This window comes from Sciurus carolinensis, chromosome 11 (assembly GCF_902686445.1).
Source record: "Sciurus carolinensis chromosome 11, mSciCar1.2, whole genome shotgun sequence".
Taxonomy (NCBI): Eukaryota; Metazoa; Chordata; class Mammalia; order Rodentia; family Sciuridae; genus Sciurus; species Sciurus carolinensis.
In genome coordinates, this window is record NC_062223.1 from 123,653,521 (window position 1) to 123,725,609 (window position 72,089).

Consider the following 72,089-nt stretch of genomic DNA (forward strand, 5'->3'; position numbering starts at 1 on the left):
TGAATATCATATCACTATTCCACATCACATGTGAGGTTACCTTAGTTTAATTGGTACCATCTTCTTTTCTCATTCTAATAATTGACAACTGAATTCTACTCCAAACATGTCCTTAGTAGCTTCTGGAACTTTGTAAATATCCTCAAAATTCTATTTATCAACTTTCAAAATTCTCTTAACACAGGTAGAGAGATTCTGTTTGTTTTATTTCTTTAAAACAGGCTTGCTATCTTTGTACCAGACTTAGTAAATCAGCATCTTTAAGGATAATATTTAGACATTTTAACTCCCTAAAAATAAAATAAAATAAATGAAACTATCAACTCAATTATAATAACCACTTATATTTGGGAAATAGTTGGAAAAAAACAACAAAATTAGCTAGGAAAATATTCATTAACTTCTAAACAGTTTAAAAATAATATTTCACATACAAGATATCTGTGTTGAGTTCAATTAATATGGAAACATAAGGACAACTTCTTCTTAAGTTAATGAAGTTCATAGAATAACAAGTATTGAATAAAGCAATTAGAAATTTAGATTTCATTTATAAAAGTATAACTTCAAGACCACAATGGATTATTCTACATTATTATAATGAATTATTATGCAGTAACCCCAATAAGATTTATACCAGCTTCTCAGCTCATTTGCCAGGGAATTGGAATATCACCAATGGCTCATAATGGTGCTGAATAGTTGGTTCTTCACCTCTGAGGTAATGGGGAGATGACTACAGCACCCAGAGCCTCATGGTTGGTCATCATCTGCTACAAGCTATGTCACTATCTACCCCACATTTGCAATGGGACATATATAACCATTGTCTATGTGCACATGAGATTAGCAGGTACTCCTGAGCCTAGAATATTACTTTTGAGCTATGTGTTTTCTATGGGTGTCCATTCTAAGGAGGGAAACTGAGAAGATAAGAGACATGGGCTACGAAGAACTTGGAAGATAATGGGATAATTCCCATGCATGTTCACAAGTTTTAAAGGAATCCAAAGGGAAGAGAGGTTTTTGGTGCATAGTGTTGGAAAAATGTAAGAATATACCTTTTAATCAATGTAAGTAAATTAATCTAACAATTTGATATCTTAAAAGGGACATGCTACCTATTTCTGTCAACAAATGTACTCAGTCATAAACTTGATGAAGATCTACTGTCAAAAAAAAAAAGCTGAGAGAAAAAAGACTTTGTGTAATCCTCTTTGTGACTCATGCATTTGGCTTTTATTCAGTAATTATGTCATATTTACTCAGTTATCTATATTTTATTTACCATTCCTTCTACTTGAAATAGTTTTACCAATCACATTCTCTCTGTTGTCTGTTAAATATTTATTTTCTTTTACATATTACCTAAGATTGTAGTCACCATAGAACCAATCTTTAATTTCTTGTCATTAGTAAGGTCTTCCTACAAAATTCTCAGAATGTCATAATTTCTAAACATCTTTCATGTATTTATTTATTTTTTAAATAGACAGGGTCTCACTGTTACACAGGATGCTCCAACTCACAGACTCAAGTGATCCTCCCACCTCCGCCTCCCACGAGCTGGGACTACTGGTGTGACATCATGCTCAGCCCTAAAGAGCACATTTTTTAAAACTCCAAACTAAATAATAAGTTGAATGAGGATTCAGAGTAATTCTCCTTCATATCCCCAGTAACTAACACACATCTGGCACATCGTAGGAAGTTTGAAGAGCATTTTATGAATAAATGAATGATTAAATTAACACATTTTAGAATTGAGGAATATTTCCCTGAACTTTCACAGTACTTACTCCCAGACCAAGAGGTTTCCAAGAAGAGGCAAATGAACACACACACCTCTCTTCTGCCTGAAACCTCAATGCCAACTTCTATTTTCAATGTTCTCTTTGACATGGAGGAGAAGGGCACTAGGCTGGTGTTTGGCGTCTCAAACACCCAGCATGGTACAGCCTTCAGTACTGAGAGGGCAGAACCTAGGCCTCCATCTCAGGTATTCTGAAGTTTGTCCACAACACCAGTCAGCATCTCCAAGTTTAACTTTTCAGTTTATGCTTCCCTGCTTCAAACTGGTCAACTTCCTCACCTTTCAGACTCCTGAGGACTTCTGGTTGATGTGCCAGGAAGCTTTGACCAGTTAACAAACATCATGGAGACAAATACTCTCCAAGGTTTTTCATTGCTCTGAGTACAAGCCCCTGAGAAAAGAAGCAATTACCACTGACATTTCCCCATTGTCTAATTTCTGCTCAAGTAGATTCCTGTCAACTCTGAACATACTAATTAGTAATAAAGATTATAGCATAAGGATCAGCCAAGGACTTTGTCAAAATGAACATTCAGGTCCAGATACCTAAATGGGGTTTGAAAGCTTTGTTTCTTACAAGATCCTAGACAATATGGGTGGTTCACAGTGCACAATGTGATTAGTAGGTTTTCGTGAACCAAGGCATATCCTAATATGTTATATGTTACTCATAGTAAGTTAGCAATTTCAAAATAAATATGAAGTCACTGCATTGCAGATCTTATGAGTATTATCAACAACTTTTGCAGGAGCAGGGGATTACTTTCCATTGTTTTAATTTGAAGAATCATAGCAAATTAATAGAATAGCTTAAATTTAACTCATGGGTTCCACCACTAGGGCCAGGGTAGCAGAGGACTATGAATGATCTCCATTAGTTGCACTTCATGGTTAAGTGATAATGATCAGAGTTATTCAAATTCCTAAACTATGAAAAGGTTTGGCAAGAAAAATGTGTCTTCTATGCTGATCACTCTGCTATCTTTTCAATAATTTGCATTTCATATGTTTCACTCTAAAAGTTGGAGGTTACAGATATACTGATTAGTTGAGATCATGCAAAATATAATTGGAAATTTCAGTCAAGTGCATAATAGTAAAATGGTGATGTGACATTTTATTCCTAGGTCCAGATCTCAGGTCAACCTCATATTTACTATGTGACTAGGAAAATCACTTCAACTCTCCAAACTTCTGCAAAAGAGAGATGCAAATATGTAAATATCATTGCCTTGTGAGTATTAAATAGCATTAAGTCTGCAAGGTACCTAATCCAGTTCCTGCCTCTTGGTAAGAACATTGTAAATGTTATAGTTGTTTCACTGTGTTTCATAATCCGTGTCTCATAACAGTGGTGATAATTGTTTTTCTCAGCATATCTTCTCCATAGCTCTTTTCTACATTAATGCATGTTTCAACAGAGAAATTCAGAATGAATTTACTAAGTATAAGACTTTTAAAATCATTTAAGTTTTCATGATTTCCAAGTAAAGATAAAGCTAATTTTTGTGTCTTTGTAAGATTTGTATGATGTTACAACCAACCCCTTTTATCTTTTTGTCCCTTTGATATCTTAACAAGTATCACGCCTTTTGGCTCCTAAATGTGCTTTTGGAAGACTCTTAGTTTCATCTCATCATCTTCCTTCAACTTTTCTCTTTATCCAACCCTTCTATTGTATGAAACCCTATTTAATAGTTAAGGCAAACTTATTACCCATTTAAAGGAGCTTTTTTCTAAACGCCCATGAGTACATCTCTGAAGTTTTGCTTAGCACTAGTTAATTGTGTATTATCATGTGCTATTTAGTTTTTTTTAATACCAGAATATAAATTTGATGTACTGCCTACCAACAGTGTATAGCATACAAAGCCTCCAGAAATTTGTGGTAAATGGGATTTTGGGTAGTCATTTTGAGAAAAGGTATTAAGAAAACAAGCATATTTTAATATCTGAATTTAAATGAGTAAGCAAAGCAGTGCTTATCAAATTCAATATTTCACTACATACTAGAATGTAAGGTAACCTCCACCTCTTTTTGAGTATGAATATTGCATTGGAGATAGTAAAGATGTGCTAACAGCCATATGAACCACTATGTGCACAGGGAGAGAGAGACACAGAAGATTCTAAGGTTTTGAAAGTCAAGATCTGAAATTCAGGCAAAACTCATTTCTTTCCAGAGTTCAGCAGAGTTAGCTTGTTTTGAAGGAAAAAATGCTTCTAATAATACTGTTGGGCAGTACTGAATGCTAACATTACAGGCTTCTTTGTTTGAAGAAGTTATAGTCTAAAGGGTTCCTTTAACAATTATTTTGAGTTGCTTTTTCTCATCTCTAATGAATCCAAAACCCAAGAACCACTGCCCTTTGCACAGTTTGTCTGATATGAAATAAATGCATTCTAAGGTAGTAAGGGCCTGATTAGGAACAACAATAATAATACTGATTTCCTGCCAGAATCATACCACAAAGTTATCAAATCTTGCAAAAAGAAGCAATTATAAATTTCTTTTATTGGTTTCCCAGTATTTCATATTTCACATAGCTATAAGTGGTTTGTCTTGCAGACAAGGGGTCAGAATCTTGGATTCAAAATTGCTGGTACTTCAGAGTGATTCATATTCAGCCAATTGAAAATTCAGAATTTCAAGACATATACACATCCTCATAAAACAAGCAAATCAAATACAAAAGCACATTAAAAAATTGTTCACCCTAGATGCCCTTCAATAGATAAATAAATCAAGAAACTGTAGTATATATACACAATGAAATATTACTCACACTTAAAAGAGAATAAAAATTATAGTATTTGCAGGTAAATGGATGGAGTTGGAGAATATCACACTAAGTAAAATAAACCAATCCAAGAAACCAAAGGCCAAATGTTTTCTCTGATAAGTGGATGCTGATCCATAATGAAGGGGGGGGGATGAATGGAGGAACTTTGGATTGAAGAGAGGGTAGTGGGGGGAGGGACGTGAGAGGGGAGCGGAAAAAGATGGTGGAATGAGATTGACATCATTACCCTAGGTACTTGTATGATCATACAAATGGTATGACCCTATATCACATACAGTCAGAGAAATGAATGGTACTGCTCCATTCATGTACAATGAATCAAAATGCATTCTGCTGTCATGTATAACTAATTAAAACAAATTAAAAAATTGTTCACCATGATTAAGTGGGATTCATTCCACAGATGCAGAGAGTGTAATATTTACAAATCAATAAATGTCTTATACCACATCAAAAGAATAAAGAACAAAACTTGTATGATCACCTCAATAGATGAAGAATAGTATTTGATAAAAGTTAACATTTTATTTTCAGAAGAAAAATGTTGAATAAATTAAAAATTGAGGTAAGATGCTTCAATATAATTAAAACAACAGAAGTCATAAGCCAACAGCTAATAATGTACTGAACAAAAAAGGTGAGAAACTTCTCTTTAATATCTGAAACAAGTAAAGGAAATGTTTCCAACCCTTTCAGTCAACATGGTAGTGGAAGTCTTAAAACAATCAACAAAGAGAAAGAAATAAAGATCATAAAAAATGTAATAAGCAAATTGCTGCAATTTACTAATGACATGATATTATATGGAAAAGATACCAAACCACCAATCAAAAATCTATTAGAGGAGGTTTTCAAGATGGCAGAATAGAGGAGTTTCCTTTCCTGGAAGCTAATGGCATGGAACCAAGGAAGCAGATAGGCAGCTTCTCTACAAGTAAGGTATTGGAGACCCGCAGGGACACTTTAAGTTCACAGCATAGAAATTCTACTGCCTCAGCTCCATATTGTTAGATGGGAAGACACACAAACAACATGAAAAAGCAAGGAAACAAATCACCCCCAAAAAACCAAGATACTCTAATAACTATCCATCAACACCACAGTTGAGAAAATGTCAGAGAAGGAGTTTAGAAAGTACATAGTTAAGTTGGTCAGCAAAGTAATGAAGAGTATAAAGAATGAAATCAGAGAGAAAATATAGGAAATAAGAAATCACATTAACAAAGAGGCAGATATTCTGGAAAAAACAAGCAGATACCCTCAAATTGAAGGAAACAATAAACTAAATTAAAAATTCAATAGAAAGCATCACAAACAGACTAGAACACTTGGAAGACAGAAACCCAGGCAATGAAGACAAAATAAATAATCTTGAAAATAGAATTGATCACAAAGAGAAGATGTTATGACAATAAACAGAACTTCCAAGAATTATGGGATAACATGAAAAGACCAAATTTAAAATTTATTGGTATAGATGAAGGTGCTGAGATACAAACCAAAGGAATGCACAATCTTTTCAATGAAATAATATCAAAAAATACACCAGACCTAAAGAATTAAATGGAAACTCAAATACAAGAGTCTTACAGTACCCCAAATGTACAAAATTACAACAGACCCACATGAACGGATATTGTAATGATAATGCCTAACATACAGAACAAGAATATAATTTTAAAGGTTGCAAGAGAAAAACATCAGATTACATACAGGAGGAAACCAATTCAGGTCTCAGCTGATTTCTCAACCCAAACCTTCAAAACTAGGAGGTCCTGGAAGAACATATATCAGACTCTGAAAAAAATGGATGATAAACAAAAATGTAAAACATTCACAACTAGAAAACTCTGCACTACAGAACATTCCCAATGAAATATACCATGAAGATAAAATTTTAAAAAGTGAAAACCAGCAAAAGTAGGAACTACACTAAAGGAATAGACTACCAAAGGAGAAATTAACTCAAATTAAAGACTAGAAATAAACCAAAATGACTAAAAATACAAAGCATATATCAATAATAACCTTGAATGTTAATGGCTTAAGCTCATCAATAAAAAGACATAGATAGGCAGATTGGATTAAAATCAAGATCCAAAAATATGCTGTCTCTAACAGAATCACCTCATAGGCAAAGATATTCACAGACTGAAGGTGAAAGGATGAAAAAAAATATATATTACTCAAATGGATTGCATAAAAAAGTAAGAGTTTCTAACCTCTTATCAGATAAAGTGGACTTCAAGTCAAAGTTAACTTCAAAGAACAAAGAAGGACATTTCATATTGCTTAAGGGAATTATACATTAGTAAGAAATAACAATTGTAAATATTTATGCCCCAAACAATGGAGCATCTACATAATCAAAGAAACCTTTCTCAATTTCAAAAATCAAATAGACCAAACACAATAATACTGGGTGACTTTAATATACTGCTCTCACAATTGGATAGATCCTCCAAACAAAATCTAAACAAAGAAACTATAGAACTAAATGATGCAGTCAATAATTTAGGCTTAACAGACATATATAGAATATTTCATTCACCAATGAGTGAATATACTTTCTTATCAGCAGCATATGGATCCTTCTCTAAAATAGACCATATCTTATGCCACAAAGCAACACTTAGCAAATACAAAAATATAGAGATAATACCCTGCATTCTATCACATTACAGGAAATGAAATTAGAAACCAACAACAGAATAAAAATAGAAGCTACTCTAACACCTTGTGACTATACAGTACACTATTGAATGACAAATGGATAGCAGAAGAAATCATGGAGGAAATTTAAAAATACTTAAAGGTAAATGAGAATAGTGATACAACATATCAAAATTTCTCGGGCACTATGAAGGCAGTGCTCAGAGGAAAGTTCATTGCATTGAGCTCAATCATTAAAATAATAGAAAATCAATGAATAAATGACATAACATTACATCTCAAAGCCCTAGAGAAAGATGAACAAATCAGTAACAAAAGCAGTAGAAGACAGGAAATAAAATCAGAGCTGAAATCAATGAAATTGAAACAAAAGAAATAATTCAAAAAATTGACAAAACAAAAAGTTGTATCTTTGAACAAACCAATAGAAACCAACTGAAATACAGAGAAAACTCAAATTACTAAAATTTGTGATGAAAAAGGAAATATCATGATGGACACAACTGAAATACAGAAGATAATCAGAAACCATTTTGAAAATTTATACTCCAATAAAATGGAAAATCTTGAACACGTGGACAAATTTCTAGAGACATATGATCTACCCAAACTGAATCAGGAAAACATACACTATTTGAACAGATCAACTTAAAACAATGAAATTGAAGATACCATCAAAAGTCTACCAATCAAGAAAAGTCCAGGACCAGGCAGATTCTCAGCAGAGTTATATAAGACCTTCAAAACAGAAATAACACAATCCTCCTCCTATCAATCCATAAAATAGAAAAAGGAGGGAAACCTTCCAAACTCATTCCATGAAGCCAGTATCACCCTGATACCAATACTAAACAAAGACATATCAAGAAAAAAAAACTTCAGACCAATATCCCTGATGAATCTCCATGCAAAAATTCTCAATAAAATTCTGGCAAATTGCATACAAATATATATCAAAAAGATAGTGCACCATGATCAACTGGGATTCATCCCAGGGATAAAAATTTGGTTCAATATATGGAAATCAATAAACACAATTCATCACATCAATAGACTTAAAGACAAGAACCGTAAGATCATCTCAATAGACACAAAACAAGCATTTGACAAAATACGGGACCACTTCATGTTCAAAACACTAGAAAAACTAGGGGTAGCAGAAACATTCCTCAACATTACATAGGCTCTATATGCTAAATCCAAGGTTAAATCATTATAAATGGCAAAAAATTGAAAGCATTCCCTCTAAGAACTGGAACAAGATAAGGATGCCCTCTTTCAACACTTTTATCCAACATCAAATTTGAAATTCTAGCCACAGCAATTAGAAGAAAGAAATTAAAGGACTATGAACAGGAAAAGAAGAACTCAAACTAACACTATGTACGGATGACTAGATTCTATATTTAGAAAATCCAAAAATTCTACAAAAAATTTTTTAGAAACTAATAAATGAATTCAGCAAAGTAGCAGGATATAAAATTAATGCCCATAAATCAAATGTGTTTTTATACATCAGTGATGAATTCACTGAAAGAGAAATTAGGAAACCTACCACATTCACAATAGTTAAAAAAAAAAAAAAAAGAAACTTGGGAATCAATCTAACAAAAAAGGTGAAATACATCTACAATGAAAACTACAGAAGACTAAAGAAAGAATCTGAAGAAGACCTTAGAAGATGGAAAGATCTCCCAGGCTCTTGGATAGGCAGAATTAGCATTGTCAAAATGGCCATGCTACCAACAGTGTTATACAAATTTAATGCAATTCCTATTAAAATACCAATTACATTCTTTATGGAAATAGAAAAGGCAATCCTGAAATTCTTTTGGAAAAATAAGAGACCCAGAATGGCCAAAGCAATCCTTAGCAAAAAAAAAAAAAAAAAAAAAAAAAAAAAAAAAGTGAAGCAGGAGGCATCACAAAACCAGATCTTAAATTATACTACAGAGCCATAGAAGCAAAAACAGCATGATATTGGCACCAAAACAGACATGAAGATCAATTATACGGAATAGAAGACAGAGAGACAAACCCACATAAATACAGTTATTGCTTACTAGACAAAGGATCCAAAAATAAACATTGGAGAAAAGATAGCCTCTTTAACAAATGATGCTGGAAAAACTATAAATCCATATGCAGCAAAATGAAATTTAACCTCTATCTCTCACCCTACACAAAAACCAACTCAAAGTGAATTAAAGACTTACGCACTAGAACAGAGACCTTATGACTAATAGAATAAAAGTAGGCCCAAATCTTCATCAAGTCAGGTTAGGAATTGACTTCCTTGAAAAGTCTCCTAAAAGGTAAGAAGTAAAATCAAGAATCAATAAATGGGATGGAATCAAACTAATAAACTTCTTCTCAGCAAAGGAAACAATCAATAATGTGAAGAGAGCCTACAGAATGGAAGAATATCTTTCCCACCTGCATCTCAGAGCATTAATCTCTAGGACATATAAAGAACTCAAAAAATTTCACACCAAAAAAAACAAATAATCCAATCAATAAACAGGCTAAGGAACCGAACAGACACTTCACAGAAGAAATACAAGTGACCAACAAATATATTTTAAGATATTCAACATTTCTAAGCAATTAGAGAAATGCAAATCAAAACTACACTGAGATTCCATCTCTAGTCTGTATTGCAATTATCAGGAGTATAAGCAACAATAAATATTGGTGAGGATGTGGGGAAAAAGGTACACTCATACATTGCTGGTGGGACTGCAAATTGGTTCAACCATTATGGAAAACAGTATGGAGATTCCTCAGAAAATTTGGAATGGAACTACCATTTGACCCAGTTATTCCACTCCTTTGTTTAGACCCAAAGCACTTAAATCAGCATATTACATTGATGCCGCCACATCAATGCATGTAGCAACACAATTCATAATAGCTAAACTATGGAACCAAACTAGGTGCCCTTCATAGATGAATGGTAAAGAAATCATGGTATATATATACACAATGGAATATTAGTCAGCCTTAAAGAATAAAATTATGACGTTTGCAGTTAAATAGATGAAACTGCAAAATATCATGGCAAGCAAAATAAGCCAATCTCAAAGAACCAAAGCCCTGTGTTTTCTGATATGCAGATGCTAATTCACAATGCGCGGGGTGGGTAACTAGGAAAGAATAGAGGTACTCTGAAGTAGACAGAGGGGAGTGAAGGGAGGGGAGGGGAATAATAGAATGAATCAGACAGTATTACCCTATGTAAATATATGATTATACAACCTATGTAATTCTACACAGTGCACAACCAGAAGAATGAGAAGTTATACTCCATTTATGGATGATGTGTTAAAATGCATTCTACTGTCATGTATAACTAATCAGAACAAGTTTAAAAAGTGGAGAAAACTCTATTAGATCAAACAGATTAATTTAGAGTAGTTTCAGGATACAAAATGAACATTTAAAATTAGTAGTGTACTTAATAGTCTACAGTGAATTATTTGAAATAGCAATCAAGGAAGCCATCCCATTTATAGTAACTATAAAAATACTTAAGAATAAATATAATGAAAGAGATGGAAAGATTTCTAAAATGAAAATCATAAAGCACTCATACATCAAAAAGGACACAAAAACATCAAAAATCCTCTCATGTTCAAGAATTTGACGTATTCAATATTGTTAAGAAGTCAAGACTACTCAAAGTGATCTATGGATTTAATGGCATCCCTATCAACATTTCTAGTATTATTCAATGATGTTTTTAAAAAACCTTAAGTTTTCTTGTAAGCCCAATAAAACTCCAAATAGAGCCCTATTGAGCCAAGCATGAAGGCAGGAGGAATCACGCTACCCGACTTCAAAATATACTATAAACTACTGTAATCATAACAGTGTTTATGGCATTGCATAAATTCAGGCTCATAGACCAGTGGAGCAGAAAGAGCTGAAAGGTAAATACCCATATCTTGAACCAATTGATTTTTTGGCAAAGATGTTACGAATACACACTGGGGGTTTCAAATGGTGCAGGGAAAACTGGAAACAGCACATAGAAAAGACAAGGTGGACAGGTGAAGGAGCCTGAGGCCAGGAGGCGGAGGCTGGAGGAGGAGGAAGGAAGGAGGAAGGCGGAGAGAAGAGAGGAGGAGACGGAACCCGACCCGGGCTGCACCCTGGCGCCTGCTCCTCACCGTCCAGTGTGAAGGGAGCAGCCAGAGGAGGAGACCCCGCCCAGCCACAGCCATGCTCGTCCGTATGGCCACTTCGGCCCTTACGCGAGGAAGCTGCGCCCCCTCGTGGCGCGGCCTCAGGTTTCTTTACCCCTAGAAAGGGAGGTGGGGGGAGTGACCCTTTGCATCCTGAAAGTGCATTTAGAAATCTGAAATTAAAAACTTCTTTTAAATTTGGGCATGGCTCATGGAGGAGTAAAAGAACCGAAAGCGTCAAACACTGGAAATAAAATATGCGAGTTCAAACTAGTACTTCTCTTCTGGGAGAGTCTGCTGTTGGCAAATCAAGCCTAGTGCTTCCTTTCATGAAAGGCCAATTTCATGAATTTCAAGAAAGTACTATTGGAGCTGCTTCTCTGACCCGAACCGTGTGTCTTGATGACACAACAGTAGAGTTTGAAATATGGGATAAGCTGGTCAAGAACGATACCACGGCTTAGCACCAATGCATTACGGAGAAGCACAAGCAGCCACAGTTGTATATGACATCACTAATGAGGAATCCTTTGCAAGAGCCAAAAACTGGGTTAAAGAACTTCAGAGACAAGTCCTAACATTGTAATAGCTTTATCAGGAAACCAGGCTGATCTAGCAAATAAAAGAGCTGTAGATTTCCAGAAAGCACAGCCCTATGTAGATAACAACAGTTTATTGTTCATGGAGACATCAGGTAAAACATCAATGAATGTAAATGAAATATCCATGGCAATAACCAAAATGTTGCCAAAGAATGAACCACAGAATCCAGGAGCAAATTCTGCTAGAGGAAGAAGAGTAGACCTTACTGAACTTACACAATCAACCAGGAGTCAGTATTGTAGTAACTAAACCTCCAGTTTGAACTAGCTGGATTATTCCACTTCCTAAATGTTAACGGCGGGATTGGAACATTTAACCGACCCAGTACGACTGCCAAAAAGAAGAGACTTATGATAGAGTCAAGTTTCTAATACAGAATTATTTTATGTGTTTTGGACTTAGTTTTTAATAACATGCATGTATCTCTCCAACTAATGTTACAGCAATAGAAAGTCGAGATGAGAACTATGGGTATATGTGTTTCATTGGAAAGTTAAAAGGGAATCATATCTTATCATTAGGGATAAAGACGAATGACTGGATCCACAATTAACCATCCGGTTTCTCCAAACTGGAACAGTAGTCATCTATGGAAAAGATGTGGAAATGATTAATTTGGGCTTTTGAAAAACATTTTTAGGATTCTCCAGATGTTTATGCTTAGCTACAATATTCAGGCAAATGATAATTTCTTTTATCTAAAATGTACATTCCACATTTTAATAATAAATTAACCACAAGAAAACCATCCCACATCTCCAGGAAGGAAAAAGAAATTAGTAGCACTGAAATTATAGACAGTCCCATTATTTTTTTAAATGGGGTAAAAAAGCAAATGTAACCCCATCTTGTTTTAAGAGTATAAAAACTGATATATGCAATTTAATAAATAGTGCTCCCTTCATGTGAACGCTTCAACAAAAATGAAACAAACCAGGGATCTGTGATTTCTATTTAATCACAGCTGGCCATTATATAGATCTTGTTTGGGGGTAGGGAGGGGACTGTTCCCTTTGGACATGTAGTCAGTACACTAACAATTATGTACATTCAAACTTGATTGCTTTAAATTTGATTTCCAACTGTACTGTAAATAGGGTACTGTATTGTCTCCATGTTTATTATTTTTCTGTAATATTTAAGAGTTGTTTAAAAGTATACAAAATGTACAGGTACTAAACCAGCTAATTATTTCTTCCTCCTTTGAAAGGAAGGGGCTTAAGTTGTTCCTCATGGCTAGAACCATAATAAACAATGTACCTGTAATTTGTAACATAAATATTGCAATTTTAGTAACAATCTTGCAACCTTGTTTTTCAAAGTTCATTTTATTTTGATCAGTTCAGTTTATTGCACTAATTATTTTAGGTCTTTTCATTATACGTAATCTACCATGTGTCATATGATTTAATCTATTTAAGTGTCGGACTGCTAGCAGAACTTGTGCGTTTTATAGTAATTCAGGTTAGGAAGGAAAACAGTTCACTAGTGTTTAGTTTTATATTGAGGTGTTCAGGTTGGAATAAAGTGGTATAAAAAGCAAAAAATAATAAAAAAAGATAATGTGGACTTCTCTTTCTCAAAATGAATTAATGAGTAGGGGAAAACTGGAAACTAAAATCTACTAAAAGTAAATATAGTGGAAATACTTCAGGACATTGAAATGGGCAACTATGTTTTTGGACAAGACCCTGTAGCACAGGAAACAAAAACAAAAAGAGAAAGGTAGATTATATCAAACTAAAAGTCTTCTTCAGAGCCAGGGAAACAATCAACAGAGAGTAGAGACAACCTACAGAATGGAAGAAAATATCTGAAAACACCCTGACAGTGCATTGACATCCAGAATATACAAGGTGCTCCAAAATTTCAAAGCAAAAAGTAAAACCAAAAACCCCAAAGAAACAAAAAACCATAATAGCCTAATAAGAAATGGGCAAAAGACTTGACTAGATGCTTCTCAAAAGAAGACACACAAATGGCTAAAAGGTATATGAAAAATGCTCAATATCACTATCAGTTAAGTGCAAGCCAACCCACAATGAAATTATGACCTAATCTTAGTAAGAATGGTAATTATCAAAAGATTAAAGAGGGTTTGGGATGTAGCTAGCTGGTAGAGAACCTTTCTAGCATTTGTAAGTTCCTGGGTTTATCCCTTGAACTGGAAAAAAAAAAAAAAAGAAAGAAAGAAATGATAGTAAGTCATGGAGAAAAGGAGACATTTACACACTCTTGGTGGGAATGTAAATTAGTAGAGTCATTACAGAAAATAGTGTGATGGTTCTTCAAAAACTTTTAAAAATTTCCATGTGATCTACCAATCCACTATTGGTTGTATGTATTTACAGGAATGACATCTACATTCCAATATTCATTGCAACACTATTCACAATAACCAAAAAAAGAAAAAAAATCTACATGTCCATCCAATGAATGGATAAAGAAAGTGTGATACATTACAGAATATAATAATGTCCATTCCCCAAAAATGAAATCCTTTTATTTGTGACAGCACGAATAGAACCAGAGATCATTAAGTTTAGTGAAATAACCCAGGAAGAGAAAGACAGAACTTCATGACCCCATTCATATGTGGAATCTAGAAAAGTTGATCTGATACAAGTAAAGAGTACAAAAGCTGTTACCAGTAACCTGGGGTAGAGGAGATATTTTTTTTCAAGTATATAATATTTCCCATAGATAGGAGGAATAAGTTCAAGATATTTATTGTACAAGATTGTGATTATATTTAATACAATGTATTGTATTCATAAAAATTGTTGGATACATTTTAAGTATTCTCACTGCAAGAAATGATCAACATGTGAGGCAATGCATGTTAATTAACTCAATTTAGGTATCCCATAGTATGTGTGTGTGTGTATACATATATACATATATACATATACATGTATTTGTGTGTGTATATGTATATACATATATGTATCAAAACAACAAGGTAAACATGATAAATTATTTATCAATTAAAAATAAATAAAAATGATTTTTAAAAGTTTTTTTTTTTTAAATCTGGATTAGTCTGTTGTTTTTTGAGAAGCATTTGCAAATGTGGGTTAAAACTGAATGAAAACTAATTTTGGAGCATGTTATTTATGTGCTGCTGTGGGCATTAGTGGCTTAATTTTGCCAGTAAATACCAAAATGTGCATACAGTTTATCCCTAGAGGGCCTCTCTGAGGGAAAGGAAGATGGAGCGTTTACATAGTGGCCTCCTCACTGGGTAAGGCTAACACATGAACAAGAACTGATGAACTGACTTGTAGAAAAAGCAAGTGAACACCTAGAAGTGCAGAGAAGTTTCCAGAGTGAAAAATGGAAAGTTCACATTGCTGATATAATGCAAAATACCATTAATGGATCTCAGCTTGCACAGGACTAACAAGTGTTCCTTAGTTCTGCTGAAATGAGAGGCAGAAAGAGAATGTGACATGGGAAACCATGAGCGTCTTACATGATCGTTAACAAATGTTGGAATATATATTTTCTCTCCTTTTGGAATTTATAGTCCACTGAAACAGGGAAGATATAAAGAACAGTCAAATCATCATAATTATCACAAGCAGTACAGGCCAAAATAAATACAGCATTTTTCTCTGAGAGAAAAGAGAGGGACCATGTGGAAAACTCATTTAGGTTGAATTTTCAGAGGTGAGTTTTCTGAGAAAATAACTTTTAAGTCCTTATAGCCTAGAGAAGTACATTTTTCTGAGACAAAATTCAGCAGATTATTTACCCACTATCCTGGGGTATACAAGTCATGGAAAATAAGTCAATATTTGAGAAAAATCATTTACCTCAGCTTCACGTGGAAGAAATAGATTGACAGTAGGGTCCTCCTATCTCAGATTCAGTTTACAGTCAATTTAGCATCTGCTCAGGCAAGTCAGTCAACCTACTTGGCATGATAAATGTAACATGTGACACACTATTAGAGTTCCCAGTGGACTATAGATCTACACGCCATTCCCCTGCCTGCCCTTCCACTAAATTGTGGGACAAACTACAGTTTGCATGATGAGAAGTCTGTAAAAACATGAATAGTAAAATAGTCTTCATGGCCTATGACATGATCAAAACAACTTGTCAATCCCCACCAAGAAAAGAGAAAGTAAAGTACTTTTGGAGGTGGCAATATAGGTCATTTAATCATACAATATTCTCTCTTTTCTCTCTCTCTCTCTCCTTCTCTCTCTTTACCAACCATATTATAATATATTTCACATGTCTCTAATTCTCCAAATGTCTACATTGGATATAGTTTTCTCAATGACAACACAGAATAAAATATATTCTGCTCTGGGTATGCAGAATGGCTGTGATCCAGATTGGGTTATTGGATTTCAATTATCACTCTGCCTTCAGATTTGCTAAATTGGTCTACCACGTGTCAAATACAGTTATTATTCTCTAAGTCCTCTATGTCACATGCTTGAAAATCAAGGAAAAATAAGTACTGCTTTAGGGACTTTTTGGGTACTCAAGATTTTAATGAATTAGGAGATCAGGTGTTCATACATTGTCACAACTACACTGAGATTGGCCCCAGAAGTAGGTCAGGACTAAAGCTTCTAAAACTTGTATACAAAAAGTCAGAACATCACCATTACCTTACAAACCCCTGAAGGATTCTCCAAATTTAAACATAAGGTTTCAGAACTGCAAAAATTGATTTTAAAACCACAGGCAATTCCATGGAGAGAGAATCAGATATTAATTGATGCTGATAGGATGGCATAGGTTTCAGTTTACCTTGAAATATTTCATGAAAGGAAAAAACTGATGAAATTTTCAAGGAAATAAGAGGTGGCAACAGCTGTTCTAGGTGGTGGAGGTGTGTCAAGTGCACCAGATGTACAGAGGATGAGAGCAGAGTCCTGTGCAGTTTGGAAAATAAGCAGGGAAGAGCAAATTAGGAGAGTAAAGGGATATTCCCACAGGTATATCGGATTGGGCACAACCTGAACACACATGTCTCTCTGTAATGCTCCAAATTCTGAATTAAGAAACAAAAAAGAAGAATTAGCCAAATGGGACATAAGGATGAAATGGGCAACTGAGACTAGAAATTAGAGCCACTACATTTATAAGCTTTGTGCAGATTATATAGATGGAATAAAGGAGGGTAACAATCACCTTGGGAAGATGGCATTTTTATTGTAGTTGAGAACTAAATTTCTGTCAGTTGTATAGAAGAGTTGTAAGGTGATGGACTTTGCACTAATGGTTATAAGGGTGTTTGCCATTGTTAGCATTTCTTCTAATATTTGCCTCTTTGATACACATAAGATAAAATCATGCTGAGAAAATATTATCAAGTAATAGGGGCAGGATACCCCCCCACCTCTGGAGCACTAGCTTTGGACCCCCTCCTCTGTGATGGACTCTCCCTCCTCTCTCTCTCTCTCCCCCTCTCTCTCTCTCTCTCTTTATTTTATCCATTAAATAAAACTTTTTGCTCTTGCCAAAAAAAAAAAAAAAATGGAAGAAAAAGAAAATGCCATCAAGAAGACCATAGTAATGTAGAAAAATATTTACAAAGGGACTAGATTCCTTAATATTAATTCATAACATGTGTCAGTCAATGATGTAATAAATGATCCACACTTTTCTCTTCACAGAAATGTTTTTCTGACTAGCATTTTCTTCATGGCAACTTTGACATCTTTATTCCTCAGACTATAGATCAGGGGGTTCAGCATGGGCACAACAGTTGTATAAAACACAGAGGACACTTTCCCTTGGTCCATGGAGCTGACTGACGATGGCTGCAGGTACATGAATGCTAGAGATCCAAAGAAGAGAGCAACAGCTGAGATGTGGGAGCTGCAGGTGCCGAAGGCTTTGGCTCTGCTCTCAGTGGAGCGAATGCTCAGGATGCTGGCGATGATGAAGATGTAGGAGCTGATAATAATCACAATTGGGACAAAGACGTTAACTGTACCAAAAAATAGAATCAGCACTTCATTGACATACGTACTTGAGCAAGAGAGCTTTAGGAGTGGAAGAAGATCACAGAAATAATGGTTGATCACATCAAATTTGCAGAACTGGACCATAATCATACAGCCAGTATGAGCTGATGCACAAACTACACCTATAATATAGACCCCTAAAATCAGGGAAAGGCAGGTCTGAGAGGACATGATGACATGATAAAGCAGTGGGCTACAGATGGCCACATAGCGGTCATAGGCCATTGCAGCCAGCATGTAACATTCTGCAATGGCAAAAATGAGGAAGAAGTAGAGCTGAGTCATGCATCCAGGGTAGGAGATGATGTTCTTCTCTGTCACAAAGTTCACCAGCATTTTGGGGTTGATCACAGTGGAATGACACAGGTCAATCATAGACAGACTGCTCAGGAGATAGTACATGGGAGTATGTAGGTTAGAGCTGAGCCCAATCAGCATGACCATACCAAGGTTCCCCAATAATGTGAGCACATAGATTCCTAGGAAGAGGAAGAAGAGAGGCAGCTGGAGCTCTGGCTGCTCTGAAAGTCCAGCCAGGATGAACTCAGTCACTGTGGAATGGTTTCCTGTTGCCATGTCCTTTGTTCTTATTCTGAAAGGGAGAGAGAAAGCATGGTTGTTGGAGGGACTTGGTTATTCTTTTCCATATGCATGAAATATTTCAATGATTTCAAAGCAATATTTCTTACTTGAGGCTTGCAAAGTTAAATACTTAGAGAAGTCAATGTCAATGCCTGAGTGACAACTTGGAGAGAGCAAGACCTGCCTAAGGCTTTTTAGTTTCTTCCAGTTGTGAGTAAAGTTCTTACTATCACCAGGTATTTTTATCTTAAAATTAATTCTTAGGAAATCTGCATTTCCAGCAAATCATTAGGTTTGTCAAATATTATTAATATTAAACAACATCTATAATATAATTGATAGTTGAGTTGGCTCATAATTAACTTGTTTGTGTTCTCAGGACAAACACATGAGGGAAATAGAATCAGTAGTGGTTAATGCCCAGGCCTTAAAGTCAAAGTGCCTGGGTTCATAGACTCAATCATTTACTTATCAACACCTTGAGAATTTAACATACATATTTTTGTCTTAATTTCGTAGCTGCATAGAGAAATAAATGTGATACTTACTTCATAATTAAATTGGCAGAGAGAGACTTCATCAGATTATGAGCAATATCATGATTGTGTTATTACCAATAAACATCGTATCATTTACGAAAGGAACTACGGGTACCCATTTAAATCACAAAACAGACATCTTAATAGCTCCATTTTCCATTTGATTCCTTTATCTCTTGTGAATTAGGATAAAATATAAAGCAGAAACATACACTGGGAAAATATGTAATTATAAGTGGCATTTCCAATTGTCTTCAACTGTGAACAGGCAATTTGATCTTTGTACACGAAAGTAAAATCCCAAATTGATTAGAGTTGAATTATTAAAAATATGAAATGTAAGAAATGTAGAAATATATGTTTTGATTGCACAACAAACTAAGCCTGAAGAAAAGTGATAAATACAAGCAGAAAGACTAAAATAAATTTTATCATTATATATTCAATATACTGAGTACCAAAAAAATTAAAAGAAAGACTAAAACAAAATATCTAGAAAAAAAGACTAAAGTAATTCTTTGAAATCTTGGAATAATTTAAGATTTCTTAGAAAGGAAAACCATCATTGTATATAGTTAATGAATACATGACCAGTGAAACTCCACAACATGTACACCCACAAGAATGGGATCTTAATTAGAATAAGTTATACTCCATGTATGTATATATGAAAATATACTCTACTATCATGTAAAAAAAAATAAGTGAAAGAAAAAAGAAAAAAGAACCAGTGAAGCTAAGAAAATACATAAATCTAACAAAGGGCTTCAACCAAAATATATGAGATATATTTACAAGCAATAAAATGAAAACAACTAAATTTTTTAAATAAACAAAATATCTGAGCAGATACCTTACAAAAATATGTGAATAGTCAATAAGCAATAATATGTTGTTATTATTGACCAATGAAAGGAAAAGGAGATATCTCTACACACCTATTTTGGAATGGGTTAAAAAAATTCTGAAAATTTTGGTGCCATTTGGTCTTATTGGTGACAATGTGAAATTGATCAACCTCTTGGAAAATTGCTTGACAGTTTATTATAAATTTGAACAAACATTTACTACATAATCCAATATATCTGAACTTTAATTTTTATCCAAGAGAAATGTAAACATTGGTCTACACACAGATTTGTATTAAAATGTGCACAGCAGGCTTTCTACATAACAACCCAGATTAAAAACAACTCAAATGTTCATCAACAGAGAAACAGATGAAAGAGCATACATATGCATATAGAATGGAATACTTCTCAGTATTTAAAAAGGAACAAATCACATACACAGGCTATGAAACAAATATTAAAACGATTATTTTTGTAAAATGTTTTCCTGCAATACTTGGAAATATTCACTGGTGCAGCAGTCTAGACATGGGCTTTTCTTTGTGTGAAAATTTTTAGCAATGGATTACATTTATGTGAAGGATACCACTATAAGATTTTCTCTTATATCAGTTTTCCTAAGTTGAAATTTCAACATATTTTACTTCTTTGCAAATGATCAGATACATTCTGATGGTTCTAACAATGATTTCTTTAATTAAATTGTAAACTCTGCAGTGATTTCTGTCTTTCCATACTCAAAGTGGCTAAATCGTGAATATTCTGATCTTAATTGCTTATTCTAAGTTGTCCAATATTATTAATCACTGTAGGTACAGTAGCTTTTGACTCCACAGATTTTATGTTATATATTCGTTTGCTATTTAAACTTTTTAAAAAGAAGTATTTTTTTACACATTTCTCATTTATGATTTTCCTAAGTACTTAAAGTAGAAGCTTGAATATATACTTTAACTTTTTTTTAGTTTACATATAAGTTAGAACTTTCCTTCTAAACCCTACTTTAGCTGCATCTCATGAGCTTAATATATCAAATATACAATAATATTCAATTTAAAATATTTTATAATTTCTGTTTCATTTTTTTCATAATCTCACAGACTAGGTAAAAGTGCCTTGTTAAATTTACAGGTGTTGAGTTTTGTTTTTTAGCTATTACCTTTCTAAAATACTGGTCATAATTTCATCAGTCAATGAACTTTGAAATTTCGAAGTTATTGCAATTTGCTAAGGTTGGCTTTATAACAGAGCATATGATCAGTTTTAATAAAGTTTCAATATGTCTTAAAGAATAAATTCTCCATGTTATATACACATATATTTATTATGTATATATATTCATTATATATATATATTTCAATTATTTCTAATTCTGTAATTATGTGTTCTATATGCATGGTGACTTTTTGAGACACTCTTTAGTAGCTATTGACCAAGATATGGCAACATCTTCACAAATTTTCTGATTTTTCTTTGTCTTCCTTTGGTTTTTCAAACCTGGATCAAATCTTTCTTTTCTTTTTTTTTATTTTTATGGACTCAGCAACTTGTATTTTGCCTCTTTTTCCTGATACGAGTGTATCATATTTTATTTTTGGTTAGCATTTGCAAAACAAGTCATTCTCCATCTGCCTCCATTTCATCATTCTGTATTTGAGGAAAAAAATCCATCAACAAAATAAAAATTTAAATGTGGTATCCCAGAAAATAGCACCAGGGTGACAACAAACACTTAGAAATAAATCTAACATGCAAATGCAAACTTACACTCTGAAACTTTTAACTAATCCTGAAAGAAATTAGAAAAGCCCTTAATAAGGGGAGGGATGTACCCTGTCTATGACTTGACCACCCAATATTTTATAGATATTAAGACACTCAGACTTACAAATAGACTCAGCATAATCCAATTACTATATGTTATTTCTAAACAGATAAGCAGTAATTTGGAGGGGAAGGGGTATGGGGGAAGGATTGATAGTAGAGTGAAACAGACATTATTACCTCATGTATGACCATGTATGACTACATGACTGATGTGATCCTACAATATGTACAATCAGAAAAATGAGAGATTATACTCTATTTATGTATGATCTATTGAAATGTATAAATGCATTATACTGTCATGTATGACTAATTATAACAAATAAAATATAAAATTAAAAAAAAAACAAGCAAGTACTTAAGGGATTAAATGGCCACTTCTAAATATCTCTCGGGATTTACAGAAAATGTTGACTTAGCCTGATGTTTGAATCTTAAGCAGTTACAAATATTGGACTATACCAACTCAACATGGATGTAATGATACCTTCATGTTCTGCAACCCATTCTCCCTGAATCTGTCTCTACTTAAGGTCCATATAGGTTCAGTAAATTATTTAACTTTAGAATCCAACTTGTTTCAAATTAGGGAATTTTATATCAAATCCAACACTTCAATAGGATCTGGAGCAGATACACTCCATCCTCATTTCATAGCAGTGGTGGCGTGGCATCTTCTAGTTTGAATATGGATGAGACAGGGGAATGTGGACTGTTGCTCTACAGTCAGATTCACAGATTCACTTGAACACAGAGTGTTTATTAATTCAGGAATTTCCAGTATGGTTCATCATCAGAGTTACCTAGGGAGTTTATAGCTTTAACAAAAACATGATGAATATAAAAATGTGAACATGTTTGTATGGAACTACAAAAGTTTTGATTCACCTATATTCTTAACCCTGTCCTCCAGAGAAAACTTAATATCTATAGAATAGCTCCAATAAACATTTTGGTTTTAGTTCTACTGAAAATTACCTTCATACCTCTAAGCACTTTGCTTATGTTTCTGTTCCTGGAATTATCAACTTTGAATTTTTCACTAACTTTCTATGTTACACGTACAGTTACTTCAGTTAAGCCAGTGCCTCTACCTCCTCCCTCTTTTCATATCTGACAGCTGTCCATCTTTCATGTGCTGTTTCTTCTACATGAGACATTCTTACCACTACCTTTATCTCTGTTGTCCAGTAAATATTTATTTCTTTCAAAATTTCATTAAAATTGAAAACATCACAGAAATATCCTCCGACTCATTGTAACTTGTTGAAACTTTCTTAGTTGGACTCAGAAACTAATTTTTAAATAGCTCATTCTTAGACTGAACCATGCTATAAGCCAAATAATGAACCAGACCTATTCTTTCTATCCTCAGGAATTACAAACAGGTTAGGACATTATAGGAGGTTAAACACATATATGTATTAAAACTACAAGTATAAAATTTATACTCTGGATAACTGAATAAATGGAGGCATTGAGTAATATTTGCCCAAATTTTTACTGATTACTTCCAGAACTAATAGTCTGAATTCCCAGGTGTGGGACAAGCACACTCACCCTTCTTGTTGAAGCCTCCTTATTAAATTTTACTTGTTATTTGCAATGTTGGTGTTGGGAGTCATGGGTTCCCCGCACTCTGCAATCTTCAAAGCTGAGAGGCAGGTGCTGGTCCTCAGAGTTATTTTCCAATGTTGATCTGCATCACCAGACAGCATGTCCAATGTTTACTTTTCAGTTCATGCTTCTCCAGCTTCACATTAGCAAACATCCTCAACTTCGGTCACTGGAGCAGTTCTGATTGCCGTCTCTGAAGGTTGTTTCTTGGTTTAGATATGCCAGGTACCAAATAATAAGACGCAAACTCTCTCCAAGGACTTCTGTTTCTCAGGGATCCAACTCTTGTAAAGTAAAGCAATTAATATTGACATTTCCCCTGTTGTTTAATTTTCTCTATCAAGTCTAAACCTGTCAATTAGTGAAGGACATCTATGTCAAAATGCATATTGTCATCCAGTCTTCTGAATGGGGTTTGGAATTCTGCATTTCTTATAAGTTCCTACTCAGCATCATTGCTTTGTAGCCCACAATACAAGTAGCAGATTTTAGAGGACCAGGAATCTTCCTGACAAGTTAAATTTAGCTGGTATTATATAGAGAATTCAAGTGATTAAACTATTTCCTTGCACAAAACATTCAAGTTTATATCCTGTATAAATGGGTAATTTATATAACTGATTAAGTCTTATCTATTTTTATTTTGTTAGATGAATTGTGATATTAGAATTGAGAAAACAATATAATACTTAACTTTTGGTGCTCCTTGTGGATCTAAACACAACTTCCTAGTTTTTATAATTGAAGGAAGTATTAGTTGTTAGCTAATATGTTCTGCATTTCTTATTTTTTATGTTTTTACATTTTTCAAAGAAAAGGTACTTGAATTAAATATCCATCAAGGACATAAATGAATCTACAAAAAAATATACAAACAATCACATATGAAAAATAGTAAATAAATAAGGCTTGACTACTTTTAACGAGATTGAAGCTTTGTCTGGATTAGTGTTTCTACTATGGTGCACATTTAAAATCAATAAAGGCATTTTTAATAATCCCACACCCAGACTTCAGAAAATTTCTTTTTGCTTTAGTACTGAAATGACTGCAAGGTTCTGCAGTTCCTTTCAGAGAGCACTTATTGTCATTCCCACTGGCCAAGGGTGCAGACGATGGCTGACTTATACAAGACAATGTTTGATAAAAAGAGAGCTGGACCCAGGTTGAATGTGAACGTCTTTAACCAGCATCCCCACCTTGTATTTTGGAAGTGAACAATTTATTTTCCAGTTCCCCAGTTACATAGATGAAGAGAATTTTGCTCTAGGTTGGATATTACTCAGAATTCATCTATTATATTCAAATGATTTACGTGATGCTCTTTGGGTCTTTTGATCTAATGAAATATAATGAGATTTTAGAATTGAGTTTATGCTGTAATGGATAGAATCTTTGAAGGAGCATGTAAAAAGGTGAATGTATTTTGCATGTTGGATGGAAATGAATCTTTGGGATACACAGCATGGATAGCAGTAGACAAAAAAAAAAAAAAAATTTACTCTATAGGTATTTGTGTCTCAATTCCAAAACTTGTGAACTTATTAGAAAAGGGCCAATTGGGATTTGGAGTGTGATTAATTTAAGGATCTTGAGACGGGGTTTTCTGGCTTATCTGTATGACCCCATGTAACCACAAAAGTTCCAGTAAGACGGAAGCAGGATGAACAGAGTAAGTCAGAGAGAGAACAATGGAAGCAAGGGGTTGGAGTGTTGTGGAGGTGGGATCACAACCCAACAGGCTCTAGAAACTGAAAAAGCAAGGCAAGATTCTCCTCCATCAAATCACCAGAAAGAGCTACCTCTGTGAACACCTGGACTCTGACCTACTGAGGCTGATTTTGAACTTCTGACCTGCCCAGCTATTTGATAATAAAAATGTGTTGTTTCATCCACTAATTTTATTGTATTTTTAGTAGAAATAATAGGAAATTACTAAATATAATAAATGAAAGAGAACACAAGTTTTATACCAGAAAAATAAAACAGTATATCTCAAGCATATTTATTTGACAATAATATGTAGGACATTTCGAAGGAAAGGGACAGTAGACAGGTATTTAGGATAAAATTTAAAGTCAGTTTCCACACTGGAGTGAGGTTATGCCTTTTACTTTTTTTTCTGTGTCTAGTTGACCTCTTAGCATATGGTTCTCCCAGTTCATCCATATAGCTGAAATTTCAGAATCTACTCTTTTAAAGATGAATAATATTTCATGATTCATGTGTATGCATGTGTCCAGGAATACATAAATAAACAAATGAAAACATATGATAACTGCAGTTAATAAAACTGTATCCTACATTGGGAATTTTCTAAAAAAGAAGAAAAAAGAAAAAGAAAATATATTTCAGGTCCCCTCACAAAAAATAATAAAGTATGTGGGGACAAGAATATGTTAATTTGCTTGATTATAATTATTTCACTATGTGTATTTATATCATCATATCATATTATACACCTTAAACAGAGGCGATTTTTTAAAAATTACACTTACAGGATATTAAATACCTAGAGACAGAAAAGGAAGTGAGGAGAGAAAAATTACCTTGAAATTAAAATTAAAATAAAAAAGCAACTATTTATAATTTGCATTCTAAGTAAGTCAGTATATGTTCAGAAAAAAAAGTTGACATTTTCTCATGAAAATTATGGGAGAAAAGAACATGAACCATACAGACATGTTGTAGCATAGCAGGATCTGTGGGACTCAAGAGCAGTTGACTCGAACTGCCATATCATGACTGTTCTAAAAATATGACAAGGTTGCATGAGATGCATTTATGCATAAGATTTCAATCATCTATTACAGTTGAGTCTGTATAAGGAAAAGACCACAGTTCTCCACTTTGCTTTGATCACACCAGATGTGAAATATTTACATTACTTTAATTTGATCAAGAAATAAAAGTAAATATAGCAAAAAGGATATTCAGATTACAGTAACATGGTCCTACAGGGAAATAAGAATACTCAGTGCACAGAAGGGAGTGTTTGGGGAGTCCTAAAGTGTGCCCACAATTCCATAGGTCAGAACACACTGTAAGTAAAATCACCACTACTAGAGCCAAACTTCCTGATTTGGTTGTGAAGCATGATTGCATATTATGTTTGGGACCCTGGTCAGATTATATTAACTCTCTAAGCTTTGATTTCACAAAGAGAATGATTTCAGTATATTATTACTTGGTTAATGTAAATATTATATAGGGGTAGAATAATGCAATTATCATGAACAAAGTTCTTTCAAAAATCTCAATAATTATGATTATTATAATTGTTACATCATTTTCACTATTGTATTATTATCAATAAATAAAATGGGTGCTCGATTTATGTACAATGTGTCAAAATGCATTCTACTATCATGTATAACTTATTAGAAAATTTTAAAAATTTTGAAAAAGAAAACTAAAATGAATAAAAAAATAAATAAAAGTGAATTAAGGATAATCATTAGAAGCTAAGAGAGAGACATAGAACAAAATTTCCTTTAGGGCCCTATCTGATACTTAATTCCAGATTTGTAGTCTTGAGTACTTAAAAAAAAAGTTTCAATTGTTTTAAGTCACTCAGGGTATAATAGTTAATCACAACAGCCCTAGCAACCAATACACTATGCAAGATTTGCATGTTTTTATTTTCATTGACCTTCACTAACCATATTGAATATTGTGATTTATTCATAAGATAGGAATGCCAGGGTTTGGGTGTAACTCAATGATACAGCATTTGCTTCATATGCACAAAGTCCTGGGTTTGATACTCGACAACACAGGAAAAAAAAATTGCAGAAATCTGGAAAATTTTAAGTAGAGAACTAAATAAAAGCATCTGCTCAACATTGCCATAAACATGTCAGGAGTTCTTAAGGAGCTAATCAATGAAAGATGATGACTTCTGTTTCTTCTTGAAATAAAAAATAAATATTGAGGAAAAAGAAATGTATTATAGAAATTATTTTGTGTTCATCTGAAGATTAAGTTGTTTGGAAATAAATTTATATTGAACATTCTTATACAAAATATTCACAAACATAATTTTAAGATAATAATTGTGATATCATTTTTTAATTGAATTTACTTGAAATACTTAAAATTATTGTGTAATGTGGTACTTTCATCTGTTGATTTTTAAATAGTTTCTACAGATTGTTAGGGGAAGGAAAAGCTAACATTGCAATGGTGGCATGAGGTGCTGCTATGGGCCATGGGGACTCAATTAAGCCTCCTCCTCCTGGGAGCAGAGGTAGTGTTTTCCAAGATGGCTGCCTAGAGGGATAGGAGGGTGCAGTGTTCTTACACAGTCTCCAGGACTCAGGGTAGGGTGAACCACAAGGGTAAGAATTAATGGGCTGACTTGTACAAAGACCAAGTGGGCACCAGGAGTATGAAGAAGGTTCCAAATTGAAAGTGAAAAGCTCATGCTGTACATTTGAAGTGAAGCAACCTCAATGCAAGCTGGGTCTCAGACAGCACAGTAATAAAACTATGCCTCATGTCTCCTCAAATGAAAGGAATCCCAAGAGAACATGACATGGGAAACCAGAGGAGTCTGGTATAATTGTCAATAAATATTTGAGTGTTCGCTCTCTGTCCTATTGGAGCTTATAGTCATTTAAACAAGGTAAATATAAAGAACAAACATTCAAATGATCATATGATTATCACAAACAGTATAAGCTAAAAGGAGCCATTTTTCTAAGACACCATAGAGGGAAAATATGGGAAAATAGGTTGATTTTCACAGATGAATTTCCTTAGGTAGTAACTTTAAGTCCCTATAGCCTTAAGAGGTACATTTTTCTAAGACAGATTCTGGTACAAATTTTCATTCAATATCCTGATTTACAATCATCATAGTAAATATTCCAATAGTTTATAGAAATAAGTTTCCTCAACTTTAAGTAAAAAAAAATAGATTAACAGTAGGGTCCTCCTAGGTTCAGATTTATAAACCCCACCAGTGATTGAGAATTTCTACAGGCAAAGAGGCTCACCCTCCTTAGTGTGCTCAATTTGATATGTGGCACAATTTTAGCACGTCCAGGGCATACCCCTGTAGAATTATGTTCATTCACCTGCATTCTATTTAAACAAAGGTGTGGACAAACTACAGTATGGAAGAAGACATCACATCTGTAAATGTAGACAAAATAGACTATATTACCTGCAATGTGATCAAAGCAATTTAGTCCCTTCCTAAAGAAATACAAATAAAATATATCTTCTGTCTATAGTAATGCACATTATTATACCTAAAAGTCTAATGCTTTGTCTCCTTTTTTAAGCAACTTCATTGTGTTTTTTCTATATCATACAATTTACTAGTACCCGTGATGTTATGTTCCATTTTGGGTATAGAAAATTATGGGGGTTCAGACTGAACTGAGTTCATCACTCTACAACAAAATCTGCTAAGTTGATTGATCATGTGTCAAACATACCTATAATTTTTTTCACATGTTCATGACACATGAACAAAAATGAAACAAAAATATGTATTGCTTCAGGGCCTTTTGGTTGTTGATAAAGGAGTATTCAAAAGTTACAATTGTTCTGGGATTGGTTGACCACAGAAGGAGCTCAGGACTACTACTTCAAAATCTTTGTGTGAAATAGATTTAAAAACCATCATTGCCTTATGAATCCTTGAAGAATTCTTTCAAGTTAAACATAGTAGAAGTAAGACATATATGGCTACTTTATTAATGAGACATTAATGGATATTAATGAGGCATGATATAGTATATATATGGTTTATATGGTTTTCCTATAAATATTTCATAAGAAACAAGAAAATCATCGAGGACCTACTGGATTGCAGGAAGTGCCCAGGTCCTGAGGGTATGGTAGTGAACTGTATGTACAAAGGAGCCTTCCTAACAATAGAATCCAGCACAACTAGACAATAAGAAGGCAAGTACACACTGGAAGAACAAAGGACAAAGCAGGGGGTATATTAGAAAACACAATCACAGCATGTTCATATACCTGGAACTCAAACTCTAAAGTTCTGATTAGGTTGCCTCAGTAAACAAAAATAAGGTGGATGGCAAAATGATATATGTGGAGGTATAAGCCAGGCCAAAAATGTGCACAAACTAGAAATTAAGACTGGCATACAGCTATGATTTTTTAAAATATTTTTATATGGAGAGATTAGAAAACATTTGTAATCACTGTTGGAAGATGGTATTTTTATTATGGCTTAGAACTGAACTGAATTTAGAGCAATTGCACAGAAGAACAGAGGTAAAGCATTCGGGTTGGTTGTAATTTATTTGTTTGTCCATATCATTCCTAGTATTTCTTCTAATCTGTGTCTCAGTGACACTTGTAAGATGAAAGCTCACATGGAAAATGACATAGGAAGGTCATGAGGAAAAGAAATAATATCAGTGGAATCCCACCAAAACATTGACAGATGTAGAAAGATGAAATAGATCCATTCAAAAAATCAAATAGTGATGTTGGTTTAGTAAATCTTTTCCCCTTATTTATTTTCACAATGTTTTCTTATCTTCATGAAATATTCACATCTTTATTCTTCAGTCTGTAGAATAAAGGAGATTCAGGATGGGAATAATAATAACATAAACTGCAGAGTACCAATTTCCTTGATCCATAGAGCTTAACAATGATATAGGTGGATACGTGAATGCTGCAGACCCCAAAAGCCCACAGGCACCAGCTTGTGAGAGCCTCACATGGTACGGGCTTTGGACTTGCCCTTAGTAGACTGAACAAGCAGGTTGCTGGCAATGATGAAGATATTCAACTAAGGATGATTAGGATTTGGACAAAGATGTTAAGAGAACCAAAACATAGAATTAGCCATTTGTTAACATAGATTTTAGGTTGAGAGAGCTTTAGGGGGAGGGGGAGATCACAGAAACAATGGTCAATGACATCAAATTTGCAGAAATTAACCCTAATCTTGCAGCCTGCTTGAGCTAACAAAACACATCTATGCTATATGCCCCTAAAATCAGGAAAGCAGGTTTGATGGGGTATAATGAAATTGTAGACAAGGGTCTAGAGAAGGCAGTGGCGTGTACATGGTTTCGCTCTATTTTTCTTTCATCAGTTTAGGTGTTTGATATTTTTATTGTTTTTATTATATTAAGTGAAATATCACTGAAGTTATCCAGAAAGAAGCAATACTGTTAGGCAGAAGTGGTGGATGTTTGCTGGTTAGGAGGGAGGCCTTAAACCTACTTTTAGTTACCTGGATTCAACTCACATCAGAGATCCTGGAGCCAAACATTCTAAGCTCAATCATTTCTTATGTTCAAGTCCCTGGACATTCACTCAAATGAGTGAACTTCAATTTTTTTTTATATATTTAAAATGGGAATAATACTAAGGATCTCTATGAGGGATTACTGAAAATACTACATTTAAATATTCAGTTAAAGTTCTAGGCACAATTCTTGATTTTTCAAAGAATCAAGTAACAAAAATATATGTTACTATCATCATCATCTTCATCACTATCATATTGTTAGTTAGAAATTACACAGAACTTCTTTAAGTCTCAAGAATTTTTGTCATATTTCTTCAGCTATTGCAATCTAAGTTCAAAGAAAGTGAACTAAAGGACAATTTTCATATATGAATAGGAAAACATAACATATATTCCAAAAAATTGAAAAAAAAACTATCAAATTACATGTCTAGGCAAACCAAAGGTGTGTTTCTATGTGAAAATACAACACTGACTTTATTCATGAACCTGCTTACCTATTCAGAATTTTCTTCAGGGCAGATTTGACATCCTTATTCCTCAGGCTGTAGATCAGGGGGTTCAGCATGGGCACAACAGTTGTATAAAACACAGAGGACACTTTCCCTTGGTCCATGGAGCTGACTGACGATGGCTGCAGGTACATGAACGCAGCAGATCCAAAGAAGAGAGCAACAGCTGAGATGTGGGAGCTGCAGGTGCTGAAGGCTTTGACTCTGCCCTCAGAGGAGCGAATGTGCAGGATGCTGGCAATGATGAAGATGTAGGAGCTAAGGATGGTTAAGGCAGGAGTCACAATGTTAAAGGCACTTAAGAAAAGAACCAATAACTCATTGATGTAGATGCTGGAGCAGGATAGCTCCAAGAGTGGAAAGAGATCACAGAAATAATGATTAATCACATTAGTCTTGCACAAGAGAAGTCTCAACATGAAGACTGTGTGAATTGTAGACCCGATGACACCCAAAATGTAAACTCCCACTGTGAGCCAGAAGCAGAGGCAATGGGACATGATGACACCATACAGCAAGGGGCTACAGATGGCCACATAGCGGTCATAGGCCATTGCAGCCAACATGTGACACTCTGAGATGGCAAAAATGAGAAAGAAGTAGAGCTGAGTCATGCATTCAGGGTAGGAGATGATGTTCTTCTGCACCACAAAGTTCACCAGCATTTTAGGGGTAATGACAGTGGAATGACAGAGGTCAATGAAGGAGAGATTGCTGAGGAAAAAGTACATGGGGGTGTGCAGGTGAGAGCTGAGCCCAATCAGTGTGATCATGCCCAGGTTCCCCAGCACTGTGAACATGTAGATTCCTAGGAAGAGGAGGAAAAGGGGCAGCTGGAGTTCTGGCTCCTTTGAGAGTCCAGCCAGGATGAACTCAGTCACTGTGGAATGATTTGCAGTCTCCATTATCCTGTTAAATTTTCAAAAAGAGAAAACAACTGAACTTTCATGCCCATCTGTGTGTGTGCACATGTATGCATGTGTGTGAGTGGGTAGGGGAGATCTCTGGGGATTATCATTTTAGCCCTTATTAGAGGAAGTACATAATCCAAGATATCCTGTGCTTCTGCTTCTCTGGGTCAGCCAATGATTCTGCTAGATCTGAGAAGGAATTACAGACATGATGGAGTTTAAAATTAAAGTATTCATAAGCTTTCAAAGAAAAACACACTATTTTTGTATTTTTATCTCTGTTTGAAGGAAGGTGAATTTGAGAACTCTGTTCATTCCATCTCATATTCTATACACTATATTAATGCCAACCATATTAAATGGTATAATTGTTAAATTTTCATTTGAGAACACTTGATACATTCCATCATTTATTAAGGTAGCATTCATAGTCTATAAAAGTAATAGTTTTATTGATTTATTTTCCTTACTAGAATTCCAACTCAAAATTGTGGAAGGACAGGGCAGCTATCCATACAATATCTTCATCTGAAACTGGTACTCTGTGCCTCGAGTTTCTTCACCCAGTCCTACCACCTAAGAGCACAAGAAACTGTTTGGCAGACAGCATCTTTCTGTCTTATTTCCTGTTCCAAGAGTGAGACTACATCCCCTCCTGTGCTAATCTGAATATTCCCTGTGGATAAGCATGATCATACACCTTTATATCATGAATTCCACCATTCTGGCCAGAGGAGCAGTGGGTTATGTCTGCTCTATAATAATTGGACTTCTTGGTTGAACTGATAGAGATCTGAAAACTCCTCATATTCCCCAAATATGAGAAGAGTATTGGAAGACAAACACTAGATGACCATTAACTGGTCACTTTTTATATTCATGTACTTTGCATGAACTCTCTATAGAATTTAAAGACATAAGGCACATGGATTAGCAGAGCAAACATGAAATATAATTACAAATTTTAGACCAAATTCAATACTAATCAATGTTGAGATGTGGATTCTCAAAATACCAATATCTTTAGTTTTCACATGCAAAGATATAAATACATCATAGAAAACAATGAGTCTTCATGCTGTAGCAACATTTAGAACACAACATTTTATATGACATATAGAAAAACCAGATAACTTCAGAAAAAAAGATGGAAAAATCTTGTCATTTGAAGAATGACTGAAATAATTGGGATTATTACTAGCATAGTAAAATACAATTTCATCCAAATATTCAAAATACTGCTGTATTGAAGAAATTTTGATTTGGACTCATTGTACACATCTTCAAAAGAGTGAGGTAAAGTTAATTTCTTAAAACTATGGGTTTCAATGTGTGGTTTTACAACCAAGAATATTCCAACAGTCAAATATACTTTGGTTTTCTTACAGCCAGAAATGTTACAGGAGGACACCTAACAATTTTGAAGATTAAAGGACATGCATGTGATGAATGAGAATATTAGAACATTAAATAATCTTTAAAATCTATTCTGTTACTTCATGATTATATAATTCTATAGGTCCTGATATTAGATTAGACATAGTTTCAAATTTTATCTCAAACCCATATTTTTTGTGTGACCGTAGAAAAATTATTCCCACTATCCAAGTCTCTGAAAATCAGAAATGTCAGCATCTGCCTCTTGTGAAAATTGAATTCAACAATGCACAGTTCCTGAATCCCAATAAAAAATAACAAAAGGCAATGTTATTTACTACTTAAATCATTTAGTGTCTCTGAAATGTCTCTCATTAGCCCACATTTTCATTTTCATTTCGCTGGAGGATTTTTGGTTTTTGTTTGTCCCACAGTATAGTTGCTACTCCCTCCTGCATAAAAACACATGATAATACAGAGATTTAAATTTTTTAATGAGTGTTAAAGTCTTATATTGTCAATATTTTCTATTGTCTCAATTAAAGTGCAAACTTGTATGTATGTCACTCAAAGACTGGTATATCTGGAAGCAAAAAGAAAAGTTTTCTTCTTTTTATGTCCCAACAAATGTCAGAATGTGGCTATTCTACAAAAGGATGTTTGGTAGGCTCCTTTTTCAGAATTATCCTTTATTTTTTTCCTCTTTACCTATCATTGTTAATGTACTAAATCTTTAATACTAGAGGAAGTTTAGTTAAGGCCTATAATAGTGAAACACCATTAATCATACCATTTTCTATGTACTCCCAAATGTTTCTTATATTTACATGTTGCATGTACTTAATTCTAATAAATTAAAAGTCATTTACCAGCTTTTGTTCTGCCCTAAATTGTAAATTCAATATACTGCAGTCACAATTGCTTTCATGTAACAAGTCTCAGTAAAAGTGTGATCACTAAGATCATTGCAAGAAGCTTTGAGGTAAGTTAGCACAGATTTAAAATATATGAACAAAGTCTTCACACTCCCTGAGTAGAAATGAGCAAACAGAGAAGTTTTTGCCATGATTTTAGACTGCAGGGAGATGATAAGGAATCTGTGCTCCCCAGGGGGTGTGGCTCTTACAAATAGGACAGGAAGAGAGAGATAAATGCCTTGTGCATCTCTGTTGACACTGAGAAAGAGACTGCAGAAGAAGAGTCTAAGGCTTTAAAAGTTGAGGTCTGAGATTCAGACATACCACTCCTTCTTTCCAGAGAGTTCGGTGTTGCCAATTTTTTTCATCTCCGTTGCTCTGGAGGGAAAATAACATTGATGGTGTGAGGAGGTGACAGGTATCTTTGAGTCACTAATACTGATCTATGCTAAAGCTCATGCCCAAAGTCACTTGGCTGTGCAAAATTGGCCCAGGTGATTATTTTATATGCTGGGTATAGATAGATAATGAGACTACGATTAGGAACAAACAATGATAATGACCTCCCACTGGAATCTCATCTCACAAGTGCCTACTCTGGAGAACATCAAACATTAGAATTTCCCTTTTCCACTTTGCTTCTCAAATGTTTAATATTGTCATGTAGGTGTAATTCATTACATACAAGACTGTGAAAGATAACGATAGAGCTCTAGTGAGTTTCATGACATAACGTAAAAATTGGAAATTTCAGAAAATTTTGAGAAATACATTGAAGGAATTGTCGAAAGTGATTTCTTGCAAGGAGAAATCAGGGAAAAGCCACAAATGCTTATAAGGTTTGAAAGATTTTATTTTCATTGACTACTACTAATTGCAGCTAGATATTATGATAAATTCATAACCAGCAATTCTTGGAGTATTTTAATGTGGTAACTGAATAGATCTTAATCTGAAAATATAATTTTAAAGTATTTCAGATATTGCCAAAAATTCATGAGGAATTGGTAACAAAGAGAGATGAACACTTTTTTCCTTCTCAAACTGAAAGGGAAGAGTGGAAGAACAATAAAAACATGTGTTAAAGGAATTATGCTCTTACTAACCTCTTTTGTTTCAAAATAAAATTACATTTAATGTATTATTCAATATTCATTAAACGATAAAGTTTTTGAAATAACTACAGTAAATTTTATTAAATTTACTTTAGAATACTTTTGAAAATTACTAGATGTGAAGTTTTAATCTGTTATTGAAAGGTATTTTTGCAAGTTGCTAAAGTCAACAAATTAAATTTTCAAGGCTAACAACATAGAATAATTGATAAACCCCATAATAAACATTGTTCATCAATAATAATAATACTTTAGAACTAGAAATAGTGTGCAGTGCAAGATAACAATTTTGTTCTCCAGAATTTGACAATTTTTAAAAGTATGGTATCCATGAGCATCCATTGATGGTAAAAAAGATATATATATATATATATATTTCACACACAGCATCATTATCGTAGTATGTGTGATGAACCAGAGCTCTGCCTGATTATAACCGAGAGTGGTGACAAATGCATGGGAATTAAACACTCATGTTTGTCATGGCAAAGAGCGTAAATCTGAAAAGTCAGGATGAAGTCAGGAAACTACCTCAGGATACAGAAACTGTGAGAAAGAAGACAAGAAGACAAGAAGACAAAAATGAATGAGTACAAAATTGTTCAGACATTATAAGGATTGCTCCACTCAGCACAACATGCACCTTCTAATAGGTATAATGACTATCAAATTATTACATTTTTTGTGTATGAATTGCACATTTTATTTGAATCACATTTACTATTATTATTATTCCTCTTAGATACAGAGCTAAAACCAAATGTCAAATTCTAGAGAGAACAAAATTAAGTCACCTACAGTGTAATATACTTATCAAAGTGTGGAAGAAATTTTTAGTCATTTCTGACATCCATTCCCCCTGTTCCTCAATAATAAATGTTCTGAGTCTCAACGTGTCACACAACCATCTAAATACACAAAGCATTACTCAGTCCTTTGTGCTGGGGGATTTTTCTTGTGACTAAGTCCTTATGAAAGGGATATAGGTAGAGGTGAAGTCCAATACTTCTTCTGAGTGTCCTTCAAATAAGGGGACATTCCCTTCTCCTTTCATATGTTTCTGAAGGTTAGGTTGTAGAGATGAAGGAGGGATATGCAGACAATAAGAGAGACAACAGATAGTAGCTCTATGTAGAAGAGTAGAGCAATAATGTAAAAAGATTCTGTCTGTGAGGAGTCATAGAACCACCCCTGACTCTTCTGATCTAAAGCAATGTGGAGTGAGTGCGTGTGTGTGTGTGTGTGTGTGTGTGTGTGTGTGTGAGAGAGAGAGAGAGAGAGAGAGAGAGAGAGAGAGAGAGAAAGAGACTATTCATATCTATCATAAATAGTAGAGAAGTTAAAAAAGTGATTCTGCCTAAAGTTCACTCCAGTGATATCCCAATAGACACTAAACATGCTAAGGATAAGTAGGGAACTGTTCTCTTTTGAAATTAAAAATGTTTGTATCAGAGAAATGAAAAATAAAACCTCTGTATGGAATCATTATCCAAGTTTATCACAGTACCAATGGATAGATTATATTATATGGTCTACATTCTCTTCAGTTATTAAAACTTTTGATTATATGCTTTCTCCTGTAATCATATTTAATAAGTTCTATATATTTTTACTCCTTTATAATAGGTTGCATTTTTCAAGGTACTTAATGACTCTTCTTTTTAATAGAGCTCTTTCTCCATTATGGAATCTGATAGCTAGCAAATATTTCAATAATACATTGCCTGCAAATTTTCAGAATTATGACAGTAGAAGTATATCTATTTTTTCATAATTTTGAACCATTTGAATGCATAAATAAATTATTGGAAAGGTAACCAAAATTTTATAGTCATTTATATTTCTAACCCATTAATATGAAAATATATGCAGAATGCTGTTTATTTTATGCCTAGAATATTAACTCACATTTACATATATTTATAAACCTCATAGAATTTAGGAGCTATACTAATGTAAAATCCACATGTACATATTTATTACACATTGGCATGTAAGTGTCCTACAAATATTCTCACATAAAGATAGATATACATAAATACAGATATTTTTGTAGAAAGTTAAATTGGTATATGAAAATAAGTATGATTAGTACATAGAAATCATGAAGTAAGTTTCTTCTAGTTTTGAACAATGGAGATTAGCCTCCTCTCCTTCATTGCAATGGTATTTGTATAATTAGATAGAAGGAATTAATTTGTACCTCTTTTCATACCAACCACAAACATTAACTCAAAATGGATAATAGAATTAAATATAAGACATTATAGCAATTTTAAAAAAGACTAAGTCACTGTGGCCTAAGATTTGATGATGGTTTCTTAGATAAAATGCCAAAACCTGGAGCTAAAATAGAAAAAAATTATAAGTTGGATATCATGAAAACATTTTCAAAATAGTTCTTTAGAGAACACCATTAAGAAATTGATTCTGGAATTGGAGAACGCCATGCTAAGTGAAATAAGCCAGAGACAAGGGTCAAATATTTTCTCTTATATGTGGAAGCTATACCAAAATAAAGAAAAAATGGAGGGTGGAGTGAAGGAGGGATATCATGAAAACAGAGAAAAGGATCAGTGGAGAAGAGGAAGGGGATTGAGGTGGTAGAAGATGGGACAGGAAAAGGGAGAGACAGTGGAATGGATCTGACCAAATTTCCTGGGTACATGTATAAGTATACCTCAGGGGATTTTATATTTATGTATATCCATAATGCACTAATTAAAAAAAACATAAAGAAGAGAAAGATTAATAGAGGAAAGGAAACAGGGAGGAGAAACATAAAAATTGGGGAATGAATTAGAGCAAATGATATTCCATGATTGTGTAATTATGCCAAATTGAACCCCAATATTATGTTAACTATAATGAAATAATAAAAAAAAGGCATTCAGTCCATGTATAATGAGAAAAAGAAGGTGTTTTGGGGAAAACACACAGAATAGAAAAAATTTTTTTTTTTGTACCAGAGATTGAACCCAGGGCACTTAACCATTGAGCCACATTCCCAGCCCCTTTTTAAAAATATTTTATTAGAGACAGGGTCCCACTAAGTTGCTGAGGCTTGCTTTGAACTCAAGATCCTCCTTCCTCAGCCTCCTAAGCCACTGGGATTACAGGTGTGCACCATAGCACTGGCAGAAAAATTCGTTTAATGTATATTAAATTTACTGGATACTAGTAAAATAAAAAAGTGTAGTTGGTATACATAAAAATATATTCAAATTTAACAAGGGAAAGAACAAATAACCCAATCAAAAAACATCTGGAGGACTTCAATGAATATTTTTCTATGTGATATATACAAATGATCAATAAGGCTCTGCAAATACGTTTCTCATGATTAATTATTAAGGAAATTTCATTCAAAAGCAAAGCAAGAAAACATTCCACATCCATTAAGAAGGTTATGATCAAAAGTTGAGACGAAAACAAGTGTTGAAAAGAGTGGGAAAAAATGTGACCCCTCATCCATTGCCATTAAGACTGAAAAACTGGCACCAACTGTTAGGAAAACAGTTCATTACGTCTTCATCTTATGAAACAAAAAGTTACCATGTCACCCAGCAATTTTACTGCTGCATACATACCCACAGGAAATGAAAACACACACGCACATTGTTTTTGTGTATGAATGTTCAGTGCTGCTATGGTCATAAGACCAGACAGCGAAAGTCATGCAAAATGTCCATTCATTGATGACAAGCAAAATGTAGCATTTTGATATAAGGAAGCATTATTCTTCCACAAAAGGGAAATAAGCACTAAGATGTAGCACATTGTGGATGGGCCTGAAACACTCTAAATGAAAGAAAGCAGACAGAAAAGACCATGCATGGTATGATATAAAGTATCGAAAATAGGCAGATTTCTCATGACAGAAAGTAGCTTCTGGTCTGCTAGGGGCTGTGGGTGGTGGGTGCTGGATGGGACTGCTAACGTGTATGAGCTATGTTTGCAGTGGTGGTGAAAGCAGTCTCCAGTTAAAATAGTAATGGGCATAGAATTTCATCGATACACTAGAAACTACTGGATTTTATACACGAGAAAGGTTAATATTGTAATATATGAGTTACATTTCAATAAATTGTTATAAAAATGACTACAAAAGATTGATGATACCATACTTACCCTATAACACAGCCTATCACCACCTACTAATTTCTCACTATCCTGTAAGCATTCCTCATCTTGGGCTTGATGTTATCAGATAAAAATATAAGTGAGTAAAAAATGTGATTAAGGAGAGCAGTATCACAAATGAGTTTATTTAAAATTCCCCAGCAGATTTAAGTGGAGTACCTGGAATTTGCGTGTGTGATACACATCCAAACCTAATCATAATTAATGTAGAAGGGAAAAAATGATTCTGCCTATAATCCAGTGATATCTCGAAGATAGCTAAAAATGTTTATTGAAAGTTAGGAACTCTTTCCTTTTGAAATCCATACATGTTTATAGCAGAGAAATCAAAGTGAAACTGAGAACATTATCCACGTTTATCACTGTATCTTGTTCAAGAATACTCTGTTGTATTAGTTTCAATTTTTAAAACTTTTGGTTACATATATTCTTTAATAATCATATTTGGGAAGTCTACATATTTGTGTTTTTCTTTTTATACTAGCTCTCCTTCAACATTCTTTATCACTTCGCTTTCTTTCTTTTTTTTTTTTTTGTGGTAGCACTTTTTCTCCATTTTGGAATCTAAAAACTATGCTGATTTTTCTATACTTTTAATTGGTATATTGAAATTATAGATATTGTTGAGATTCATTGTTACGTATCCCTATGTGCACAAAATATAGCAATATAATTTGGCCAGTATCATTCCCCGGTATTTCCCCTTAATGCTGATATTTTAATAGCATGTCCTCTACCAGTTCTCAGAATGACTACAGTCAGTTTAGACAGTTTGTCTTCTAAACATTTGTTAATAGTTTAAAAGCATACATAAAATCTTGGAAAATTAAAAATTACCTAGTTATTTTTGTGTTTGGTAATATCTCCTTTTATATAGCTCTAATTTTGTTGATTTGAGTCTTTTTTTTTTTTTACTTTTGGCTAGTTGATTAAGGTTTTATCAATTGTGTTTGTGTTTTCACAACCAACTATTTTTTGCTTTGCTACTTTGTATTGCTTTTTATTCTCAAATACATTAATTTCGTCCTTGATCATACTTATTTTCTGTATTCTACTGATTTTCAAATGAGTTTGTTCTTCCTTCTCTAGGACCTTGAGGTATAATATTAGATTATTTATTTAGGAGCTTTCTATTTTCTTAAATGTAGGAACTCAGTATTATAAACTTTCCTCTTAAAACTGCCTTCATATTATTCCAGAAAATTGAATATGTTGTATCTCTGTTCTTGTTTGCTTCCAAGAATTTCTTGATGTCTTCTCTCATTTCTTCTATGATCCATTCCTCATTTTAAAAAGTACTCACCCATCTGCATGTGTTTATGTAGTCTCTATAATTTTTCTTTCTTCTGATTTGTAATTTAATTCCATTATGATCTCATAAGATACATAGGATTATATGATTTTTTAAAAATTTACTTATACTTACACTGTGACCTATAATACTGTCTATTTTATAAAAGATGACATGAGCTGCTGAGAAGAAAGTCAATTCAAATGTGTTTTGGTGAAATATTCTGTAGATATTTGCTAGTTCCAATTGATTTATATCATTATTTAGACCAGAAGTATCTCAATTGATTTCATGTCTGGATGACCTGTTCATTGCTGAAAGAGATGAGTTGAAATTACCCAATATTATTGGATTGGATTAAATCTGGAATTTAATGTCAAGAAATATATTTAATTGTTTTATATGATTAGGTACACCAACATTTGGGGCATACATTTTTACTATTGTTATATCCTCTTGCTAGATTTTTTTCCTTTACCAATATATAGTGACATTCTTAGTCTCTTCTGATTAAATTTTGCTTGAAATCTGTCTAGGGTACAAACTATCTACTACTGCTTGTTTTCAGGCTCCATTCACATGAAATATCCTTTTCTATAAGTTTGCTTTAAACTCATCTCTTTGCCTAAGAAATGAGATTTTTTTACAAATAGCATATAATTGGATCTTGTTTTTATTGAATTCTGCCAACCTATATCTTTTACTTGGGTAGTTGAGACCATTTACATTCAGTGTTATTATGAATGATTTATTGTTATTTTCTAAATTTTTATTTCTTAATTTTTTTTTATTACTTAGTTGCTTTTGTACAGAGCTTTATCCATTTGGATATTTTGGGGTTTTTCTGATATTTTGTGGAGTACTGGCTTAGTGGTCATGAATTCTTTTAGTTTATCCTTATTATGGAATACTGTATTTCTACTTTGATTCTGGAAGATAGCCTTAATGGATATAGCAATCTTGGTTGGTTATTGTTTGCTTTCAGAGTTTGGAATCTTATTTCAAGCCCTCTTTGATTTGGGTTTTAGTTTAGAAGTCAAAAGTGAGCCTAATTGGGTTAGCTCTAGATGTGATCTAACATTTTTATTTTGCAGGTTTTAATATTCTTTCCTTATATTCAATGTTAGTCATTTTGATTAAGATGTGTATTGGAGAAATTCTGTTTTGATCTTTTCTACTTAGGGTTCTATATATATCCTGTATGTGAATGTCCATCTCATTTCTAAGGTTTGGAAAATGTTCTCTCATCATTTCACTGAAATTTTCTTTATCCCTTCTACTTGAATCTTCATGTTCTGTTATATCTCGATGACTCTCATATTTGGTCTCTTGATGTTGTCCTAGAGTTCTTATATATTCTTTTCATGGTCTTTTTTTTTCCCCTTTAATATATACTGAGTATTCATGTTTATATAACCTGTCTTCAAGACCTAAAGTTCTGTCTTTGAGGACTGAAATACTATTTTCTACAAATCTAATGTATTGGTTATTCTTTCAAGTGCACTTTTAATTTGATTAATTGTGTCTCTCATTTCTAGGAGTTTTAATTGGTTTCTTTTCAGCATTTCTATTTCTTTATTGAAATGTTTTTCCCCTCCTATATTTGCTTTCTTAATTTGTTCCTTAAATCATCTTTTAGTTCATTAAATATTTTAATAATCAAGATTTTATAGTCTTTGGAATTTCTTCCACTTCCATATCTATAGGTTCTTTGGGGGGATTTTAAATTTGTGAGGAAACTTGTTTGTCTGTTTCCTCATGTTTAGAATATGTGCATGAGTTGAAATGGATTACTCTTCCCCTTTTATACATGTGTCTTTTGGTGTTTACTTTTCTTTGTTCTTGAGACAGCCCTGTTTTTGCCATATGAGTAGATATCCAGATATCCAGTAATGGAACTTGACCTTGCACCCCAGTTCTTCCTACTTGGGCCTTGGTCTTTGCCTGGGATTCTTGGTCTCTCTGAATTTAAGTTTTGATATATTGTTGGAGCTTAAGTGGGCTAGGTTGTGTGTGAAGTGATATTCACCATTACTATGCTATGTTGTGAATGTACAAGTGCTTCCTCAAAACCCTCATGATCCTATTCCAAATGCAGAATCTCTACCCTGCAAACTATTAGTGCTCCAATCACTTCCCACCCCTTTTTTAGAGAATAGCAATAACATTAGCAATCTATATACAGTCTTAAAATAAATATCTGACATCTGTAACACTAATTGCCATATGAAGAGGAATGGTAAGTGAGCATTTAACATCAACACCAATAAAAAACATCTGTGAACTAGACCTAACATTAAACAGCAGGTGTCAGCTACATCACCCTCTGTATTAATAACCACAACAATATGAATGGTGGAGTATCAGAATTATGTAAACTACATTGTTCTATTAGATAGTGAAATTACTCTTTCTTAAGTAAAGATAAAATGATGTAGAAAGACAAAATAAACTTTAAAATTTTTTAAATGAACATAAGGGAATCTGGGGAGAGGTAGCAGGTGACAGTTATAAGGATGAATAAAAAATAAAAGTAACGACATAAAAAGAAAAGAGAACAAGAAAATTTGACAACTAAAGAGGGAAGAAAGTGAAGAATAATAAGAGGAATAAAACAAAAGTACAAACAAACAAATAAAAAGCACATAAAATTTTTATCCCTCTGAAGTAAAAGCAAGGGTAAGTAACAAATAGATTACCAATAAGCAATTAAAATGAAAGAAAAATTATATTATCAGTGCAGTAAGACGACCATCCCCTCCACACACACATACACATATACACGAACACACAGAATGGAACACATTAAGGACAAAAATATTTTTAATTTAAAAAGGGAAAAAATCTTATTGAAAAATGAAAGGCTTGTTTCTGCTGACATACACATGAACACACAGAATGGAACACATTAAGGAAAAAATATTTTTAATTTAAAAAGGGAAAAATCTTATTGAAAAATGAAAGGCTTGTTACTGCTGAGGTGTTCACGGATGAGTTTGATGTACTCCCCAATCAGGACTGATGCAGATTTCTATGTAGGAGGCTCCAGTGGTTGGGGTTCAGTCTTAACTTTACTTTGGATCTTTGTCAGAGGGTATTTGAGATTATATCCATTTCCCCTGTGTTGAGAGCTGTCTTGGACAAGATGGTGCCTGGCAGTGAGCCAAAGGGCACTGGCTACCAAAATAAGGAAGTACCCAAATAGGCTGCTTGCTCACTAGTTCCTTGGAGACTTATGACGTGTTAATGCCAAGCTCAAGGATTGGTTATCTAATATCATGCCACAAGTGGACAGCTCGTGATTTATATAGTGTTATGTTGGCATTCCTCTGCATGCTCTCCTGCGTGAGAGAAAGCTTTGCTATAATTGGCTGATAAGCTAGGAGCCTGGGGGAGGAGAGAGGGAGAGGGAAGAAGAAGGAAGATAGAGGGAGACAGAGAAACAGGGAGGACGCAATAAATCTCGTTTCTCCGCGCTGACGGAATACCCTGTTGTTAGTCAGTGAATCTGTGCTGGATGTCTGGGTCTCAGGGACTTTCTGAAAATGTCACTTTTAGAGAAGGGAATCTAATCTTCCCCAGGCCTCACATAGTCCATATCCTCCATGTGAATTTCCTAATATCAGACCTGAAGTGCAGACACGGTGAGTGACCAGTTTCTGGTCTCTTCGCAGCTGCTTCTATTGGCCAGCAGCAACAAAGAAAACTCCATTTTGTCTTCCCTCAATATCTCCAGACTGGATCTCCCTGGGCATGATTCTTTCTTCAGCAGTTTTAGTCACTTTGGTCCAAGTCCCACAACAGGTGACTTGTGGGTCAGGTTGGCAATGACTCTTATGAGCTCCTAATATCTGGTCTCTGAAAGCTGCAACGTGGCCATTTGCAAACAGATGGCTTCTGCCACAACTTTTGTTTTGCCAGCTGCAAGGCTATAATCACTTTTCAATCACCAACTCTTGCCACGTTCTCTACCATCAGTTAAGATAAGCCTCCCTCTTATTTCACAGGTTCCCCCAAGGCAAATCGCCATGCTTTTCCCTCTGTGCTTGTGTTATGCCTCCCCTCTGCAGTGGTCTGGTGGCAGTTCCACCAGCCAAATTGATTCTAACATATTATTTATTGTTTTATGATCAAAGTTACTGTATTTCTGTGTTTCTATGATTACAATTCAATATTGAATTTCCTCAGTCACCTACTGACTGAGAAACTATACTCATGCTGCTTGAATCTTGAGCTGAGGAGCAATTGGAGAGTGTCCTCTTCCTCTAACCTGCCATCTTTCATCTCCCCTTACTAGTTATTATTTTAAATATTATGTTTCTTTCTTTTCTCTTCTAGAATTTCCATCACATGCACATTACACCTTTGAAGCTGTCCCCTAGTTCTTGGACATCCTGTTCTATCATTTTAATCCTTTTGAACTTACTTTTCATTTGTGGATGTTCTATTGAGATATCCTCAAGCACAAAGATTCTTTTCTCAGCTATCTATGAATAAACCCATCAAACTTATTGTCATTTCTGTTATAATATCTTTGATTTCTAGCATTTCTTTCTTGTACTGTCTTAGAATTCTCTTCCCTGGTAACCTTGCCCATTTATTCTTGCATAGTCTACTTCAACCACTACAACTTTTAGCATATTAATGATAATTATTTAAAATCCAAGTCTGATTCCCACATATCTACATGTCTGAGCATGGTATGATGCTTGCTCTTTCTCTTCAAACTGTGCTTTTTGTCCTTTGTCTTTTAAATTTTTTATTGGTAGGTAGACATGATTTGTATGTAAAAGGAAGAGTTGTAAAGAGGCCTATGGTAAGGTGGTGGTGAGGGACAGGGGAGAGAACTACTCTACACTCATTCATGATTAGGTCTCAGTTTAATGAAAGTCCACCTCTGTACTGTGAGCTTCATAGTGCTTCTTATTTGTCCCTTAGCCCCAGGTGGGACAGAATAGCTAAAGTGGGTTAGGACAGGACATTTCTCTTCTTCTACATGGATATTAAGAGCCATTCCTTTTCCTCAGGTCAGCTAGGCTATGATCAAACCCTAACAGGTTGGGATATTCTAAAATAATTTCTCCTGAGGTCAGACCCTGCCAAGAAGAAGAGAGAACTCTGATTTCTTTGATTTCATTTTCCTCCCCCTAGTGGAAGCACTAGGATTTTTCTCTGATATTCACTTGGTGGACTTGTGGAAGCAAAACTTACCAAAGTGTGGGGATCCTCTATTACAGGTCCCCTTGAGTCTTTATCCTCGGACATGTCACACAGAGCCTCCAGAAATTCATCAGTTACTGTTTGCCATCCCAGCACTGGTTCCTGGGGAGACTTCTTGTCAGTAAGTTGTAAATCTCTGTACTTTTGTATCCCTCCAATTTGAGGGGCAGAAGTTTACCCCATGACCTTACTTCCCTAATGAATCAAATTAGAATTTGATGCATTTTTAAACGTACTCAGATTCTTATATCTGTTATAATGGAGTGGTGACCTGAAGCTCCTGTGTGCTGGATCAGAAACCAAGAGTCTCCAATAGCTTTTTTTAGGTTCAATCATTTATCTTTATGAGAAAGAACTGAACCACAAGAGAATTTTGGAAGTTGTTTTGATATATTAAGAAGATCAAAGAGCCTGAGTCATTTTTTATATATATTTCCAAATATGGAGCTTGAGGTGTTTTATTCCTGCTCCTGTAATGGAGAAATCATGAGTTCAATGTAGTTCCATTAAGAATGTGACATCTGGGGGAACAGTGAAGCATGCCTGTAATCCCAGGGGCTCAGGAGCTGAGGCAGGAGGATCACAAGTTCAAAGCCAGTCTCAGCAACTTAGCAAGGCACTAAGAAACTCGGTGAGACCCTGTCTCTAAATCAAATGTTAAAAAGGGTTGGAGATGTGGCTCAGTGGTTTAGCATCCTTGAGTTCAATCCCTGGTACCAAAAAACAAACAAACAAGCAAAACAACAACAACAAAAAAAAAAAAAAAAAAAAAACTTGGCATACACCAAGTTGCCCAAGTCAGAAACTGGCTTAGTGTATATTCTGCTAGTCTTCATTCTCTCATTCATTTCTTTCAGATTTGATCACATCACATATACAGTTTTGTGTGCTGTTATTTCTTACCTAACACTCTTCCACACATATTAGCTTTTGTTACTATAATGAAATACCATAAGCAGGCTACTTATGAAGAAAAAGAGATTTCCTAGCTCACAGTTTGAGGACTGAAAGTCTACACAGCATGCATCAATGTCTTGTGAAGGTCCCATGGGGGATGGCAGAGAAGGGATGGGAAAGGACATGCAGGAGGAAGGACCAGACCTCAAAAGGAATCCAGTGCACTGGGTGGGACCAGGATCCAACTTTCATCACAAACCTCTTATGAGAACTACCAAGAGGTCTCAGGAGAGCTATCTTCACCCCTTTTAAAAACATACCCCAAACTGACCCTTCCACTAGGCCCCATTTCTAAAAGGTTTTGCATTATGGTCCCAGGAACCAGACCTCCAAAACATGAACCTTTGAGGGGACAAATAGCATCCAAACCATAGCACCACTTTAATAACAACTCTTTGCAAACATAAGTTTTTAATTACTTTTAGTTATATGTGGACACAGTACCTTTATTTTATTTATTTATATGTGGTGCTGAGGATCGAACCCAGTGCCTCACACAAGCTAGGTGAGCAGTCTACCACTAAGCCACAACCCCAGCCCTGCAAACATGATTTTAATGGCTATACACTACTTCACTATTCCATCTAATATATACTAGTGTATTTTATTTCTGTGTTGCTGCTAGACTTCTAGATTGTTTCCAGATTAGTGGTATTATAAATTAATTCTACCATGTTCATCTTTGTTCCCTTTCTGGATTTTCTCCCCTTAGGATTGATTCCTGGAAATGGAGCTCCGGGAATCCCAGCACTGCACTCCAAGGTCAGGGTTTTTCTTGGCCACACTCAAAGAGGAGTGTCTGTTAAGCTTTGACACCATGATTTTGCAAAGCCCCTGCCCTACCCTGGTTCTCACTGTCCGTGAACTTCATTCAGTACAGACATGTTGACACCCAAGTGAGATCAGAAGTCGGACTGACTGGGTGGGTCAGAGCCCACTCAGGATGTGGCATCAGAGTCTCCTCTCATTCTCCCATTTTGTAACTTCCCAGGTTGTGGAAGGATCACCTGCAGCCAACAAGAGGAAACTGCACATGGCAAGGGGAAATCTGGTGGAGATGGAGAGCAGACAAGGATGCTGAGCAGATGTTATCTGGCTTTCAAAGCCCTTGTCGGGCAGCAGAGCAGATGCTGGGGTCAGACCCACTCACCCTGTGATGGGCTCCATGATAGGCTCACAGTTCCAGTAGCAGATGGTGAGACCTGGGAAGGCTGCCGGGAGGAATCAACAATTGAGTGCTGTGGTGGGAAGAGGGGTTTCACCTGACAGATGAGGTTGTGTAGTGGTCTACCTCAAAAGGTCCTCTGCTGCATCTGTTTCCTACCACTCCGACATTTGACACGGTTCTGTTGGTGTAGAGGACTCAACACTTGACACAGTTCTGTTGATCGTCCTCCCTCTTGGGGGCCATAGGCATGGCATGTCTCCATGTATAGTTGCTTTTTAATATTAATAATCAATATATCATTTAGAAACTTATTGGGAAAACATTGGGAAGGTTTTACTGTATTGAGACCCAAATAGTGCGCAATAAAAATTTAGCAGTAATACATAGATAGAATATATGAAAATAAACAATTGTAGCTATGCTCGAGTTAAAAGGAGCCTGTGATTGCTTTAGTATAATAATAGATGGATAAAGAGGCATGCCTCTGAACTTGGATGCAGTGTTTAGCCTTTGTTGCTTTCCTAGTTTTGATAGTTGATTCTAGAGATACTTTACATAATAAAAACATTTAGGTGAATCATAAATATAATTTGTACTTTTCCTATGTTTAGTCTAATTCTTTGAGAATCAGAATAAGATTGTAGTTTGCCATTTTATGAAATTAGAATAGACTAAATATTAACTATAAGTTGGTTTCTTTGCCCTTTAATAATAGTAAAAACTTTTCACTGTTAACACTGGAGTTCATGGTGGGGGTAATTTCTCAGAAAATCTAGTAACATGTTTGTTCTGAAGGTTAAAGACTGGCAGATCATGGAGACAAGGTTGTTTTAGTTTAGCTGGGAGACAAGGTTGTTTTAATCTAGCTGAGAAATAGGGTTGTTTTGGTCTGGGCTGTCATACAGAGAGAATGTGTACTTTGAGAAGAAGCATAGATTGTACTTCTGAAGGTTTTTCTTATTTTAAACTAACCATAAAATGATATAATCATTAGTAAGGAAAAATATCTATAAAAAGGCTGGCAGAAAAAATAAAGACAGATTCAACCTCAGAACACTTGGTGTCTCTGTGTGCTGTTTCTCCAACATGCCGATGCCTCCCATCCACCTAGGACCCCCGACCCCTGCTAGGGCTGGACCCTGGCAGTCCTCTAAACTGGGTTAGTGATCCTAGATCTCATCCTCTCGACAGAGAATTAGGGGAATGACAGTCAGTTCTGCATTAAGGACACTCTCTCTGGCTGCTATGAAGGAGGCAATCTACAGATGAGAACTGGGCAGATTTAGAAAGGCCACCACCCAGTCCAGAGAACAGGACTCCTGAATCAGCACAGTGGCAATAGAGACAAAAAGAAAAACAGAGATCAGAGACGTGTGGGATACAAAACAGAAAAAGTCATATCAGCTTACAACCTCTCTGTGGTGGGCAGGGATGAGTCCTGAACCAGAACTCAAAACGTCTGAGTTCTTGTGCCTGCTCAATGTGACCTGGGACAGGTCTCAATTTCCACTTTGTATCCCATGGAGGTTGCTCTAGGTCATCTCCAAGGTCCTTTGTGTTTTGAAAACTCTGTGATCCTGAGGCTGTAAAGTGACTGCAGTCCTGGAGGGAAAAAGAGAGGAGAAAACAGGCTGAGCAGAGAAAGCAGCCAGGGTGGGTTCTCAGGGCCCTGGCTCTACATCTCCCCACTCCATCAGTCTTGCACCATTGATGTCAGTGGGGTGGCCAGAGGCCAGCTGTGACGAGGGAAGAGTTGTCTTCCCTGGCTAGATGAGTAGAAGGAAAAAAATGCAGAGCTTCTGAAAAGCCATGAATGAGTGTCTTCAGCTCTGGCAGGGTGTCCACGGTTTTGCAACTCACATCCAGTGAGTGGACATGGGGGAGGATAGACTGGTTTCCTCTCTGTGCATCAGAGACTGTGAGATGACAGCAGTCACACAGATGACTGACTGCAAGTAAAAGCAAACCCTGTCTTCAATGGGCTACGTGAGGAATGCATTGTCTCACTACTGCAGGTCCAGAGTAAGCCTGGTGTCCTCAACAGCACGGGCTTGCTATTCTCTCTCAACCGCAGCAGATTCCCCTGTGGCCCCATGATGGATGTCACTCTCCTTGGGCTTGAAAGACAGCTGCCGGTGGCAGTGGGGGCTATGTGCTTACTCAGCAAGATCACAAAGAACATCTCGCCCAGTCCTTTTCTTTTGCCTGAATGGAACAACTTGGGTTATGTTTCCAGTCAATCAGGTCCCACCAGGCATGCATGTGCTGATTGGCTTACTGGGTTCCTCTGCTAAGCCTGAGGGTGGGGAGATTATACCAACAGAAGTGGGATTCTCTGAAGAAGAAAGAGTAGAATCTATTGCTGGGGGAGCAAGCAGAACATCCACATCATGATTAGCACTAGGGCCTATGTAACCCACCTCCCCCGACAACCTGGGATCAGCAGGACAGACATCATCTCTAGATCACCAGGAAGGACTTGGGTAGTGACTTGCTTGAATCACAAACAGGTAAATAGCAGAGCCTGGAATGAGAAAACTAAGGACTCAGCAAACAAAACAAGCCCAAGTTGTCCCTCAAGCTCCTGGGATGGCTCCTTCAGTCATGACTGCCTCCTCCTCTGGGCTCCCAGGCACTCACCACCAGAACCTCCAGCCTCCAGCCTGAGCTGTGTGCATGAACTCATTGCTGTCAGAGCCTGAGTTCAGTAACAATACTGTGGGTTTGGATCCTGGCTTTGAGCTTCTGTGTCCTGTCAGATGGGACCTACCTCAATACCCGTTGGCATAATTGTTGGGGGGAGGATCAAGTGAGATGAAGACACGGTGTTTTGATAACTGTGAAGTTCTGTGGAAGTATCAGGCTTACCTTCTGCTGGAAAAGGGCATTGTATGAGCCTCCTCTGCATCAAACACTGGAGACCACAGGAAATGAGCAGTCAGAGGGATGGATGAGACAGCCAGACATAGAGTCATTTAACTACAAATGCACAGTTTGAATTTGCTTATTAAGAGATGAGGTGTGTCCAGAGAGGGGTGGTAAGCTGCTCAAGGTCACAAGGTCACAGAGGACTAGAAACCCAGCCCCCTGGTTCTTAGCCCTGTCTTCTGCACCAGGCCTCAAGCGATGAGTGAGGTCCCCTCTCCTCAACCTGAGTGCAGGGAAGGGCAGCTGCAATACAACTTGTGCCTGCCATCATGCCCCCAAATTTCTTGGGGGCCATTCTTCAGGGGTTCACTCAGGCGAGGCCACACTTCCACTTAGGTGGTTTCCTGTTTTGGTAAAACAATGACCCTTGCCAAGACCTGCTGCCAGCTGGTTGCAGCTGGGCCAAGGCCATGACTCCTTGCATGCAGGTAAGGACCCTAGGGGTCAGGCCAGGAACCCCACACTCAGACATGGCCTTTGGGGCCCACTGAATTAAGTCATTCCTTCAGGTCCTGATAACACACACAAGCAGCAGGCTTTGTCTGAGTACCCAGAATGCAGACAGCTGAGGAGAGTATACTAATCAGACATCCTGCACCCAGGAGTAGGTACATGAAATAGGTACAAGAAATGCAGATGTGCACAAGATGTACCCTATAACATGCTCTTTATCATCCCATGACCTTGTGAAAGCTCATTCTGTTCCCAGTCATCTAGTGCAAGCAGCTCTATCCTGAAGTCTCAGGGCACAAGGGAAAGGATTCTAAGGCATGGGTAAAAATAATAAGATAACATTTTTAATATGGACTTTTTTAATAGGTGAGGAAATCAAGGTTTGGTTATGAAAAAGACTAACCTAAGTTACCAGATGGAGTGAGACCTAACCCGGATCTTCAGACTCCAAACCTTGCACTTCTTCAGGAGCCATCACAGGAGACTAAGGCAGAAGGATCTTGAGTTCAAAGCCAGGTTCAGCAAAAGCAAGGAGCTAAGCAACTCAGTGAGATTTGTCTCTAAATAAAATACAAAATAAGGTTGAGGATGTGGCTCAGTGGTCAAGTACCCCTGAGTTCATTCCCCAGCACTCCACCACCCCACACCCAGAAAAGCAGCCATCTAATTGGAAGCCCCAGGAAATTGGAGAAGCCAGGGAAGGTTCTTGGGTCTATGGGGTGTGGTGTTTGCTGATGAATAAAATATGAGTGGAGACTGGATGAGGACAGGGAGGTATAGGGAGCCTGCTGTGTGTTAGGCACATAGTCATCTTGGTTCCCACTCTGCAGGTGAGAAAGTGCTGCTCCTCAGAAGAGCTCTCTGAGCATCTGCTGAGCATGGAGCTGGGATGCTCACTCAGGCTCCATGCTATGGGCCGTTCTCCTTTGTCCCCAGGCCTGTCCTGCAGGAGGCTCTCTGTGCTGATTGCTGTAGTTGTTTCTCTTTTTCTTAGGTTCAACCCACGGGAAGCTGTAGCAGTGGTTCCATGAGCAGGAGACAGAGGTGAGAGCACTCTCTCCCTGTGCTCCTCTCTGCCTGGCCACAGCCTGGCAGCTGCTGCATTCTGGTGCCACAGACACTGTTGGGTGATCCCAAGAACCAGGCGGGTTGCCCTAACACATGTGCCTGCCCCTCAGCTCTGCAGACCTGCTATGGTAATGGATTCCTGCTGTCGCTGGTCTCTAGGTGCTCCATGACCCTGTCATTCCTGTTGCCTTGCCCATACCTCCTTTGGCTTGGTCAGCAGATTCCCTCAAGGGATCTCCCCCAATGTCCTGCTGGAGTCCTGCCTAATGAGGCACCATGGTCAGACCTCTGAAACAAAAATTTCTATCTTGTCCTGGGGATGTAACTCGGTGGTAGAGTGTTTGCCTAGTGTGCATGAGGCCCTATGTTCAATCCCCACCACACACACACACACAAACACACACAAACACACACAATTCTGTCTCCCTACCTATCTCCAGCATCACACATCCACACTCGGGTAGACAGGGCAGTGACCTGCTTCCCTGGAGCCTCTGGAATTGGTTGGTGCTGCTGTGGATACAATGAGAGGGAGTTTCCCAAGGGCAAGCACTTGGTCCTGCCATGTCCCTCTTTCTGGAGAATCAGAGCACCCTGCCGGAAGTTTGGGAGAGTAGTGATCTAGTCCTAGGTGGGTCTGCTCCCTGGACCCAAGTTGGGAATAAGGAAGGGGCTAGAGACCAGGGAGGAGAGGCAGAGGCTCCTTCTGCAGGACTTCAGGACCCTAGGAGTCCCTTGAGCAATGATTTTTCCTGGGCAACACTTTTTGGTCAGCAGCAGGAATGGGTCAGGTGGGAGGGACACAACCAAGGTCACTGGATGAATATTTCCCAAGTCTGCCTCAAGTCCACCTCCCTCCTGAGCACCACACACAGACATCCATGGTGCTCCAGAGATCTCTGTGACCATGAGAAGTTGACACCAACACATTCCCTTCCTTGCCTACTCCTTGGACCATGACCCTCCATCAAGGAAAGGCAGCAGGCGGCTGGTGTCAGGCCTAACAGGCTTGTCTCGGCACTCAGGGCCTGAGCTTATGCAGACTCTTGCCAAGTCCTACTTTACTATAGGCCATGGCCACCTCCCCAAGCTGAGCCTCACCATCTACACTTAGTTATGACAGCAGCCTGATCTTCCTGATCTCAGGCTGGACTCTGACAAACCATTCTCCATTCAGTAGTCAGAGTGACTTTCCAGAAGTACAAACCTAAGCATCTCCCTTCCTGTTCCTATAATGGAGAAATCATGAGTTCAAGGTAGTCCATTAAAAATCTGAAATTTTCCAGGAACAGTAGTTCCTGCTTGTAATCCCATTACCTCTGGAGGATGAGGCAGGAGGATTGTATGTTCAAAGCCAGCCTCAGCAACTTAGAGGGGTGCTAAGCAACTCAGTGAGACCCTGTCTCTAAATAAAATACAGAAAGACTGGGGACACCGCTCAGTGGTTAAGTGCCCGCCCCCAAGTTCAATCAAAACAAAACAAAAAAAAAAGAATATGAAATTTTACAAATATCTGTTATTTCTTTGTTACCTGACAACTCAAGGGTATCCAAACCACTGAAGGAGACTCCAGAGATTGAATCTCAGTCAGGTGGGAACAATATTCTGATAATTGGACTGAAATGCATTGGTCAAAAGAATTTGAACATTTTTTTCAGCTTTCTCACATTGTGAAAAAGGGATTTGTGTATTAGATCAAACATATGCATCCTCAAAACTTTATTATATAATGCATCTTTTACAAAAAACTCTTGGGAATACATATTAGTTTATATATAGTTTCTCAAAAATAAACTAATTATTTCCTAATTTGTACATGGAAAAAATATAGCTTATAGTATTTTCATTTTTAAATTTTTTTATTTGTTCTAAATTAGTTGTGCATGACAGAATGCATTATACATTGGATAAATCATACATAAATGGAGTATAATTTCTCATTTTTCTGATTATACATATTGTAGGATCACTTTGGGTCATGCAGTCATATATGTACACAAGGTAACGTGTCTGTTTCACTCTACTATCCTTCCTCTACTCCGTTTCTTTCCCCGTCCTTTCCTTCCTTCTACCTAATGTAAAGTAACTATATTCTTCCTTATCCCCCCCCACATTGGAATTAGCATCCAAAAATCAGAGAAAACATTGGTTTTTGGGTTTGCCTTATTTCACTTAGCATGATTCTCCAATTCCATCCATTTACCAGCAAATGACAGAATTTCATTCTTCTTAAAACTGTACAGTATTTTCTACATAGATTATGTACTGTTAAAACAGCACACCAATACTTACATTATTACAGAGAATTGGTGTGTCTGTAATTGTTGAAATGTTTGTGAAGTTGAGTTATTATAGATCATGAAATGTGAAAAGAAAGTAGTTTTAAATTTACCAACACTTGTCCTTACACTCTTTTGTCAATGATGCTAGCTACTTATTATTTGATAGTTATTATTTGATAGAATGAAAAGGACAGGCATTTAAGAAGATAAATATTGTAATAATTAAAGGACTTTCTACTTAAGTTCCTGTGTAATTTTCTGCTCTCCAAATTATACAGAGATACTACATTTAACTACTTTCATGAGCTAGTTGGTATCATAATGATATATCTTGTAAGACAAGTAATCCAGATCATATTCAGCCTTTTTTTCTCTTATCAAAATCCTTTGTATCTATAACCTAAAGAGAACTATGGTGTGAGTTCAGCATCATGCCCTTTCCTTTACATCATGTCTTAGAATGATGTAGAAATCTACATAATAATTCATAATAATTTAGAAGGAACCCTAAATTTCATTTCTAAGCTCTTAGTAAATCTTTTTGCATATGTATTCTTCATCATAAGACAAAGTATCTATTCCTCTGGATGTACATTAAATTCATCAATATTGAATCTTTTTTCATATACATATCCTGAAGCTCATGAGAAAGATATCTGTTCCCCCAGATGCACATCAAATTCATTAATCATCAAGATATTGGAGTTTCAGGAGCCAAGGTCAATTATTTCATCTGTGGTATCTTTGAGAGAACAACCATCTTCTCACTCCCATGCCAATACCCACAAGGGGTATGTGAATTGTTATTTTTTTATGAATGCTTTTTGTTTTTACTATAAATACATGAGTTTAAAAGAGTAAAACTTCACTTCCCATTTAAAGAGGTGGGCTCTATCTCTATGAATGAAGACATTTCAGAACAGTTACCTGGGGAAGAAAATCTGCAAGCTTACCAAATACTGGAATCAGAATTAGGAGTAAGGATACATGTTGTTATTTCTAAATGAAGCAAATATGATGCAAATTTTCTTTATATTTCATGTTAACCTGAGGTACACTCTTGGGGATTATCTGCAGATTGTAAAATTTTTCTGTAGTTCTGGGACCTATTAACTCCAATATTAATATGATCTTCAGAGATTTGTGTCCCTCTCCTGAGCTATAACCTGGGGCCATGAAGTATTCAGGGAATTGTTGATAGACAGTTAATGGTTGCAAGGTGGCCAAGAAGACTTCTCCATGCCTTCAGAATAATTCCTCCCTCACACAGGGCAGTTGCTCTCTATCTCAAGTAGTAAACTTGGAGTCATATTTGGTTGTGCCTTGCTCTCCATATTTTACTTTTAGAAGAATTTGAATTCCAGTGTCCTTATATAAAAATTGGAGTTCATAGACACAACCTTACAGGGACTCAGGAAAATTAATTAGTAGTGCATAAAATTGCATTATAAAATAAAGCAATATGAATATGGATTATTTAGTTATTTATGATGAGTATAAGGAAGTCAGAATTAGGAAATAGTCAAAACACATTCACACATTTCTATGGATAGGATCCCACTCTTCTCACTTACAGATGTAGAAACTTGGTAAGTTCACTTAAATTCTTTGTGCCCCAGTTTCTTAATGAATATGGAAATGAACACTACCTGTCTCAGAGAATCACGGTAAGGACTAGAAGAGTTAATGTATCCTAAGCATTCAGTACAATGCCTACACACATTTCTTTTCAGCATAACTCTTCTGTTTGTTTATTTTTAATTACAGCCCATGCACAAAAGAATCCCCATGAGCTTCTCTGATACTGAAACTTTTCTTCAGTGGAATCCTGGCCTTCCCCATTGCATGTGCTTCTTTTCTTTGAGAACTCATCAAAATAGTACTAAATGATTATTATTGTAACTACTATAGCTATAGGCCTATTCTTATTTTAAATGTGGATCAATCTGCCAAGTTTAAACCAAAGCACTGTGTCCACTCAGATGTATTAAAGTTGATGAACTGTGTGATAAAATCAAGAATCTAAATATTATGAGAGATATAAAGAGTGAATGTAATATAGCCTCACATTCTGAATAGGAATCTCTCGTTAGGTCCCCGAAAGAATCTTTTAATCAGCATTTAGGTTTCAAGTTGCTTTAAAAGGCAACTTATTTCACTGAATTTTTTTTTTCAGTATTGCAGCAAATCTAAGTTTATATCAGTTTCCTACCCTTTTACTGGTTATTCACCATAGAAAAGCACACAATAAAAATATATGAAAGATTCTAGGTATTTAAGTCAATTGTCATGTCTTTCTTCTCTAAACAAAATACCCTATGGGAACTCTCATAGCAGAAGGGTTAGAAGGACTGACTCTGGAATCGAACCTGAGTTTAATTTTATATCTGACATATTCCAACTGTATGATCAAGTTATTAAAACTCTCAGTGTTTTAGTTTATGCTCTTACCTAACAAGGTTGTTTGAAACTTAATTAATAAAAACAAAAAAAGAAACTACTGACTTAAAAAAATCACAGGAACTTACTAATGTTCAATCAATATTAACTGTTATTAACATTAAGTTTTTTACAAATGGGGTGATTTATCACTGGTTACTAATTTATAATCTACCCTTAATGTACTTAGTTTATTAGTGTTGCTTTCAAGGTATATTTGCTAGAAGGCATATTATTATCTAACAATTAAATAATTGTTTACTATTTACTAAATCCCTGAATGAATAGTTGAAGTGGTGATATTGCAGTGTTATCACATGAAAGATTTAAACATGGATAAGCAGAAAAACAAGCACTGCTCACAGTCTTGAAGTCCTGGTCAGAGTCTATTCGCACTATTATGTTATTTGGATGGCAGTGCAAGTAATTTTTACTGTAGTTGCTCCAACTGAGCTACCAATGACTGAAACACAAAATTGCCAAAGGGATCAGAAGGCAGTGATCCAGGGGGAAGTGGTAAGTGCAATCTTTATAGTATATGCCCTTGACACCTTCCTACACAAACACAAATCTGTTTCCGAGGCTGGGACACTGCTCTTCTGGGAACCAGCATGTGGCTTGGGTTTCCTTTCCCAGTACTACAGAAATTCCACCATGTTCCCTGTGGACAATGTGTTTATGTTTTTCCCTCACTTCTTTGACATCTTCTGCCTCTTATTCACTGAGGTACTGGCATCCACATGTTGCGAGCTGCTAGATTTTCAGATCTTTGAAATAAACTCTGGATAGGACTTAGAAATGAAGAGAATCATAGACTTTGTTTTAAGACACAAGTTTTCATGTAAAAATTAGTTTGGATAACTCACTGCATAAACATGCAAGTAGAAGTCCTGCACCTCTGTTTTTGTGGAACTCGGTTGTCAGTTTGGTTTTCCCCCATTCTAATAGATGCAAGTGTTACTCCATGTGGTTTAATTTGCATTTCCCTTAACTAATGATTTTGAGTATGTTCTCATGCATTAGTCATTTGTATATCTTTTTTAAGTGCTCAATTATTTGTCCATTTCCTTGATTTTTATTGAATTTTGATAGTTTTTAAAAAATACTTAGATACTCTTTGTCATATGCCCAAGTTGTAAATATTTTTTGACTAATTTACTTCTAATTTCTCCTGTGGACTCTCACACTTTCAATTTTAAAATTTGATATTCATTCAATTTTAGACTTAAACTTTCAAAAATAGTAAAGCTTTCATCTATCCAGTACCCAGCACCCTTAATGGTAATATTCCATATAATTAGTTCTTATTAGTCAGGAAATATCATTGCTACAATTATTAATAATTAAAACCTTATTTTAACATCATCAGTTTTCCATCTAATTTTTTTTGTTTTGTCTTGTTTTGTTTTTTGGTGCCATGAGCCCTCCCAGGATTTCCCATTGCGTCTAATTGCTTTTGACAGAAATTTTTAATTTTCAAGGAATTCAATTTATCAAACTTTTTAAAATGCACAGATTGTATTTTCGATACTTTGCGAAAACCCAGGTCACAAAGATATTGTTTCATATGTTTCCAGAGATGCATACTGTCAGATTTTTCACTGAAATCCATGATCTATGTAAGTATATTTTTATGTATAGACCTAAGATCATTATGTTTTGTTGTTTTTATGTTCTGCTTTTCTGTAACATGTGCAACCAATCGAGAATTAATTCAGAAAAGACTTCTCAATTACTTGCTTTAGCATAATATGTCAAAAAACAATGACTACACATTTATAGGCCTATTCCTGTGTTCTCCATTCTGTTCTATTGAGTTCTGAGTCTCTGCCTTCAGCAGTATCACATGACCTTGGTTAATCAGCATCAATCAACATATTTTAAAATCTGGTCATGTGAGCCTTGTTGTTTATCAAAGTTGTTTTTTCTATTTAAGTCTTTTTCTTTTAATATGAACTTTAGAAGCAACTTGTTAATATCTGAAAAAAAGTGAGGTTCTGATTAAGATTGCATTGATTATATAGATTTGTTGGGAAGAATTCATTTCTTAACAACCTTGAGTCAGCCAACACATAAATAGTTTGTTTCTCCAGCTATATATGTTTTCTTTGATTGTATTCATAAATATATTTTGTTTTCAAAATACAGATCTTACACATAATTCACTAGATTTTACACTACATATTTTGTGCTATTATAAATGGCACCATTATTTACTGTAGATTCTTTGAGATTTATTATGTAGATAAATGTTGTTTGTGAGTACACATAGAATAGAAATAGCTGTTCCTCCTGCCTTTTGGTTTTTTTCCTTTTTATGGATTAGGACTCCTAATATATTAACTGTGTCTTAAAAACATGTAGTCCCTCACTTTTTTGATGACAAAGATCCCTTTTACAAGTTCCTGAGTCAAAACGGTCGGTTAATTATTAAATTTCAGCACCCTGAGTATCCAACACTATTCTGTAATTTTAGTTGATCTTGAAATCAAAGTCACGAAAGTAAAGTGGGGAAAGACATAAAACGTGCATCATATTTGTTCTCTTATTCCAGTCTGCCTTTTTTCTATTTACTTTTTGGAGTTCTTAAGAAAACAATTTATATTATTTTATCTACAGTTTTAATTGCAATCTGTGAGACATATAGGCTATGGAGACCTTAATACGAGTTGGCCAAAAATGAAAAGTTCCAGACTACACTCAGGGATCTTATTGTCTTTATATTTTTTATGTAGATCTGACCCTAAAAAGGAAGGTAGATTGTTAAACATGAAAACAACACATGATGAGGGATCTTGTTTGACATCAGTGTGTACACTTGGAAGTACTGTGATCTGTTTTAAAATTCAATATTCTGACAAGATGAGGAATTGCTCAGTGGTGACTGAGTTTGTCCTGCTGGGCATCCCAAACACAGAGGGTCTGGAGACCATGCTCTTCATCCTGTTTTTGTCCTTATACATCTTCACCTCATGGGGAATCTGCTAATCTTGCTGGCAATTATCTCCTCCACTCGGCTTCACACCCCCATGTACTTCTTCCTGTGCAAGCTGTCTATTTTTGACATATTTTTCCCATCTGTGAGTTCTCCCAAGATGCTCTTCTACCTGTCAGGGAACAGCCGAGCCATCTCCTACGCAGGCTGCGTGTCCAGCTCTTCTTCTACCATTTCCTGGGCTGCACTGAGTGTTTTCTGTACACAGTGATGGCCTATGACCGCTTTGGTGCCATATGTTACCCTCTACGCTATACCATAATCATGAGCCACAGAGTGTGCGCCATCTTGGCTGCAGGGACCATCGTTTTTTGGCTGCATTCAGGCCACCTTTCTGACCACTCTCACCTTCCAGCTGCCCTACTGTGGCCCCAATGAGGTGGACTACTACTTCTGTGACATCCCAGTGATGCTGAAGCTGGCTTGTGCAGACACCTCAGCCCTGGAGTTGGTGGGGTTACATCAGTGTTGGTCTCATGCCCCTCAGCTGCTTCCTCATCATCCTCACCTCCTACAGCTGCATCGTCTGCTCCATCCTGCAGATCCACTCTGCAGAGGGTCGCCGCGTGCTTCTCCACTTGCAGTGCCCACCTCACCGCATCCTCCTCTCCTTCATGCCAGTGGTCCTCATCTACCTGCAGCCCACTCCCAACCCCTGGCTGGATGCAACTGTTCAGGTCCTGAACAACCTGGTCACCCCATGTTGAATCCTTGATCTATAGCCTGAGGAACAAGGAAGTAAAATATTCACTGAGGAAGGTGCTACAGCAAGTGACCTTCCTTCCTGAAAGTAATAGAGGATTAGTAACTAAATTCCAAGGGCATCACAGTGTCTACAGAAGAATATTTCTTTTTCTGCCATGTAGAATGCAGTTTTTATCACTGCCACCTTTTACAATGAAGCTAGACTTAAAGACATAGGGACAATACTTAAGATCATGTAACTAATAGACTGTTCTACCTAGAAAGGATTATCTCTTCCCAATTGGCAAAGTATCTAAACTTTCTTTTCATTTCCTCTCTTATTATTTTCTTACTACATCCTCTGTTTCTCTTTTCATCCTCCATACTCGAGCACTTCTTCTTTTTCATTGTGATTGTTCAGTTATCCCCTCAAATGTCTCATCTGATAGTCTAGGAATGCTCAAAAAATTGGGAGAGTTTCAAACACATGATTTTCAAATGGCATCATGATTCCTGAAACATTAAGAGTCAGCTAAAGGAAAGACTTATGGGTGGGACAAATGCTGGGTCTCTTATGGATGAATCAGTACAACGTAGCTTTATCACCTAAAAATTCTTTCTGTAATAGTAGATAAAAGAGAATGTGTATGTGTAGTATGTCAAAGTACATCCCACTGTCCTATATAACTAAAAAAATGTTTGAAAAAGAGAGAATGTAGATAGAGTAGATAGGAAGAGTCTGGGAAGGGATGATTGAGTCTGTTGTTTTCAGTATTAGAAAATTTAAATTGGGTTTTGTAACCCCCAGCTCAGCCAAGGGTCAATGCAAAATCCAAGCTGCTATGGCAGTGTGGATTTGGAGGCTCCTCTTACTCAAAGGTTTTGGCTTCAATGCCCTCCCCCTGGTCTTTCCCTCTTCTGTATCCTAGGTGACTTGGCAGGAGAAATATTATAGTCCAGACTGCAAATGTGATTGAAAGAAAAAACTAGGAGTATGAGGTGATAGGAAAAGAAGGGGATGAAGAGAAGGAAAGAGGTAATGAACATGTAGGGGATGATGGATTTTTTTAAAAAGTAGATGACAGGAATGAACAGAATTAGAGGTAAGTATTTTCTCCTATTGTTTCTTTCTGAATCAAAGATCAGTCAAGAAATCTGCCAGACTGAATCTGCATCAACTTGGATTTGACCCTCTTGTCAGGGTGGTGAACCAAAGCATGTATTGAAGGGAAGAACACTGTTTTCTCAGATAACTTTTTGTTTTGATCATGAAGCAAAACCTCAGTTTTCTTCAATCTGTCATTTGTTTTGTACATATGAAGCATCTTCAGAGTAAGAGTCTCCTTATAGCCTCTTAAAGGAAGCTTTAATGATAGTCCCAGTTGTTGTCTTTAAAAGGCTTATAAATAGAGGAAACACGCAATAGTCGTTTTTTTCATTCATTTAATAAATTAATGTTCATGGTACCCTCTCTTAGGGCAAGTGCAGGAGAGTGACATGTTCAGAGAAATAGAGTCAGCTAAGTGTGGTAGGTGACTGTGGAGACATTCAGCAGATACTGAGGACACCATGGCCCTCTTCCATATCCTTCTCCTAGTTACCTGAAGTTTAGCCCAAAAAGAAAATACATGTTCAGGTGAGGAAATCTTCATTAAGGAAACCTAGTATGTCAAAGGATGAAGTCATCTAATTTTTTCTCTCTCACAGGTTGTGAGTCTCCTCAGTAACATAGATATGGTAATATTTGTCTTGCTGTTGTAAAGATCAAATGATACAAAAGCAAAATGCACATTTATCTGATTGTGGGCACTCCATAAACTTAATAATTATGACATTTTTGGATGTATTTGTCAATGTTTTCATGGCTTGCACCTTCATGTCTCTGAAAACATTTTCATAATGATATGGAAAATTCTCATTATGTGATAGTGAAATGGGTTTAAACAGTATATATTCGGTGATTTTTTTAGTGGGGGATACCAGGGACTGAATCCAGAGGCACTTACCTCTGAGCATATCCCCAGCCATTTTATTTTTTATTTTGAGACTGTCTTGCTAAGTTGCTTAGAGCCATACTAATTTGTCTTGAAGTTGTGATTCTCTCTGCCTCAGCCTCCCAGGTCTCTGGAATACAGGTGTGCACCAACTGTATATCTCTGAGATTTTAAGCTCCAATGTCACAGTCACAGAGGTGATATCTGTGATTATAGTATTAAAATATACCCATACACCTAATCAGGTTTTTTCCACTTTATCCTACTACATATTTTGATTCATAACAGGGTCACTAATAGGCAATATGTTGTATTTTTCACATTGCTGTTGATGTATCCCTAACTAAAAACATAAACCTCTGCAGAAGAAGTTTTTCCAATTTTGTCTATTACTGTACCTAACATGGTATGCCCTAAAGAATATGAATTTTTATAATCACACTCTTGTCCTGCTCCTTATGACAATGATGAGTCCCAATTATCACATTCTTTAGAGATACCACATTCCTGCCTTGTTTTGTTAGATTTAAGCATTTGCCTTTATTTCTAAATAGGAACTTCCACTGGATGGGCATTCTCTCCTTTACACCAGAATTTTCACAGACCAGATTTGACAGCTTTATATTCCATTTGTCACCATTATGTTCACTCTCTGCCTTAATACTGAATCTTACTAGATTACACCTCTGTTCTTTAGAATCCCTTCACTCTGAAGTGTTAAATCTCTGCCACTCCATCTCCACTCCAAAAAAAAAATTATTTTAAAACTTGTTCAAATCACTACATGTTTTCTATTTCATGACAGAACTATGGCTGATGTATTTTCTATCTAAGATCTACAACAAATCAAAATGTCTGCTCTCATTACACCCATTCCATAGGTACCAAACACTTCAGACAGGGCACAAATCAAGAAGAGTAAATGAAAGTTGTTCACAATGCAAAGGAAGAAATACAGTGATCTGTATATATAGACAATGTAATCATTTATGTGGAAAATTCTATGGAATCTACTAAGAAGCTACCAAAAATAAAACACTAAATTAACAAGGTTTCAAAATACATATAACAGCTGGACCATAAAGTTCAGGTGGGAAGTTTTTTAACCTAGAAGATTTTGTTTAAGATTTCTGCATTTTAGGCAAAGTAGTAATTTATTTTTAAGAGACTTAGGAAATTTTAAAAGTGTTCATGTTCTGACCACTGATATCAAAAAATAGAATATTTAAATAGAAGTAAAAATTTGTTCATGTTATTTCGATGTCAATTCCCAAATATCCTGAGTCCAGACAAGAAGGTTCTACTTTTGTCACTATATATTTGTGCTTGTTTCTGTAATTTGAAATGAACGGGATCTGCAATGTGAACTCTTGGTGACTGCATTCTTTTCTTTAGCATAATTCTTCTGTCATCCAACTGTGTTTTGTTATGTGTACAAAGTCTCTTACTTTTATTGTGATGGAATATGCCATCCCTAGACAAAATACAATTTGTTTCTTCATCTGTTGATTAATATTTTATTTGTTTCCAGGTTCTTATTTTTACTGTTATGTATAAACTACCTGGTACATTAATGGATAGGACTTTGTATAGACATGTATTTTCATTTTTCTAGGGTAAATATTTAAGAGCCACATTATTCTGTCATCTTTACAACTTTATAAGAAACAGCCTGTTTCTCAAAGAGGTTTCATCATTTTACATTCCTATCAGCAATGTAAGACATTTCCAGTTTCATGCTAGCATATAGAATTATTCATCAAAAGTGAGTAACATAATGTTTGCATAATGTAGGGCCTCACAAATTTTAGTATAATTTGAAGGTACCAGAATATTTTAACATATGCTATAATGCATTATTTTATTACCTCTATAACATGCAAGGATAAAACAAGTGAACAATGTTCTGTTTCTAACTATAATCTATTTACCCACATGTAATAGTTTTCATCCAAACTTACTAAAATACTGGAAATATAATTTTCCTCCTCAACACACACACACACACACACACACACACACACAAACACACCAAAAAATGATGTTAGGATTACTCAGTTTATGGTAATATCACATATATCTGAAATTTAGTCAAAATTTGCTAGTTGCAAGCAGAGAGGAGACAGAGAGAAAGAGAGAGTGAGCGAGCGACAAGGCTTTGGTAATAAAAGAAGAAGGCAAAGGAGGAGTAGCATAAGACCCAGACCCCAATTTGCTGGCAAACAATAATGACATCAAAGCCTTAGAAAAGACAAAACAAACATATTTTAGTAATTATTTCTGGGAATCAAGGCTTTGTCAAATCAATTTAACACAAAGAAAAAAATAAGCATAGGATTAAATGCTAAATTATATTAATCAATTGACAGACTTGTTTAAATTTGACTGTATTTGGAAACAAACGTATCACCAGTACTTGAGTTACTAAAGAGTAAAATAAATAATTTGGAGATATGTCCAAAATTATACCTCTGGTTAATGTTTGAGCTGGGAATTGCCCCAAAATTTGTCTTATTCCAAAACTCATGGTCTCTATACTTTTATTTTAATGACAACCATGTATCATACATGATATTTAGTATTAGTAACAAAATATGTTGTCTAGGTTCATTTAAAAAATGACACATGAATGATCAGTACTGCTCAGTTAATACCATGTTAGTGAAATTACCTTTTAATGTTTGCACCCCTTGAGGGCTTTGTCATGGAACAAAGCAGACTGACCACTTTTGAGAACCTAGAAAGCCATTTGGGATTTTCGTCAAAACAATCAGGGTGTTGAAGTCTTTCTAATGGTATTCCAAGGCAAAGTCAGCCTCCATGTATCACCCACATGAACTCACTACACACTCAAGGACACATTTAAGCCATTCACATTGATTCTTCTGTAGAGGTACTAGAGTTTCAGGAAAAAGCCACCCACATTTGAAGTATAATAAGGTAGTATAAATAGTATAATTCTCAGGCCAATGCTCAGTTTTATTTTGTTTTACTTGTTTTTGTGAATTGTGGATTGACTTCAGGGCCTGGGGTGTGCTGGGTAGGCTGTACCTCAACCTCTATCCAATGTTTCTTAAACTGAAAGATCCTTGGTTATGAAGTTAAATGTTCATATTTATGACTATCTAAATTAATGTTATATTAAAGGTAATTTAGATAACTACCTTCTAAAGAATATTGTCAATTAAATTTTAGTGCTTATATTTGGGTTTGTATTGAAAAATTTGATCAAACTGGGTAATACAAATGGTATTCTCAGTCATGGTGCATGATTAAAATTTACTCAATAATCTGCATGAAGTAGTATCAGATTGCCATATTCAAAGAAGGTGTGTGGCACCATTAACTAAATATTCATAATTTGCAGATACTACCGTTGTAACTGTATACTCTAAAATGTTTATTACCATTGAGTAGAATGTTGATATGCAGTGGAAATCTTATGCCCATATTATAAGTTAATTGTTATCAGGTATTTGTATATCATAGGTAATTATTCAGTCAAAATAATGCATTTGGAAGGTTCAAGTAGCACACTAAATATTGGTTTAATGTAAGAAAGACAAATGCAAACTTTTTGCAATTATCAAGTAAAGGATAACAGCCCAACAAATCAGACATAGAAAATAATAAAATGTTGGAGATGAACTAACTTATGTTAATAACTACATTAAATGTGAATGACTACTGCTATCTCCAATATATACATATATATGCATACATATACATAATTATGTGTGTGTGAATAATTTATATATATATAAATTCACAAAGTGTAATAATTTTAGAAATTTTTGTAACTGGTGATTAAGATTCTCCCCTACAGTTTCATTCAGTTCAGCTCTTCCTAGAAGTAAATTCTAATGCTACATTTTTTGGAGACTTTGGGTAAATCTCTTCCCTTTTATAAAAAGAAGTGTTGGAGTATTTTAGATCTAGTCATCTGTAAATTATTCAATTATGAAACATATAAAAAAGAAAAGGAACTATGAGTTCTTCCAATTTTTCCAAGAAAGTAGTTCATCTTAGTTAAACTTCTTGCAGTTTTCAACCATGAGGATAAATGTGCTTTATGCAGGGTTTCTCTTGTATTATTACTGATCGAAAAAAAGAAAAAAAAAAATTGTATCCTATGATATTTGACTGTCAAGAGTGTCTGTGTTCTAACTTTAATTAAGGGGTGAAACCACACTAAATAATGAAAATTAATTTCTTAACTTAATCGGGTACATGACAAGCCAAGTATATTTAATTTTAGAGACCTAGAGCAGTGACTTTCTGTGTGGATTTGAAATGCAGTTACTTCACTGTCTTCCTGTAACATTTGCAAAAAAAACTAGCACATCTTTTGTGATTACTGGGAACTGGGAAGCTATGTTTGCCTGTCCCAAGACACTGTGACACTCCTGGTCCAACCAGTATAATAAGGTATCTTATATGGTATATGCTGGAGCTGAAGCTCAATGGTAGGGCACTTAGCATACACAAAGTCCTGGGTTCAATACACAGCATCAGAAAATAGTAAGGGAGAGAGTTGCGGTGTGTGGGGGAACGTGGAGTAACAGAACATCATATATTGCTTGTGGGAATGTGAAACTACATAAAACCATCATTAGAAGTATTAATTTTTTAAATAAAACTAATGTGCCAACTTTTTGCTCAGCAATTCCACATCTAGGTATTTTTTCTTACATCTAACTTTTTAAGTTATTATATTTGACTTTATTTAACTGATTAATAAAAGCATAAAAGTGTTCATATTACTTGGGTAACGAAATTTTTATTACATTCTCTGATGTTCAAATAAGGTTAAATATAACTATCTCCTCAATTATTTATCATTTCTTTATGGCAAAAACTTTCAAAATCCTTTCTGTAGGTTTCTGAAATGTACAGTGCATTATTGCTATAATCACTCTGCTGTGCAATAGAACATTAGAATCTCACTTCTATCTAACTGCAACTTAGTACCCATTGTTGAACCTCTCCACTGTCCTCCCCTCCTATCCTCAGCTCCTGGTAACCACCATTCAACTCTCAACTTCTATGAGATTAATTTCAGATTCCACATGTGAAACCATGTGGTATTATTTTTTCTAAGATAAATTAAAACATTTTCACAAAAGAGTAGTACAAGAGTATTTACAACACCTTTATTCATAACAGTGTGAATGACCCAAATATCCAATAACTGGTAGAGAAATAAACAAAGAGGGTATATTCCTGCCATAAAATCCTACGAAGTCATGAAAAGAATGAATCATTGATATATACAGCGACATGGATAAATCTCACTGAACTTACAAAGCTGAGTCCAAAAGGACATGTCTACACAAACAGTTCCACTGAAGTGCCTGGTCAGGCAAAGCTAATCTAATAAGAAACAAACAGAACAACCTTTGCTTTAGAGGATTCAGGGACTGACTGAAAAAGAGCTTGAGGGAAATACTTGGGGATACAGAAACATTCTATATCATGACAGCATTGTGATTTCTACTAATGCATCCATTGGCCAAAATTTTATAGCCACAGGCTTGTGTTTTTCTTTTATGCAAAATTCATTGTTAAAACTTTCAATTCTAGAGATGATAATAAAGTGAGGAGATGTGAAACGTGATGGTGTAGATAAATCAAGAATGTCAGAATGTTTGATTCTGTTGTAATCACTTCTCAAATACATTTATACTGGCATAAATCACATTCCTTCCATTAGATAGCTTGAGGACAGATGATTTTTTTCCACTTTGTTCCATTTTCCAACCTAATCAGTTGTATTTTTTTTTTTTTTTTTTTGTGGTGGTTGTTTCTCCACAGGAAAAGAACAAATCATACAGCCCGCTTTATACAAGTGCCTGTAACCAACAGTTTTGTTTTTTTTTTAATCAATGTGCTCACTTGCTACATAGAATCAGAAGATGGATAATACCTTCAAGTATTCTTATTTCATTGTCATTTTAAAAAATAACATTCTGCTAATGTTTATCATCTTGGCCACTGTCAACTCTATTCCCCCCCAAAACTCTTGTTCCCTGTCTATGTGCAAACTAAGTCAAGATTCTAAGCTTGTGAGACTGAGAACAGTCTACACCACAATTAACATGCCAGGTCATGACTATCATTCTACAGGGCTGTTGGAATAGACTTCCAGGCTTCTCCTGATGATGCACTTCACAAAATCTAGGAAAGTACCTTGGTAGGATTGTGGAAGATGGAGGATAAAGCATTTTGTGGTGGAGCCAGGTTTCCAATTCATATCTTCTAAGTCCTGGTTCTATGCTCTTTTGGCAATTCTTAGATTTTCCACTAAAGTAACTTCAAAGGCAGATAAGAAAGAATATTGAGGACACAGCATGAGATGGGAAAGACAGAGAGTTGCTGCAATTTTCAAAAGTCCTTATTATATTCTACTTGCTGGGTTTTCATCACTTTTTTAAGCCAAATTTGGTCTGTAAAGAAAAGATCCCTGTTTATATACTACTGGAGGTTTCCCAAGACATCTTGGGTGCTCCCTGTCCATGATTTGAGAAGCACTGTATTTTGTCCTTTTCAGCCTTGTTAAAAGACACTGTGCATGTTCGTGAGGGATCAGTGTTTGTGGATGAAGCTACTGCACCCCATTAAATTGTAATCTGTGTGTAGAAATGTATGCGTATTTTATATATATTGATCTAGTATTACAAATAACTGCTTTTTTGAAATTTTCAATCTCGAGACTCTTATTTGAGGTTTATAATCATAAAACTAATAATTTCCTGAGAAAGAAATATACAATATCCCTGTGTCCATTTTAGAAAAGAAAATCTTAACCCTTAAGAAAGGATTTCATATTTGCCTGCCAGAGAAATCATACTAAATGATAAGTGTCAAGTTTATAGATTGTTTAATCTGCTCACACCTCTTCCTCATCTTGCTCTCACAATGATCCTATGAGGAAGGGTTGGAGCAGGATGCCTTTACAGATGAGGACAGCCAGAAATGTAACCTCACAAGTGAATCTGGAGCCCAGGTCTACTGTCTCCCAATTTACTTATGTCCTTTTAACTAAAAAGGATTTCACAAGACCAAAATTACTTCCAGAACAGCAAGAAGTCCTTGAATGTGGCGTCCTGAACTCTCACACATGGCTTCTTCTATGACGTTCCATTTCTTTCCATTTGCACACTGGCTTTTGAGATTCCTGTTCCTTGTATGATTTGGCTGCTCCTGTCTTTTTCTTGGTTTTCTGTTAGGCTACTTGCCCTTTTCTTCTTAGTTTGTGGGAGTTCTTTACAATTCTAGATATCAGTTTTTTGTGGGTATATGTTTCAATCATCCTTTCCACTTAGTAGCTTGTCTTTTATCATATGATGACTTATGTTGGTATATTTAAAAATAATTAACATAGCAGAAACAAACACCAATTTACTGATTTTTGATGAATAAATTCACCCAAGTTAATAGTACACCCATCAGATATAAAATGGAGGTACAAGCTGTCCCATGGACCAAATCCAGTTCACAGCTAATTCTAGTATTGTTCTTGAGCTAAGATTGTCTTTTACATTTTCAAGTTGTTGCAAAAATGAAAAAAAAAACCATAAAATTCAAATCTCAAGCCATGAAAAGTGTCACACACATATAATCCCAATTTAGGAGGCTGAGACAGGAAGATTATAAGTTTGAGGCCAGCCTCAGCAACTTAGTATGATCCTCTGTTAAGGTAAAAGAAAAAGACTGGGATTGTAGATCAGAGATCAAGCATCCCTGGGTTTAACCCCCTAGTACCATAATAATAAAAATAACAATAATAATAATAATAATAAATAATATCCATGTCTACTTTCCTAGAGGGAAAAAAAATGATAGTTGCAATAGAGAACCTATGATTCACAGAACTTAGAATATTTGCTACCTGATTCTTTAGAGAAAAAATTGCTAATCCTTGATATAGACTATTGTGATCACCACATAAAGTCCTTTAGTGCTTTTTTATCATCTTACATGTACCTCCTACACAGACAGTCACCATTTTGGATTTGGCCTCCATAGATTGATTATTGTCTTTTCTTATATTTGAAATAAATTGAATCATACACTATGTATGGATACTTTTTGATTTATGATGCAGTTTCCTCCCAATAAACCCATTGTAAGTTGAACATATAGTTAGTTGAAAATACTATTAAGACACATAAACTACAAGACATCATAGCTTAGCCTAGCACATTTTATATGTGCTGAGAACACTCACATTAGCCTACACTTAGACAAAATTTTCTAACACAAGTATATTTTACAATAAAGTATTAAGTATATATATGATTTATTAAATACCTGTATCCAAAAAATGCTAGCAACACAGTACACTGTAGAGTATAGGGAAAATTACAGCAATAATGGCAAAAGTTATCAATACCCTGGCACAGTGGAGGATTGGGATGAGAGTTGGAGTAACCAGAGAACACTTAAATTTTCTTAAATTTTCTCAGTCACAGATCAGCTAGCATTTGGTGGACAAATAATCATTCCCTCAGTTTAGCTATGAGATATAGGAAAGCACTCCTATAATCTGAGAGAAAGAGCTAAGTATAAATATTCTCCAATTCCCAGTGTCTTCTACATGATGTCTTATATGCCCTCCTCCTAAATAAGTATATACAGTATCTGTGTGTATAATATGAAAAATCAAGAAAATGATCCATTTAAGGAAAAAATGTCACCTTTTTTTTCCTTTGGAAATGAACCAGAGAAAATGTGTATATTGAAACTAGCAGAAAATAACATTAAAATATCTAGTATGAATATTCAAAAATTCAGAGGAAAGATGGAAAGAATACATGAATCAATAAAGATTTCTCAGAAAAATACATGTATATAATTTAGTTTTCCACTTAAAATTCTTGTCTTACTTTGAT

General features: G+C 35.5%; 2 protein-coding genes and 2 pseudogenes across 4 annotated transcripts; 2 read left to right on the plus strand and 2 right to left on the minus strand.

Annotated features, from left to right (window-relative positions):
- The first annotated feature begins 11,681 nt into the window (after positions 1 to 11,681).
- On the plus strand, positions 11,682 to 12,329 carry LOC124959692 (ras-related protein Rab-5A-like; annotated as a pseudogene).
- Positions 12,330 to 17,716: 5,387 nt separating this feature from the next.
- Positions 17,717 to 18,675, minus strand: LOC124958562 (olfactory receptor 8G1-like). The gene has a single exon (XM_047516722.1). It carries the CDS (start codon positions 18,650 to 18,652, stop codon positions 17,717 to 17,719), a length of 936 nt encoding a protein of 311 aa, XP_047372678.1. The 5' UTR covers positions 18,653 to 18,675.
- A 12,559-nt stretch (positions 18,676 to 31,234) lies between these two features.
- Positions 31,235 to 36,931, minus strand: LOC124958536 (putative olfactory receptor 8G3). Of its 3 annotated transcripts, none has more exons than XM_047516663.1 (2): positions 36,916 to 36,931; positions 31,235 to 32,148 (listed from the first exon to the last, which is right to left on the minus strand). In XM_047516663.1, the coding sequence occupies exon 2, from the start codon at positions 32,051 to 32,053 to the stop codon at positions 31,235 to 31,237; it is 819 nt and encodes a 272-aa protein (XP_047372619.1). In that variant the 5' UTR covers positions 32,054 to 32,148; positions 36,916 to 36,931. The 3 variants fall into 3 exon arrangements, with proteins under 3 accessions (XP_047372619.1, XP_047372618.1, XP_047372617.1); XM_047516662.1 differs by lacking the exon at positions 36,916 to 36,931 and adding an exon at positions 36,675 to 36,686 and having other exon boundaries at positions 31,235 to 32,152; XM_047516661.1 differs by lacking the exon at positions 36,916 to 36,931 and having other exon boundaries at positions 31,235 to 32,158.
- A 23,453-nt stretch (positions 36,932 to 60,384) lies between these two features.
- On the plus strand, positions 60,385 to 61,438 carry LOC124959693 (olfactory receptor 149-like; annotated as a pseudogene).
- Positions 61,439 to 72,089: the final 10,651 nt, after the last annotated feature.

What these genes read in the sequence shown, in the direction of transcription:
- LOC124958562 (XM_047516722.1), bottom strand. Translation starts at nt 18,652, where the DNA reads ATGGCAACAGGAAACCATTCCACAGTGACTGAGTTCATCCTGGCTGGA.
- LOC124958536 (XM_047516661.1), bottom strand. Translation starts at nt 32,158, where the DNA reads ATGGAGACTGCAAATCATTCCACAGTGACTGAGTTCATCCTGGCTGGA.